General features: G+C 33.4%; 1 protein-coding gene across 1 annotated transcript; it reads left to right on the top strand.

Moving 5' to 3' along the window:
* The first annotated feature begins 38,440 nt into the window (after positions 1-38,440).
* On the top strand, positions 38,441-60,735 carry LOC118195684 (lysozyme-like). Its single transcript, XM_035367012.2, has 4 exons — positions 38,441-38,620; positions 45,542-45,615; positions 56,464-56,596; positions 58,168-60,735. Exons 1-4 carry the CDS (start codon positions 38,563-38,565, stop codon positions 58,494-58,496), a joined length of 594 nt encoding a protein of 197 aa, XP_035222903.1. The 5' UTR covers positions 38,441-38,562; the 3' UTR covers positions 58,497-60,735.
* Positions 60,736-63,942: the final 3,207 nt, after the last annotated feature.

The following is a 63,942-nucleotide window of genomic DNA, read 5'->3' on the forward strand; positions in this document are numbered from 1 at the left end:
GATAGCCTGAGTGTGCAGCAGTAGGAGAATCATGATGCTCCTGCAAAATTCTTAATACTAGTGTTTTAGGAACAACTAGTCTATCTTGTTTCTGCCAACGTGACTTTGGTTTCTTGTATTTGCAATACAAAACATCTTCCTTTACAAAAAATATCTGAGAATTAGGTGTAGGAGACTTATTATTCTGAAGATCATTTACAATCTGTTGGCAAGAAGGATCAGAAGCTTGTTCTTTTTTGAATAATTCCAACAATTCAGGAGTAATGGAAGTTTGAATTAACTTTGTAACATTTACTGCTCTAGATAAATAGTCTGCTGTTAAATTTAATCTACCTGGTTTGTGAACAATCTTATAATCAAACTGGGATAAACCCATAATCCAACGTGCAATTCTAGAAGTGGGATCTTTAAGTTTTAAAACATGAGATAATGAAGCTTGATCAGAATATACTGTAAATGGTTTACCAAGAAGATATTGTCTAAAATGTGCTGTGGCCCAAACAACTGCCAAAATTTCCCTCTCTACAGTACTATAACGTGTTTCAGGACCTTTTAATTTTCTACTAGCATAACAAATTGGATGTTGGAAACCGTTAGAATCTTCTTGACACAAGACAGCACCCAGTGCATAATTAGAAGCATCTGTACACAAGGAAAAAGGTTTAAGAAAATTAGGTAAAGCCAAAATGGGTTCATTCAGAAGTTCAGCTTTTAGAATATCAAAAGCATGCTGAGCTTCATGTGACCAATAAAATGGAACTTTATCTTTAGTGAGCTGAGTTAAAGGAAGTGCCTTTTGGGCAAAATTTGGAATGAACCTTCTGTAAAAGCCAATAAGGCCTAAAAATCGCCTAACTTCTTTTCTATTTTTAGGTGCAATAAAACTCTGAATGGTCTTTAAATTTTTATCATCAGGCTGTATAATACCCTTGGTAACTTTATATCCCAAATACGTAATTTGTTCTTTCAGAAACTGACATTTAGAAGGTTTAAGTTTTAAATTATGCTGTTTTAGTCTATCAAAAACTAACTTCAATTTTTCCAAATGTTCATAAAAAGTTTTAGAAGCAATGACAATATCATCAATGTAAATCCCTATTTTTAATGGTGAAAGATTGGCCAAAACTATAGACATCAACCTTTTAAAGGAACTAGGAGCATTTCGCATACCAAAAGGTGTTCGTAACCACTCATAGTGCCCAGAAGGAGTCGAGAAACCACTTTTGAAGGTGTCATCAGGATGAATTTTCATCTGGAAAAACCCTGAAGTTAAATCAAGTGTGGAAAAATAATTCGAATCTCCTAACTGTTCTATCAATTCAATCATGGAAGGCAGAGGAAAACTGTCTTCTATCGTTTTCTCATTCAACTTGCGGAAGTCAGTGACTAAACGGTAGGTGTTATCCGCTTTCTTAACAAATAAAACAGGAGCACTGTAAGGGCTGTCACTTTCTTGAATGATGTTGGCTTCAAGCAGCTCTGCCACCTGTCTATCTAATTCATCCCTGAGATGGTAAGGTACTTGGTAAGGCTTTTGCCTAACAGGAATATTATCACGCAAGTTGATGTTGTGTAAGATGGTGTCACACCCAGTTAACTCAGTGACTGAGGCAGCAAAGATGTTACTATACTGATTGAGAAGGTGTGATAAATGTTGTTGTTGCTGCTCAGGTAAATGTGTAAGATCAAATTCACCACCCCAAGACTCGAAATCCTCACCTGTTTCTATGGTGGTATTGTTTACAAGTTCAGAGTTATGTGTGATGACATTCACAGGTTGGGTACTGGCCAATTTCATTCCTTTATTGAGATGTAGTGTATTCGGTGAAAAATTTGCAATTTTGATATAAAATTCGTTAGATGAAGAAGTCTGATTAACTGACCTGGCTATGGAAAATTGACTTTGAGCATGTTCTATTAAAGGTTCAATTAAGACAGTATCAGTAGTGAAACTTTCAGAACGAGCAGTGAGCTTAATGATATTTTCAGAAAAAGGTGGTAATTTATGTTTGGTTACAGAGTAACAAAATGACTGAGAAACTGAAGTTGAGAAAACATTACTATTCATAGCACTAGGCTGACTTAGATTCCATTTAAGAATTACATTTGATCCTAAGAGTTGAGAAGTGGAGAAATCCAAATGCATATTGTGGTCTGCAAGAAATTTAGTTCCTAATAAGACACCATACTGAGATGAAACAGGTGTGTCAGTAATTAAAAATTCTGTTTCAAAATATTGTTGTTGAAATTCTATTGTTAAATTCATTTTCTTATTTATTTTTACTTTTTCTGCAGCAATACCCTTTAAATATATGTTACATGAATCCAATGAGAGTTTATTTCCAAAACATTGAATGTATTTAGCTTCTATGATGTTTACAGTTGCCCCCGAGTCCAATAAAAACTTTACTTTATTCCCCAAAATAGATCCCTCAACAATAGGCAAAGACGCCTCACTAGTGGATACTGTAAAAACCGATGGCACCTCCAAAAGGGTTTTAGGAGACGAAACGGAGACTGGTTTCTACCCACCCTGAATTAGTTTAAATTAAAACTTGGTGCTTGGGGATTCAAAGCATTTGTAGCCACACTTGTGGTATTTGGAGCACCCGAAACAGCTGGTGTGGTGTTATTAGAATGTCTCCTGGCTGTTTGGTTATTTCGAAATCTCTGTCGACCCTGTCTAGAGTGCTGATTAGGCACAATATTCGCATAGCAGTCCCTGCTAACATGCCCTATTCTGTTGCATCTGTAACAACGAGGCTGTATGGGTCTTGAACGAGTACCTTGTGATATTAAACTCTGCACCTGTGTTTGGAGAGAGCCCATCATTTTTGTAAGCTGAGCTATATTTTCCTGCTGCATCTTAATAGCTGTAGTGAGCTCTGAGTTGTTTACTGATGGTGGTGTAACTGATTTCTCGACTGCTGGCTTAGCAGCATTCACTGCTCTAACCTCAGCTGTTGCAAAATCACTACTAGCATGGCTCTTAGCCCACATGTCTTCCTCAATAATTGCATGCTGTTTAGCAGATGCAAAAGTTTTGTGATTCTGTGGCAGCAACAAGCGTCGCAAATGCAACTGCAATCCTTCGATAAACACTGACAGAAGTAAATCCTGCCTCTGTGCTTCTGCTGCAGGGTCACTGCTTCTTTCCACTGGTACAGTTTTCTACGAAAGAGCCTCTATACGTGCTGCAAATTGTCGCACTGACTCGTGTGGTTTCTGAAAAGCCTGAATAAGAGCACGGATGTTAGAGTGCAAATTGTGCACTGAACTGAACCTCTCTTTCAACGCTTTCACGACATAGTCAAGACTGGCTTCTTTCTTTAACCTAGGATTATTCCTAATTAATTCTGCAGCCTCACCTGCCACCTTGACTCTGATCACTGTTAACTTGTCTTCATCTGACCAACCCACATGAATGGCAATGAGATCAATCCTATCTAAGAAGTCATTCAGACTAATTCCCTTGTCTGCACCTGAGAACAGAGGAACAGAATCCAGAGGATCAGAACCAAAAACTGATAGAGCCATTACTTCTTGACTCTCCTCCCAGTCTATTGCACTATTACTAGCCGCTCTGGCTGCTCGTTTTGACACTTTCTTTGGCATTTTAAACCGCGATCAGCAATTGCCAGCACATAAAGTAGGGATGTATCCCAATGTGTGATTAACACGCGTGCCTTTTAACCTTATGTTGCAAACATACAGTTGCAAAAGTGTGAAACAGTAATCCTCAAAATCAATATGTAAAAATGCAATACAAAATTTTGCACAAAAGAAAATACTTAACTAAACAGGTACTGCGTCAAAATGTTTGTGTTGGATACAATAGTTTTAAAGTCCAAATGTGTATCAGTAGTACATATCTGGTATGCAACCTCAAAAAATAAATATAAAATAAGCACAGTAATACGACCACTGTATAGGCCTGTCACTGTAACTAACTAACGAGTAGGGTTTCAGTAAAACGTCTAGACATGTGGAAGAAAACTTTCACATAAATATGCAATAGTACACATGACAATCACCAGTCTCAAGTCAAAATTAAGTTCCACTATAAGTGCAAGCCAAAGGTGGTGCAAAAATAAACAGCACAACAAAAATTGTTAAGTGCTAAAATTTTGTTCGAAGGTTCACGGCACCAATAATGTTATGGACAAAAAGTCACGGCACCAAAAATGTTATGGTGTATTTTTTTTTTTTTTTTTTTGAATTTTTAAATTTTTACCTTCTAATTTTTTTAAGTTACCAAAGGGTACCCTACTAATTTACCATAACACCAGAATACTCTTACCACAGAAAAATACTAGTAACAAATAAGTTGTAAAAATTTTGCGTTGTGTTTATTCCGGATTAACCCTTAAAATTCATTTTGAGTAAAGACTGGTAAAAATCATGAACACACAAAATAAATTTAACCATTGAATGATCTAGAAAAACTTATTTATTTAACTATTAATGCAAATTATATATATATCCATTAGTTGAAAAAAAATCAAAATATATCCAACAAAATTAGAACTATTGTTTTACACATCCAACATTTCTGAGTAAGTATTTTGTTAACATCCTTGTAATTACTATTAAATTTAATATTTGAAATCTGGTAAAACATACCAAAATAAACTATAAATTTAAGAACACTACCCTCCCCGGGGAGAAAATAATAAAAAAAATATAAATTTAACAAATTACACTTTGCACTTCACACAGAATTCATCAATTCAACAAAAAAATATTGCTTAATATTGCACTCAATACCATCATTTAAATACTATTATTGCACATAATAATTTTTATTATTTAATTTTTTTCTTTGATTAATTAGATATGGTTTAAACGGATAAAGATGAGTAATGACACATCTACCCTTCTACAAACAAGTTCGTCCTGAGAGAAGCGAGAATGCTCTAATACAAGCACTATTACAAATCATCCTCACTAATGAGTAATTCAAAAAAAAAATTCAATTCAATAATTTTCTGGAGAACTTAATTTTCTTAACCATTAAGTTAAGTTACAATAATTTTAATAAGGTTATAAATCTTTATTCAATTTAATGCTTTTACTTAATTGATACACCAAAGAAAAATGATTTCTATAGAGTTAGGATAAAGTTATCAACTACAAAAAATTTAAGGTTCAACAAATTAAGTTAATTCAATCATTTTAACTGAAGAAATCTATAATATTTAACTAACCAAGAATTAACCAAAAAAAAAAAAAAGAAAAGGACTTATCTGTTCGCTGAGCAGTGGGAAAACAAACAACAAAAAAAAAAAAAAAAATCCATCGAAGCTCATGAGGAATGCTGGCAGTCTGTTGAATGGAAAAAAAAATGTTCGTCGAGTTGTATGGAGTCATTACGGTAGCCTAGAAGTTCTAGTAGATTTTAGGATGAACAAATGAGGTTCCAATACGGTAAGATAAGTGAAATACAGTTCTGGATTTGGAGACGTTAGAAGATTATGATGAACAAATGAGGATCTAAACAGGCCAAATAATTGAATACAGTCCCGGATATGGAGATACGAGGAAATTAACAGGAACTAACTTTCAAACCAATTCCCTGACATCTTCAGCGGGAAATGAGGAATCAAATTCTAACAGGTTCCGAAAGCAACGGTTGTAAATTAACGCTCTGTTTCAGAGTATAGCGACGAATCATATGGGTGAGCTGGGAGCACGCATCATTTAGCGACGAATCATATAGGTGAGCTGGGAGCACGCATCATTTTTCTAGAAATTTACTTCTGTATATTTTTTTTTGAGATACACAAACACACAACAAAAAAACTGATGAAAGAATTTCGATTTTTTTTCGAAAACATCAAAAAAATCATCGCGCTCAAAGCGCTTAGCCAAGAGGCCCGTAGGTCTATAGGGGCGAAGCTCCATTTTCTTCGTAGGAGTCAACTGTCGCATCCGGCAGATGGAATTCAAGGGGCAAAAGAAGCGTCAAAAAGTGTAAAAAGTGACCTCGTCCCACAAAACAACCCGTTAAAAGGGAGAGCGCCGGACTGCCAAGTTGGCGCAACCCATTAATCGCCGAAAGTTAAAATGGTTGCAACAACAGCATACCCTCATGTTAACAAACTCGCCAAAACCACTACTTTGAAACCTCAACGGAAAATCTATGTCGCCAAACAAACACCACCTGTGACAGGGGGAAATTAGGAATTTCAACAACCCTGCAAGGGTCCCAACGAAAGAACGCTGAAAACTCGCAAAAAGTGACTTTTCAACCGGAAGGAAGGCATTTCATCCCCCTTTAACTAAATCACAAGCGAAACGAAGAAAAATCTACTAATTAAAGCTCATAACTGAAATGCAATTAAAGTTAGAAAAACGAAAGTTATGCCAAATTAAAGAGCTAATTTTTCTGCAACTAATGATATTAAATACTAAGAAATCAAATTAATTTTTGACATGGAAAACTGAGTTTATTACGTGGAAAAAATACTTATCCATTGTTTGCGTGTACAAGATTGAAGACGCAGTTCGCGTAAACTCGAAAAGCCAAAATATATTACATTAGAATTAATAGGCCCAAAAAGAATATAACCAAACTTGTGTAGCTCAAATTTTGAATAATTACAAATTAAAATTTTGATTTTTATGAATCACTTAAATTAAATTCGCTACACAACATCCCTCCGATGAAGCCAAAAAAATTTTAGGACCCACAGACAATGGAAAAGGTTTATAAGTTACTAAATACGAAGAGAAAAAAAAAGAGTACATAATGGCACCACATGTTAATCACAAAGAAGGATACATATACCTATTTATAATTAATCCTACCATAAGTCATGGTTAGCAAATATAAATCCTACCAAAACAATGGTTAGCAAATCCAAATCCTACCATAATTGTATGGTTAGCAAATCCAATCCTACCATAATTGTATGGTTAGAAAATCCAATCCTACCATAATTGTATGGTTAGCAAAGATCCCTTAGTGAACCGAGTAAGAGGGTCAAGAAGTGTCCCTGACACACAGCAAGCATACATCAAAACAAAATAAAAGTGTTGTCGAACAACACGTGACACGCCCTAAAATAAAATGTGAAAAGTAAAATGTAAAATCACGAAACCCCCCAAAGGCAAATCAAGTGAAAAGTGTGTAAAACAAAATATATGTAAATAAACAAACACCACTGAGTATACGAGTGTTTAAAGCAAAACAATTCAAGAGCTACTGGCGCTTGACACAAAATGTAAACAAACTAGTTCTTGCAATCACCCATTGAAGTGACAATATCAACTCAAAAGTACGCTTAAGGAAAAAGTGTACCGTATAAATCCTAAGTTTCCCTAACACACAGAATTTCACTTTCCTAAGAACTGACATCCCACCAATACGAGAGGGCAAACGAGTAAACACCGCGACTGTACAGCGCAGACTAAACTACTAATAAATCCTTGGCATAAGAAAACTAAAACGAGTTGCACTAAGAAGAACAGAAGACAATCACCCCGAAGTGTTGGCTGGAAAACTATCTAGTCAAAAATTCTAACCGAAACAAATCCCGACTACCATGGCTAAAGGATTTCAAGAGAGAGAAAAAAAAATTTTTGAACTTAAGAAAAGGAGAAAAGCGGGGACCAGCCCAGCAAAACCTCCAAAAAAAAACAAACCCGGGCTATTGAGACTAGAAAGTTCCAAGCCAAGACAACTTGATCATAACCTCACATGCCAAAACATGTAAAATCCAAATGCAACACTCGACCAATGATAAGCCAAGAAGACTACACAACTATACTAATTGATTAAAAATTCAGCTACAAGAATACAATTACCAGAAACAAATAATAATTTAACCAAAATTGTATACAAAACACACTATTTCTCAAAATGATTTCATTTCACTTTTTCGACACAAAACCATGTGTATCTCTAGGCCTCAGATGGTAAGGTGAATCGTGTGACGAGTTCTTTACATTATCTGTCAAAATTGAGTCATCCTTTTGAAGTGTGGGAAAAATAATTCTCTCTGGTACCTTTGTGAGTCTGTCCACGTGTATCGTCTGAATCCGATCAGGATTTGTAATTGAAGAGATTTTATAGATAACTTTAGTCACTTTCTCAATAACCCTGAAAGGTCCCTGATTCAATTTAGAGAGTTTTCTAGCCATACCTGGCTAAACTACTGGAGTGTATAAATACACCAAATCTCCCACTTTTATGTCCTTATCATGAGAATTCTTTCCACGTAAATTTTCTTGCTTATCAGCAGCCTCTGTTAAATTCTGATTGACTAATTTAAAAGCCTTTTGTAATCTCAAAACCAAATCTTTAGAATAATTGTTTGTGTCATCATAAGTTCTAAAATTGGTTTGCAATAATAAATCAATTGGTAAGCACAAATCCCTGCCATATAAAATAAAAGCTGGACATTCCTGAAGTGCACTATGACGACCAGTTCTGTGTGCCAATAAGGCAAAAGGCAGATGTCTATCCCAATCCTCCTGAGTTTGAGAAACTAAGTGGCTAAGTGAATTAATTAAGGTGGCATTTAATCTTTCTACTACACCATCAGACTGTGGATGATAACTCGTAGTAGTAGGTTTAGTAATCCCCAATTTCTTATAAACTTCCATTATAGCTTGAGAAATAAAATTAGTACCTTTATCTGTAACAATGTGCTGAGGTATACCATGAGTTGAAATAAATTGTTCTAATTTCTCAATTATGGATATGGATGTAATGTCCTGCAAAGGATAAGCTTCAGGCCATCGTGAAAAATAGTCAGTTACGACCAAAATATATCTGTTGCCTGCCGTAGTAACTGGAAGGGGACACACTATATCCATCGCAATTCGCTCAATGGGACGGGTAGCCATAGGCATTCTCATAAGGAGAGCCTTATGAGCAGGTCTATGACCCCTCCTCTGGATACAGGAGTGACAGGACTTAATGTAATTGTGCACCTGTTTATGCATACCCTTCCAGAAAAAAGACTTTTGAACCCTATGAAGTGTTCTGTGATAGCCTGAGTGTGCAGCAGTAGGAGAATCATGATGCTCCTGCAAAATTCTTAATACTAGTGTTTTAGGAACAACTAGTCTATCTTGTTTCTGCCAACGTGACTTTGGTTTCTTGTATTTGCAATACAAAACATCTTCCTTTACAAAAAATATCTGAGAATTAGGTGTAGGAGACTTATTATTCTGAAGATCATTTACAATCTGTTGGCAAGAAGGATCAGAAGCTTGTTCTTTTTTGAATAATTCCAACAATTCAGGAGTAATGGAAGTTTGAATTAACTTTGTAACATTTACTGCTCTAGATAAATAGTCTGCTGTTAAATTTAATCTACCTGGTTTGTGAACAATCTTATAATCAAACTGGGATAAACCCATAATCCAACGTGCAATTCTAGAAGTGGGATCTTTAAGTTTTAAAACATGAGATAATGAAGCTTGATCAGAATATACTGTAAATGGTTTACCAAGAAGATATTGTCTAAAATGTGCTGTGGCCCAAACAACTGCCAAAATTTCCCTCTCTACAGTACTATAACGTGTTTCAGGACCTTTTAATTTTCTACTAGCATAACAAATTGGATGTTGGAAACCGTTAGAATCTTCTTGACACAAGACAGCACCCAGTGCATAATTAGAAGCATCTGTACACAAGGAAAAAGGTTTAAGAAAATTAGGTAAAGCCAAAATGGGTTCATTCAGAAGTTCAGCTTTTAGAATATCAAAAGCATGCTGAGCTTCATGTGACCAATAAAATGGAACTTTATCTTTAGTGAGCTGAGTTAAAGGAAGTGCCTTTTGGGCAAAATTTGGAATGAACCTTCTGTAAAAGCCAATAAGGCCTAAAAATCGCCTAACTTCTTTTCTATTTTTAGGTGCAATAAAACTCTGAATGGTCTTTAAATTTTTATCATCAGGCTGTATAATACCCTTGGTAACTTTATATCCCAAATACGTAATTTGTTCTTTCAGAAACTGACATTTAGAAGGTTTAAGTTTTAAATTATGCTGTTTTAGTCTATCAAAAACTAACTTCAATTTTTCCAAATGTTCATAAAAAGTTTTAGAAGCAATGACAATATCATCAATGTAAATCCCTATTTTTAATGGTGAAAGATTGGCCAAAACTATAGACATCAACCTTTTAAAGGAACTAGGAGCATTTCGCATACCAAAAGGTGTTCGTAACCACTCATAGTGCCCAGAAGGAGTCGAGAAACCACTTTTGAAGGTGTCATCAGGATGAATTTTCATCTGGAAAAACCCTGAAGTTAAATCAAGTGTGGAAAAATAATTCGAATCTCCTAACTGTTCTATCAATTCAATCATGGAAGGCAGAGGAAAACTGTCTTCTATCGTTTTCTCATTCAACTTGCGGAAGTCAGTGACTAAACGGTAGGTGTTATCCGCTTTCTTAACAAATAAAACAGGAGCACTGTAAGGGCTGTCACTTTCTTGAATGATGTTGGCTTCAAGTAGCTCTGCCACCTGTCTATCTAATTCATCCCTGAGATGGTAAGGTACTTGGTAAGGCTTTTGCCTAACAGGAATATTATCACGCAAGTTGATGTTGTGTAAGATGGTGTCACACCCAGTTAACTCAGTGACTGAGGCAGCAAAGATGTTACTATACTGATTGAGAAGGTGTGATAAATGTTGTTGTTGCTGCTCAGGTAAATGTGTAAGATCAAATTCACCACCCCAAGACTCGGAAATCCTCACCTGTTTCTATGGTGGTATTGTTTACAAGTTCAGAGTTATGTGTGATGACATTCACAGGTTGGGTACTGGCCAATTTCATTCCTTTATTGAGATGTAGTGTATTCGGTGAAAAATTTGCAATTTTGATATAAAATTCGTTAGATGAAGAAGTCTGATTAACTGACCTGGCTATGGAAAATTGACTTTGAGCATGTTCTATTAAAGGTTCAATTAAGACAGTATCAGTAGTGAAACTTTCAGAACGAGCAGTGAGCTTAATGATATTTTCAGAAAAAGGTGGTAATTTATGTTTGGTTACAGAGTAACAAAATGACTGAGAAACTGAAGTTGAGAAAACATTACTATTCATAGCACTAGGCTGACTTAGATTCCATTTAAGAATTACATTTGATCCTAAGAGTTGAGAAGTGGAGAAATCCAAATGCATATTGTGGTCTGCAAGAAATTTAGTTCCTAATAAGACACCATACTGAGATGAAAGAGGTGTGTCAGTAATTAAAAATTCTGTTTCAAAATATTGTTGTTGAAATTCTATTGTTAAATTCATTTTCTTATTTATTTTTACTTTTTCTGCAGCAATACCCTTTAAATATATGTTACATGAATCCAATGAGAGTTTATTTCCAAAACATTGAATGTATTTAGCTTCTATGGTGTTTACAGTTGCCCCCGAGTCCAATAAAAACTTTACTTTATTCCCCAAAATAGATCCCTCAACAATAGGCAAAGACGCCTCACTAGTGGATACTGTAAAAACCGATGGCACCTCCAAAAGGGTTTTAGGAGACGAAACGGAGACTGGTTTCTACCCACCCTGAATTAGTTTAAATTAAAACTTGGTGCTTGGGGATTCAAAGCATTTGTAGCCACACTTGTGGTATATGGAGCACCCGAAACAGCTGGTGTGGTGTTATTAGAATGTCTCCTGGCTGTTTGGTTATTTCGAAATCTCTGTCGACCCTGTCTAGAGTGCTGATTAGGCACAATATTCGCATAGCAGTCCCTGCTAACATGCCCTATTCTGTTGCATCTGTAACAACGAGGCTGTATGGGTCTTGAACGAGTACCTTGTGATATTAAACTCTGCACCTGTGTTTGGAGAGAGCCCATCATTTTTGTAAGCTGAGCTATATTTTCCTGCTGCATCTTAATAGCTGTAGTGAGCTCTGAGTTGTTTACTGATGGTGGTGTAACTGATTTCTCGACTGCTGGCTTAGCAGCATTCACTGCTCTAACCTCAGCTGTTGCAAAATCACTACTAGCATGGCTCTTAGCCCACATGTCTTCCTCAATAATTGCATGCTGTTTAGCAGATGCAAAAGTTTTGTGATTCTGTGGCAGCAACAAGCGTCGCAAATGCAACTGCAATCCTTCGATAAACACTGACAGAAGTAAATCCTGCCTCTGTGCTTCTGCTGCAGGGTCACTGCTTCTTTCCACTGGTACAGTTTTCTACGAAAGAGCCTCTATACGTGCTGCAAATTGTCGCACTGACTCGTGTGGTTTCTGAAAAGCCTGAATAAGAGCACGGATGTTAGAGTGCAAATTGTGCACTGAACTGAACCTCTCTTTCAACGCTTTCACGACATAGTCAAGACTGGCTTCTTTCTTTAACCTAGGATTATTCCTAATTAATTCTGCAGCCTCACCTGCCACCTTGACTCTGATCACTGTTAACTTGTCTTCATCTGACCAACCCACATGAGTGGCAATGAGATCAATCCTATCTAAGAAGTCATTCAGACTAATTCCCTTGTCTGCACCTGAGAACAGAGGAACAGAATCCAGAGGATCAGAACCAAAAACTGATAGAGCCATTACTTCTTGACTCTCCTCCCAGTCTATTGCACTATTACTAGCCGCTCTGGCTGCTCGTTTTGACACTTTCTTTGGCATTTTAAACCGCGATCAGCAATTGCCAGCACATAAAGTAGGGATGTATCCCAATGTGTGATTAACACGCGTGCCTTTTAACCTTATGTTGCAAACATACAGTTGCAAAAGTGTGAAACAGTAATCCTCAAAATCAATATGTAAAAATGCAATACAAAATTTTGCACAAAAGAAAATACTTAACTAAACAGGTACTGCGTCAAAATGTTTGTGTTGGATACAATAGTTTTAAAGTCCAAATGTGTATCAGTAGTACATATCTGGTATGCAACCTCAAAAAATAAATATAAAATAAGCACAGTAATACGACCACTGTATAGGCCTGTCACTGTAACTAACTAACGAGTAGGGTTTCAGTAAAACGTCTAGACATGTGGAAGAAAACTTTCACATAAATATGCAATAGTACACATGACAATCACCAGTCTCAAGTCAAAATTAAGTTCCACGATAAGTGCAAGCCAAAGGTGGTGCAAAAATAAACAGCACAACAAAAATTGTTAAGTGCTAAAATTTTGTTCGAAGGTTCACGGCACCAATAATGTTATGGACAAAAAGTCACGGCACCAAAAATGTTATGGTGTTTTTTTTTTTTTTTTTTTTTTTTTTTGAATTTTTAAATTTTTACCTTCTAATTTTCCTAAGTTACCAAAGGGTACCCTACTAATTAACCATAACACCAGAATACTCTTACCACAGAAAAATACTAGTAACAAATAAGTTGTAAAAATTTTGCGTTGTGTTTATTCCGGATTAACCCTTAAAATTCATTTTGAGTAAAGACTGGTAAAAATCATGAACACACAAAATAAATTTAACCATTGAATGATCTAGAAAAACTTATTTATTTAACTATTAATGCAAATTATATATATATCCATTAGTTGAAAAAAAATCAAAATATATCCAACAAAATTAGAACTATTGTTTTACACATCCAACATTTCTGAGTAATTATTTTGTTAACATCCTTGTAATTACTATTAAATTTAATATTTGAAATCTGGTAAAACATACCAAAATAAACTATAAATTTAAGAACACTACCCTCCCCGGGGAGAAAATAATAAAAAAAAATATAAATTTAACAAATTACACTTTCCACTTCACACAGAATTCATCAATTCAACAAAAAAATATTGCTTAATATTGCACTCAATACCATCATTTAAATACTATTATTGCACATAATAATTTTTATTATTTAATTTTTTTTCTTTGATTAATTAGATATGGTTTAAACGGATAAAGATGAGTAATGACACATCTACCCTTCTACAAACAAGTTCGTCCTGAGAGAAGCGAGAATGCTCTAATACAAGCACTATTACAAATCATCCTCACTAATGAGTAATTCAAAAAAAAAAATTCAATTCAATAATTTTCTGGAGAACTTAATTTTCTTAACCATTAAGTTAAGTTACAATAATTTTAATAAGGTTATAAATCTTTATTCAATTTACTGCTTTTACTTAATTGATACACCAAAGAAAAATGATTTCTATAGAGTTAGGATAAAGTTATCAACTACAAAAAATTTAAGGTTCAACAAATTAAGTTAATTCAATCATTTTAACTGAAGAAATCTATAATATTTAACTAACCAAGAATTAACCAAAAAAAAAAAAAAAAGAAAAGAACTTATCTGTTCGCTGAGCAGAGGGAAAACAAACAACAAAAAAAAATCCATCGAAGCTCATGAGGAATGCTGGCAGTCTGTTGAATGGAAAAAAAATGTTCGTCGAGTTGTATGGAGTCATTACGGTAGCCTAGAAGTTCTAGTAGATTTTAGGATGAACAAATGAGGTTCCAATACGGTAAGATAAGTGAAATACAGTTCTGGATTTGGAGATGTTAGAAGATTATGATGAACAAATGAGGATCTAAACAGGCCAAATAATTGAATACAGTCCCGGATATGGAGATACGAGGAAATTAACAGGAACTAACTTTCAAACCAATTCCCTGACATCTTCAGCGGGAAATGAGGAATCAAATTCTAACAGGTTCCGAAAGCAACGGTTGTAAATTAACGCTCTGTTTCAGAGTATAGCGACGAATCATATGGGTGAGCTGGGAGCACGCATCATTTAGCGACGAATCATATAGGTGAGCTGGGAGCACGCATCATTTTTCTAGAAATTTACTTCTGTATATTTTTTTTTGAGATACACAAACACACAACAAAAAAACTGATGAAAGAATTTCGATTTTTTTTCGAAAACATCAAAAAAATCATCGCGCTCAAAGCGCTTAGCCAAGAGGCCCGTAGGTCTATAGGGGCGAAGCTCCATTTTCTTCGTAGGAGTCAACTGTCGCATCCGGCAGATGGAATTCAAAGGGCAAAAGAAGCGTCAAAAAGTGTAAAAAGTGACCTCGTCCCACAAAACAACCCGTTAAAAGGGAGAGCGCCGGACTGCCAAGTTGGCGCAACCCATTAATCGCCGAAAGTTAAAATGGTTGCAACAACAGCATACCCTCATGTTAACAAACTCGCCAAAACCACTACTTTGAAACCTCAACGGAAAATCTATGTCGCCAAACAAACACCACCTGTGACAGGGAGAAATTAGGAATTTCAACAACCCTGCAAGGGTCCCAACGAAAGAACGCTGAAAACTCGCAAAAAGTGACTTTTCAACCGGAAGGAAGGCATTTCATCCCCCTTTAACTAAATCACAAGCGAAACGAAGAAAAATCTACTAATTAAAGCTCATAACTGAAATGCAATTAAAGTTAGAAAAACGAAAGTTATGCCAAATTAAAGAGCTAATTTTTCTGCAACTAATGATATTAAATACTAAGAAATCAAATTAATTTTTGACATGGGAAACTGAGTTTATTACGTGGAAAAAATACTTATCCATTGTTTGCGTGTACAAGATTGAAGACGCAGTTCGCGTAAACTCGAAAAGCCAAAATATATTACACTAGAATTAATAGGCCCAAAAAGAATATAACCAAACTTGTGTAGCTCAAATTTTGAATAATTACAAATTAAAATTTTGATTTTTATGAATCACTTAAATTAAATTCGCTACACAACATCCCTCCGATGAAGCCAAAAAAATTTTAGGACCCACAGACAATGGAAAAGGTTTATAAGTTACTAAATACGAAGAGAAAAAAAAAAGAGTACATAATGGCACCACATGTTAATCACAAAGAAGGATACATATACCTATTTATAATTAATCCTACCATAAGTCATGGTTAGCAAATATAAATCCTACCAAAACAATGGTTAGCAAATCCAAATCCTACCATAATTGTATGGTTAGCAAATCCAATCCTACCATAATTGTATGGTTAGAAAATCCAATCCTACCATAATTGTATGGTTAGCAAAGATCCCTTAGTGAACCGAGTAAGAGGGTCAAGAAGTGTCCCTGACACACAGCAAGCATACATCAAAACAAAATAAAAGTGTTGTCGAACAACACGTGACACGCCCTAAAATAAAATGTGAAAAGTAAAATGTAAAATCACGAAACCCCCCAAAGGCAAATCAAGTGAAAAGTGTGTAAAACAAAATATATGTAAATAAACAAACACCACTGAGTATACGAGTGTTTAAAGCAAAACAATTCAAGAGCTACTGGCGCTTGACACAAAATGTAAACAAACTAGTTCTTGCAATCACCCATTGAAGTGACAATATCAACTCAAAAGTACGCTTAAGGAAAAAGTGTACCGTATAAATCCTAAGTTTCCCTAACACACAGAATTTCACTTTCCTAAGAACTGACATCCCACCAATACGAGAGGGCAAACGAGTAAACACCGCGACTGTACAGCGCAGACTAAACTACTAATAAATCCTTGGCATAAGAAAACTAAAACGAGTTGCACTAAGAAGAACAGAAGACAATCACCCCGAAGTGTTGGCTGGAAAACTATCTAGTCAAAAATTCTAACCGAAACAAATCCCGACTACCATGGCTAAAGGATTTCAAGAGAGAGAAAAAAAAAATTTTTGAACTTAAGAAAAGGAGAAAAGCGGGGACCAGCCCAGCAAAACCTCCAAAAAAAAAACAAACCCGGGCTATTGAGACTAGAAAGTTCCAAGCCAAGACAACTTGATCATAACCTCACATGCCAAAACATGTAAAATCCAAATGCAACACTCGACCAATGATAAGCCAAGAAGACTACACAACTATACTAATTGATTAAAAATTCAGCTACAAGAATACAATTACCAGAAACAAATAATAATTTAACCAAAATTGTATACAAAACACACTATTTCTCAAAATGATTTCATTTCACTTTTTCGACACAAAACCATGTGTATCTCTAGGCCTCAGATGGTAAGGTGAATCGTGTGACGAGTTCTTTACATTATCTGTCAAAATTGAGTCATCCTTTTGAAGTGTGGGAAAAATAATTCTCTCTGGTACCTTTGTGAGTCTGTCCACGTGTATCGTCTGAATCCGATCAGGATTTGTAATTGAAGAGATTTTATAGATAACTTTAATCACTTTCTCAATAACCCTGAAAGGTCCCTGATTCAATTTAGAGAGTTTTCTAGCCATACCTGGCTAAACTACTGGAGTGTATAAATACACCAAATCTCCCACTTTTATGTCCTTATCATGAGAATTCTTTCCACGTAAATTTTCTTGCTTATCAGCAGCCTCTGTTAAATTCTGATTGACTAATTTAAAAGCCTTTTGTAATCTCAAAACCAAATCTTTAGAATAATTGTTTGTGTCATCATAAGTTCTAAAATTGGTTTGCAATAATAAATCAATTGGTAAGCACAAATCCCTGCCATATAAAATAAAAGCTGGACATTCCTGAAGTGCACTATGACGACCAGTTCTGTGTGCCAATAAGGCAAAAGGCAGATGTCTATCCCAATCCTCCTGAGTTTGAGAAACTAAGTGGCTAAGTGAATTAATTAAGGTGGCATTTAATCTTTCTACTACACCATCAGACTGTGGATGATAACTCGTAGTAGTAGGTTTAGTAATCCCCAATTTCTTATAAACTTCCATTATAGCTTGAGAAATAAAATTAGTACCTTTATCTGTAACAATGTGCTGAGGTATACCATGAGTTGAAATAAATTGTTCTAATTTCTCAATTATGGATATGGATGTAATGTCCTGCAAAGGATAAGCTTCAGGCCATCGTGAAAAATAGTCAGTTACGACCAAAATATATCTGTTGCCTGCCGTAGTAACTGGAAGGGGACGCACTATATCCATCGCAATTCGCTCAATGGAACGGGTAGCCATAGGCATTCTCATAAGGAGAGCCTTATGAGCAGGTCTATGACCCCTCCTCTGGATACAGGAGTGACAGGACTTAATGTAATTGTGCACCTGTTTATGCATACCCTTCCAGAAAAAAGACTTTTGAACCCTATGGAGTGTTCTGTGATAGCCTGAGTGTGCAGCAATAGGAGAATCATGATGCTCCTGCAAAATTCTTAATACTAGTGTTTTAGGAACAACTAGTCTATCTTGTTTCTGCCAACGTGACTTTGGTTTCTTGTATTTGCAATACAAAACATCTTCCTTTACAAAAAATATCTGAGAATTAGGTGTAGGAGACTTATTATTCTGAAGATCATTTACAATCTGTTGGCAAGAAGGATCAGAAGCTTGTTCTTTTTTGAATAATTCCAACGATTCAGGAGTAATGGAAGTTTGAATTAACTGTGTAACATTTACTGCTCTAGATAAATAGTCTGCTGTTAAATTTAATCTACCTGGTTTGTGAACAATCTTATAATCAAACTGGGATAAACCCATAATCCAACGTGCAATTCTAGAAGTGGGGTCTTGAAGTTTTAAAACATGAGATAATGAAGCTTGATCAGAATATACTGTAAATGGTTTACCAAGAAGATATTGTCTAAAATGTGCTGTGGCCCAAACAACTGCCAAAATTTCCCTCTCTACAGTACTATAACGTGTTTCAGGACCTTTTAATTTTCTACTAGCATAACAAATTGGATGTTGGAAACCGTTAGAATCTTCTTGACACAAGACAGCACCCAGTGCATAATTAGAAGCATCTGTACACAAGGAAAAAGGTTTAAGAAAATTAGGTAAAGCCAAAATGGGTTCATTCAGAAGTTCAGCTTTTAGAATATCAAAAGCATGCTGAGCTTCATGTGACCAATAAAATGGAACTTTATCTTTAGTGAGCTGAGTTAAAGGAAGTGCCTTTTGGGCAAAATTTGGAATGAACCTTCTGTAAAAGCCAATAAGGCCTAAAAATCGCCTAACTTCTTTTCTATTTTTAGGTGCAATAAAACTCTGAATGGTCTTTAAATTTTTATCATCAGGCTGTATAATACCCTTGGTAACTTTATATCCCAAATACGTAATTTGTTCTTTCAGAAACTGACATTTAGAAGGTTTAAGTTTTAAATTATGCTGTTTTAGTCTATCAAAAACTAACTTCAATTTTTCCAAATGTTCATAAAAAGTTTTAGAAGCAATGACAATATCATCAATGTAAATCCCTATTTTTAATGGTGAAAGATTGGCCAAAACTATAGACATCAACCTTTTAAAGGAACTAGGAGCATTTCGCATACCAAAAGGTGTTCGTAACCACTCATAGTGCCCAGAAGGAGTCGAGAAACCACTTTTGAAGGTGTCATCAGGATGAATTTTCATCTGGAAAAACCCTGAAGTTAAATCAAGTGTGGAAAAATAATTCGAATCTCCTAACTGTTCTATCAATTCAATCATGGAAGGCAGAGGAAAACTGTCTTCTATCGTTTTCTCATTCAACTTGCGGAAGTCAGTGACTAAACGGTAGGTGTTATCCGCTTTCTTAACAAATAAAACAGGAGCACTGTAAGGGCTGTCACTTTCTTGAATGATGTTGGCTTCAAGCAGCTCTGCCACCTGTCTATCTAATTCATCCCTGAGATGGTAAGGTACTTGGTAAGGCTTTTGCCTAACAGGAATATTATCACGCAAGTTGATGTTGTGTAAGATGGTGTCACACCCAGTTAACTCAGTGACTGAGGCAGCAAAGATGTTACTATACTGATTGAGAAGGTGTGATAAATGTTGTTGTTGCTGCTCAGGTAAATGTGTAAGATCAAATTCACCACCCCAAGACTCGAAATCCTCACCTGTTTCTATGGTGGTATTGTTTACAAGTTCAGAGTTATGTGTGATGACATTCACAGGTTGGGTACTGGCCAATTTCATTCCTTTATTGAGATGTAGTGTATTCGGTGAAAAATTTGCAATTTTGATATAAAATTCGTTAGATGAAGAAGTCTGATTAACTGACCTGGCTATGGAAAATTGACTTTGAGCATGTTCTATTAAAGGTTCAATTAAGACAGTATCAGTAGTGAAACTTTCAGAACGAGCAGTGAGCTTAATGATATTTTCAGAAAAAGGTGGTAATTTATGTTTGGTTACAGAGTAACAAAATGACTGAGAAACTGAAGTTGAGAAAACATTACTATTCATAGCACTAGGCTGACTTAGATTCCATTTAAGAATTACATTTGATCCTAAGAGTTGAGAAGTGGAGAAATCCAAATGCATATTGTGGTCTGCAAGAAATTTAGTTCCTAATAAGGCACCATACTAAGATGAAAGAGGTGTGTCAGTAATTAAAAATTCTGTTTCAAAATATTGTTGTTGAAATTCTATTGTTAAATTCATTTTCTTATTTATTTTTACTTTTTCTGCAGCAATACCCTTTAAATATATGTTACATGAATCCAATGAGAGTTTATTTCCAAAACATTGAATGTATTTAGCTTCTATGGTGTTTACAGTTGCCCCCGAGTCCAATAAAACTTTACTTTATTCCCCAAAATAGATCCCTCAACAATAGGCAAAGACGCCTCACTAGTGGATACTGTAAAAACCGATGGCACCTCCAAAAGGGTTTTAGGAGACGAAACGGAGACTGGTTTCTCCCCACCCTGAATTAGTTTAAATTAAAACTTGGTGCTTGGGGATTCAAAGCATTTGTAGCCACACTTGTGGTATTTGGAGCACCCGAAACAGCTGGTGTGGTGTTATTAGAATGTCTCCTGGCTGTTTGGTTATTTCGAAATCTCTGTCGACCCTGTCTAGAATGCTGATTAGGCACAATATTCGCATAGCAGTCCCTGCTAACATGCCCTATTCTGTTGCATCTGTAACAACGAGGCTGTATGGGTCTTGAACGAGTACCTTGTGATATTAAACTCTGCACCTGTGTTTGGAGAGAGCCCATCATTTTTGTAAGCTGAGCTATATTTTCCTGCTGCATCTTAATAGCTGTGGTGAGCTCTGAGTTGTTTACTGATGGTGGTGTAACTGATTTCTCGACTGCTGGCTTAGCAGCATTCACTGCTCTAACCTCAGCTGTTGCAAAATCACTACTAGCATGGCTCTTAGCCCACATGTCTTCCTCAATAATTGCATGCTGTTTAGCAGATGCAAAAGTTTTGTGATTCTGTGGCAGCAACAAGCGTCGCAAATGCAACTGCAATCCTTCGATAAACACTGACAGAAGTAAATCCTGCCTCTGTGCTTCTGCTGCAGGGTCACTGCTTCTTTCCACTGGTACAGTTTTCTACGAAAGAGCCTCTATACGTGCTGCAAATTGTCGCACTGACTCGTGTGGTTTCTGAAAAGCCTGAATAAGAGCACGGATGTTAGAGTGCAAATTGTGCACTGAACTGAACCTCTCTTTCAACGCTTTCACGACATAGTCAAGACTGGCTTCTTTCTTTAACCTAGGATTATTCCTAATTAATTCTGCAGCCTCACCTGCCACCTTGACTCTGATCACTGTTAACTTGTCTTCATCTGACCAACCCACATGAGTGGCAATGAGATCAATCCTATCTAAGAAGTCATTCAGACTAATTCCCTTGTCTGCACCTGAGAACAGAGGAACAGAATCCAGAGGATCAGAACCAAAAACTGATAGAGCCATTACTTCTTGACTCTCCTCCCAGTCTATTGCACTATTACTAGCCGCTCTGGCTGCTCGTTTTGACACTTTCTTTGGCATTTTAAACCGCGATCAGCAATTGCCAGCACATAAAGTAGGGATGTATCCCAATGTGTGATTAACACGCGTGCCTTTTAACCTTATGTTGCAAACATACAGTTGCAAAAGTATGAAACAGTAATCCTCAAAATCAATATGTAAAAATGCAATACAAAATTTTGCACAAAAGAAAATACTTAACTAAACAGGTACTGCGTGAAAATGTTTGTGTTGGATACAATAGTTTTAAAGTCCAAATGTGTATCAGTAGTACATATCTGGTATGCAACCTCAAAAAATAAATATAAAATAAGCACAGTAATACGACCACTGTATAGGCCTGTCACTGTAACTAACTAACGAGTAGGGTTTCAGTAAAACGTCTAGACATGTGGAAGAAAACTTTCACATAAATATGCAATAGTACACATGACAATCACCAGTCTCAAGTCAAAATTAAGTTCCACTATAAGTGCAAGCCAAATGTGGTGCAAAAATAAACAGCACAACAAAAATTGTTAAGTGCTAAAATTTTGTTCGAAGGTTCACGGCACCAATAATGTTATGGACAAAAAGTCACGGCACCAAAAATGTTATGGTGATTTTTTTTTTTTTTTTGAATTTTTAAATTTTTACCTTCTAATTTTCCTAAGTTACCAAAGGGTACCCTACTAATTTACCATAACACCAGAATACTCTTACCACAGAAAAATACTAGTAACAAATAAGTTGTAAAAATTTTGCGTTGTGTTTATTCCGGATTAACCCTTAAAATTCATTTTGAGTAAAGACTGGTAAAAATCATGAACACACAAAATAAATTTAACCATTGAATGATCTAGAAAAACTTATTTATTTAACTATTAATGCAAATTATATATATATCCATTAGTTGAAAAAAAATCAAAATATATCCAACAAAATTAGAACTATTGTTTTACACATCCAACATTTCTGAGTAATTATTTTGTTAACATCCTTGTAATTACTATTAAATTTAATAATTGAAATCTGGTAAAACATACCAAAATAAACTATAAATTTAAGAACACTACCCTCCCCGGGGGGAAAATAATAAAAAAAAAATATAAATTTAACAAATTACACTTTCCACTTCACACAGAATTCATCAAGTCAACAAAAAAATATTGCTTAATATTGCACTCAATACCATCATTTAAATACTATTATTGCACATAATAATTTTTATTATTTAATTTTTTTTTCTTTGATTAATGAGATATGGTTTAACCGGATAAAGATAAGTAATGACACATCTACCCTTCTACAAACAAGTTCGTCCTGAGAGAAGCGAGAATGCTCTAATACAAGCACTATTACAAATCATCCTCACTAATGAGTAATTCAAAAAAAAATTCAATTAAATAATTTCCTGAAGAACTTAATTTTCTTAACCGTTAAGTTAAGTTACAATAATTTTAATAAGGTTATAAATCTTTATTCAATTTAATGCTTTTACTTAATTGATACACCAAAGAAAAATTATTTCTATAGAGTTAGGATAAAGTTATCAACTACAAAAAATTTAAGGTTCAACAAATTAAGTTAATTCAATCATTTTAACTGCAGAAATCTATAATATTTAACTAACCAAGAATTAATCAAAAAAAAAAAAAAGAAAAGAAAAGAACTTATCTGTTCGCTGAGCAGTGGGAAAACAAACAACAAAAAAAAAAAAATCCATCGAAGCTCATGAGGAATGCTGGCAGTCTGTTGAATGGAAAAAAAAATGTTCGTCGAGTTGTATGGAGTCATTACGGTAGCTTAGAAGTTCTAGTAGATTTTAGAATGAACAAATGAGGTTCCAATACGGTAAGATAAGTGAAATACAGTTCTGGATTTGGAGATACTAGAAGATTATGATGAACAAATGAGGATCTAAACAGGCCAAATAATTGAATACAGTCCCGGATATGGAGATACGAGGAAATTAACAGGAACTAACTTTCAAACCAATTCCCTGACATCTTCAGCGGGAAATGAGGAATCAAATTCTAACAGGTTCCGAAAGCAACGGTTGTAAATTAACGCTCTGCTTCAGAGTATAGCGACGAATCATATGGGTGAGCTGGGAGCACGCATCATTTAGCGACGAATCATATAGGTGAGCTGGGAGCACGCATCATTTTTCTAGAAATTTACTTCTGTATATTTTTCTTGAGATACACAAACACACAACAAAAAAACTGATGAAAGAATTTCGATTTTTTTTTCGAAAACATCAAAAAAATCATCGCGCTCAAAGCGCTTAGCCAAGAGGCCCGTAGGTCTATCGGGGCGAAGCTCCATTTTCTTCGTAGGAGTCAACTGTCGCCTCCGGCAGATGGAATTCAAAGGGCAAAAGAAGCGTCAAAAAGTGTAAAAAGTGACCTCGTCCCACAAAACAACCCGTTAAAAAGGAGAGCGCCGGACTGCCAAGTTGGCGCAACCCATTAATCGCCGAAAGTTAAAATAGATGCTACAACAGCATACCCTCATGTTAACAAACTCGCCAAAACCACTACTTTGAAACCTCAACGGAAAATCTATGTCGCCAAACCCTCGCCAAACAAACACCACCTGTGACAGGGGGAAATTAGGAATTTCAACAACCCTGCAAGGGTCCCAACGAAAGAACGCTGAAAACTCGCAAAAAGTGACTTTTCAACCGGAAGGAAGGCATTTCACCCCCCTTTAACTAAATCACAAGCGAAACGAAGAAAAATCTACTAATTAAAGCTCATAACTGAAATGCAATTAAAGTTAGAAAAACGAAAGTTATGCCAAATTAAAGAGCTAATTTTTCTGCAACTAATGATATTAAATACTAAGAAATCAAATTAATTTTTGACATGAAAAACTGAGTTTATTACGTGGAAAAAAATTCTTATCCATTGTTTGCGTGTACAAGATTGAAGACGGAGTTCGCGTAAACTCGGAAAGCCAAAATATATTACACTAGAATTAATAGGCCCAAAAAGAATATAACCAAACTTGTGTAGCTCAAATTTTGAATAATTACAAATTAAAATTTTGATTTTTATGAATCACTTAAATTAAATTCGCTACACAACAGTATCAGTATTCATTCGCAATTGCATCGCATTGTAAAGAGGTTAGCATTAATCCTCAAATTTGTAAGCTATAACATTATTATTTCCGAAGTTATTAAATACTATACCGACGCTGTTCACACCAATGTCGTTTGGCTTTCTTTTTTTTTTTTTTTTCATTATAATTAATTTACATCAGAAGTTTTAGAGTGCAATTCCTTGCAAAATTCACTATGCCAACACTGAATTGAACACAATTACCGGACTGAAATGTCCGCTCATTGCACTATAGGACAGTGGTCTTCGAACTTCATCGGCTTACGACATCCCTTAAACTTATAAAGATTTTTGGAGGAAGTCTATCCGATCCTTAGAAAAATGTATCTTAAAGTAATATTTAAAGTAGATTATTATGTTACAGGTATTTTATACAAAGGCAATTAAAGAAAAGTATTGTATTTTTATTAAAATCTTTAACATAAAATTAATGTAATTCACTCATTAAGAGCATTAACTAGGGCTCCAGGTGTCACCTATGATTACATTTAATGACAAGGGTGTGCTTGCAATTTTTTAAACAAATTGTCAAAATCGAGCTCTATTGATGTTATCTGCAGTCACATTTCATATTCTGCATTTATTTTCTTTCTATAAATTTTATTTGTTGTCACATATGTTGAAAAAGATTTTTCACTTCAGTTCCGAATGGCGTTAAAATATTTATAGCTACGTGAGAGACATCTTTGCGTATACATCGACTGAACAAGCAAAAGTCCGAAGCCACTCTCGCACGTGCATCACTTTTGACGTCACTTTACGAACGTAGGGAGCTCTCACACGAAACTTCTAATTAATGTTCTAAAGATAACTAAATGTATATTTATATTTTTTGGTTAATAAACACTAGTGAACTAGTGTGAGTGCCTTATAATTTTCTTATCGAATTTTTATTTTAACTCCGGGAACCTAGTGATACCGCGGAATACAGTTTGAAGACCATTAGAATAGAAGCGCCTTTCATCCTAACCTTAGTATCTATTTCAGAATTTCTCTTATTCAAATTAGCTGCGGCAGAACTGTTTATAAAAGAAAAAATATGTTGCATAAATATTGGTTAGGCTCCTTTTCATATCAAATTTACAAATGCCTCATTATATTTTAACGCATTATTTACGACAACAATTTAATTTTTGAACATATTTTGTATTAAATAAGCTTAAATCTCAATTTTAATTTTTTTTATTTTGATTAACATCACGTGAACGAAATACTATGCACCGATAATTATAAGCTAAAAATATTAAATTTTGATCTTTATTAAGTTAACTTCTTTAAAAGCTATGCCTTAGAAATAAGCATGGAAAAGCTCCTGATGAAAATTAATAATTTTGAAGTTAAAATGCATAAGTATTCCTAACAAACCCAACTTATGAAAAACTTATACCTTTTTTCATTTGATACCTCTGCTTTTTTTTTTAATATATTCAGTTTCAGGCGTCTCATTTGTATATAAAAAAATTAATTGGTCGATACATCGATGGATAGACACAATTGAAAGGCTTCGCCTGAATGTATTATTGCAAGGTATGGGTTCGTGGAGATCTCTTCAAATAATTATTCCAGAGAAGCAGGAACAAACTGACAATTTATTGCATTTAACAATAGTACATATCAACAATGATATCTGTAAATAACTCAAGGAGAATTCAGAGATAAGGCAAATTCTCCTTAACGTAAGAGAAATATCACAGATTTCTGATCTCGCACAGTAAATTCACAAGTCACGATTCATGAACCACAGTCTTTGAAATAACTCAGAACTAAACTGACTATTGATTATTAGAGTCGTAATTGTATATTATTGACCGGCCTTCTAGAAGCTTCGGAAACAATTGCTCCTATCGCTTCAAGAACATTTCCGTAAACATCCGAAAAATCTCAGGTTAAAGAAGAATCTTTTTTAAGTTTAATGATGGGGATGTCGCGCTTCATATTTTGAATATTAAAATCTTTTGAAAATATTATTTAGTATTATAAAAAGTATAATGAAGGAAAATTTGAAATTAAAACCTATCTCACAAAACTTACCTAAAATATTTTTACAGTTTATCTCGAATATTCTTTGCCATGCAATTCCTCTTCTAGGCTAGCCCACTAATTCGCATATCTCTTCCCTAAATTATTTTTCTGCTATATAATGCTAGTGCAATGAGCGGGCATTTCAGTCCGGTAATTGTGTTGAATTCCCAGTGTTGGCATAGTGAATTTTGCAAGGAATTGCACTCTAAAACTTCTCATGTAAATAAATTAATTATAATGAAAAAATGAAAAAAGTAAAAAATAGGAATGTCAATTAAATTTACACAGAAATACATTTTTTACGGCAAAATCGCTAAAGGAACAATGCTTTGAATTCTTTCTCAAAGAGATAGCTACGAAATTTTCACCACAACGAAAAGCAAAATCCCATTTGTAACTAGGTTTATTGATGTATTTTTGAATAAATATATCGTTGGAATGTAGAATATGTGTGTATGTAATAGCTAATTTTTTACAATAAAAGTAATTTTTCTCTTCCTGCCGTAAAATTCATAAGTGATTGCGATAATATCTAAGTACCGGATATGATTTTCCTCTTAAAAGTTACTATATTCCATATTTCTCTTGATAACTATCGTCAACCTTGAGTAATTTCTTCAAATAATGGACCCATATTTCATAGTTATTCGTAAAAATTGTCTATTCCTTAATTGTGTGGTTATGTATCTGTTCTTGGATTATCCACGGACATTAATAGGAACTGCAAGGTCCATGGGACTGGCTTAATGGCTTCAAATAATTCGTCGTAGCTTTTACTATGGATCCTTGTAGCAGCCTTGATATTCACAGGAAATTAGAAATGGGATTTTTCCATTTTAGGAGAACAATCAATCAGACTTGTTCCTATCCCCATAATTTTATTCTGTACTACTTGAAATTTGTGGAAGTCTGGCTTTGAGGCTGACGCCCAGACTACAGATGCGTAGCACAGAATTGGCCTTATGATGCATAGGTATATCCTTCTCTTTTTGTTGAGAGACAGTCCAGAGAAATTTCCTAGGAGTACAGAAACTTGATTGCCAATACCACAGTTTAATATGAGAAGTCAACGTGTTCCGTTGGTTAATGGTAATTTACATTACTTACACGGTTTATAATTTCCCCGAAGAGGTTGTTAGATGCTGTATTCCGAATCTTGTGCCTCCTTACCAGCAGAAGCTTAGACTTTATACTGATATCCATTTACTGCACTAGTCCTCAGTATCTAAAACAAAATCCTGGAGTTTGGAGATGGTATTATTGGGTTGGATAGAAGGCGTAGCAAGTTAACCTCGAGTTATAATCCAGTTTACCTCCGGGAAAATCGATTACGTAAAAAAGCTAAAGAATGAGCGCAAAACCGAATCCCAGTGATGTTTTTGAAGGTTGTAAAATAAATTCCTTAACAGACACTACCAGTGCGCGCGATAAGAAAGGAATTGAGAAAAAAAAATAATTTCCCCGACTAAAATTCATCTTGATCGGTTTATAGATCAACCTCTAAGGCCAGACGCAATCGAATGTTTTCCATGTATTGGGAGTACTGTTCATTTCTTACGGTGTAAAGCTGCCGTGGTGAATTCCACCACCCTGATTAGCTGCTTTGAAGTGGACAGTTGCTTCCTGAATCCGTACGTATCGGACAGATGTAGCTGAAGATATGGATTCCTCCTTAAGATAATTCATTCTTAAATTTTGATCAAAGTGAAAAGCAAACTTATATGGCGAAACTTCTTCATTTTGGCCTAACTCTAAAACACTCGAACTATCATCTTATACACACAATAACTAATTTGCGTTCTGGTGAGGCCTACAGGACGAAGAAGTTATAGTAAAGGTTTTAAATCATAATAATTGGTTAATCAACATAAACTTTACAAGTGAAAATATTAAAAGTAACATAATTAATGTAAACAAAATAAAATGTTCATGAAAATAACTAGCACCCATTCTTTTCACCGCCAGATTTCATGTGTAAAGGCTCATCACAAGCTGTCATGGAAGAAGTAAAATAAATATTATAACGATGGCAGTTTGACCCTTTAGTCATCTATGAGATCGGACACGTAAAGTGAACTAAAATTCCCAGAAGAACAAAGTAATGTAAATAAAACATTGATCATGAATTCTTAATTCATATGACGAAATTTGTGGAAATTTGATGCCAAGAGCAAGCTAAATAACATAGATACCAAGAACTTTTATAGCTATGATTAAAATAGTATCTTGTGTTCTGTTCAAAACAAAAGCAACAATCCCCCTATCGACCCAGCCAACTGCCAATTCTGAAAGCTATTTCCATTTCATCTGGCATCAGATTTTAATTTATATTTCACATTTATATCAGCGTAACAAATCATCAAAGTTTCATGTTTATCAATGTAACAAAAAGAGATTTAAAAACAAAATTTACACATAAAGAATTTTTATTTATTTGTGGTATTCTTTAATGATTAATTTAATTCTTAGGTTTTACAAGTATGCGTATTGTTAATTTAAATACAAAAATACATTTCTAAAACCATGCATTTATATAGCTCAATAACAATATAATTGTTTATATGTCGTCTAGTAATGAATCTTCTACAATTTCTTTTTTAATTGTGATTATTTATAGAAGATATTAAAATAGTTATTCAAAAATTCTATTGTATATTTTTGGACTTTTACAATATTTCTCTCTCTTTCATAAATTTCGCGATTTCTCGAGAAATGAGAAATAAAATAAAACATTTTTGTCGAGAGGAAGCACTATCGAATCTTGCGTTTTAAGGGAGAAAATCAAATTCTTTTTCTCAATATAATGTCTTTTTTTTTTTTTTTTGTTGTTGTTGTTGTTGTTGTTGTTGTTGCTAATTCAACAGACTGGAATTAACATATTATTATATAAGAAGAAGTAAATAAAAAAATTCTTTCTCTCTCTAGACCATTTTCTTTAACTTAGATTAAAAGGCAATTTCTTTTATACTTCACATTTTAGTTATCATACTCTTAAGTTTTTATTATGCACTGAACTAACTGATAATTTTTTCTTTGTTTTCCTTTTACTGAAGTTTAACATTCAAACGATGTTTACTTTTACGGAAAAATTAAAAAATGATCCTCAGGGTAGAAGTTTACCGCAATGCGAATTTTTGCGTTTACTTTCACAAATTCTAGAGTATAATTCCTTTCTGCGAATGTAATATCAGAAGCATCAAATAAATTCCCAAATTTCAAATTAGTATTATTATTTTATAATTTTTATTATAATTTCTATATTATTTCTCTCATTGAAACAGTTTTAATCTTATCTTTATTAGAGTTTATTCAACTATAAATTTATAAGGAACCCCAGCTTTACGAACTAAACTTTATTCCGTGTGAGACTGTCAGGAAACTTACCTCCTCGTCTTAGTATGACAACTCTATTCTCAGAAGATTTAAACAACCTTTTTTGTTAAAACAACAAATTTAACAATTTGCATAACTCGTGCTTTCAAAACAATTTTTGCTCTTTGTGGGATTTTCAGTGGAAAATGTAAATCAAAGCTTAAAGTAATTTACGCCGAAAAGTCAAAAAGCAAAACTTACCAAACTTTTTCTCAAAAATATTTATAATAAAAGCATACGAGAAACAGTAAAACATATTAAAAAGCATACTGAAACTCGGCTAGCAAAAGGCTAACTACGACTAAAATAATTCTCAGAGCTGGGCGAGGAAATATGATGCAGGTCAGCTTTATTGCCTAAGTTCTCTGTTAATTTTCGAGAACTGTGTTCTTATATACACGTAGCATCCCAGTGTTCATCCATTTCCCATAATGAAATTGCAATCGCGTAAGCATCTGCAGGTTATAATAATTTTGAATGTATTAAACAGAATATTTCATTTAGATGTAATGATTATTGAATACCAATAAAGTTTCAGTTCGCCATTTTAGAATTATTTGGTCCAAAATTCAGCAACGCAGTTTCCAGAAAGAACTGCGTCATGAACAAAGGCCCTGAAGATATGCTAATAAAAAGGGAAGTCCCAACTAATATTAAGCAGTTAGCGAAATTTTATCTTATTTGTCTGAAAGTTATCAGGTATGTTGGGGAGAAGATGTAATCACTTCAAATATATTCAAACTGAATACTTCTCATTAAAATTTCTGCCTTCAGATCTTATCGCTTAGTTGACAGTTCGCCATTTTATAAACCTAAATGTCAAGTACGTTTCGTGATTCAGAATTTTAAACAGATTTGGAAGACAACAGTTCAAATCTTTTTGTAACCTAACTTTTTTGAAAAATTACTGCAAAAATAAAGCTTTGTATATTGTTATTTATTTTATAGGATAGTAAGCTGTTTCTTGAATAGAAGGTTTTATGATTTTTATTTCTTATCAGGCACGTACATAATGCAAAAAAAATATGCTTTGGGGAAACATTAAAAAATATGTGCACTTTTTTTTATTGCTTATTATGATTTTTTAAAATTTTGAAGATGTAAAGATCTTGTTGCTAGTGGGTACACAAATAATGCTGTCTGGAACAGTGCATAATAAATGACGGAATGAATGCTGTTTATTAATTACACTAATAATGTAATAGTTTACTAAAATATTAATTAGATACGTTATAAATTGCTTCAAACAAATATATGAAAGTAAAATATTGAGAAATACGTATATGGGGTTTTTTCTAATCGCTTATTTCGTTAAGTTTTGGGTTTGGTTTATTCGATGATGGCAAAGCATAATCATAACTCCGAAAGCTATTTGCCTTCGGAGGGATGCCTTTGTGGAGGACTTTCAAAGGAAATATGGCTCGTATCCATATTACACATGGGAAAAACCACGAAAGCTTCCACGTAGTCAGCCCATAACATGATCAAATAAATGATCGTCTTGTAATATTATAATAATTTTATAAACCACTGCCTGGAAATGCTCATAAAATTTAAATATATATATATCAGATCTTGTTTAATTTTGCTTTATTTGTTCCAAAGCTTCATGTACTATCAATCTTATTTAATTTTACGTTATTCGTACACAAAATTAAGTTCGTAAATTTTGCGCTTAGAGTTTTTAACGTTTTACCAAAGTAAACATGTTTGTACACGAATTACCCGTGAAAAAAATGCGCGAAATGCAGTAGAAAGTGCTTTAATGAGATATATTAAATCCTATTTGGAAAAAACTGTGGCTTTCATAATCTCATCACTATACAACGTATCAGATTTAATAATTAAAAAGAGTTATGTGATACAAACGCCATAGGTTTCAGTGTTAAAGTAAACCAGATCGTCCCTACTCTTTCTTGCCGACATGTCGGTGACGCGCGCCCCTCCCACTGGGTTAGTCTATCTCTTATAAGGTCCATGGTAGTCTCCATGGACCTTATAAGAAATAGACTAACCCAAACGGGTTTTCTCCTTCGTCTGAGGCGTTGCCGGCTGTCACCTTGATTACATCCAAAGGAGTAGGGACGACTTGCACAAATTTAACAGTGGTTGCCTATTGCAGCGTGTATAATTGTCAAGAAAAAGCTGGTTGTAGCGCCTCATTTCACGAATTAGAATTTCTACATATTTTTATTTTTGAAATTGAGATTGATTTTTAAAAATTTAGCATATTTATCAAGCATAATTAACGTTCCAAATAATTATAAAGCTATTGCATGCTTTCAGGGCTGGATATTTTTTTAGCTTTTCCTATGCTGTAAGGAAATTTGTAACTACTTCTTTTAGAAAACAATATTTTATAACTGAACTAACAAAACATTTCAAACAAACAATTTTCTCTTGCAATTTTTATGCTTTTTATTGGTGTAAATAAGTCAAAAATACCAAAATATTTAAAAACGAACTTTTGAAAGTTTTGTTTAAAATTCTAAATTTTGCTACTTTTTTAAAATTATGAGATTATGAGATGAGTATTATAGCACAATTTCTATAAAGAAATTTTTTTTTTCAAATATATTTCATAATACATCACAGTGATAAGCACGTGTGACATCTTAATTTTTATGCATTTAATTCTAATGTATTTAACCGTAATAATTAATTTTGCTTGTATTTTATAGTGATTATTTTTTTTAATTTATTTTTAGTTCTGCATAAGATTTTTTTATTTACTGTTAATTTAATTTATTAATTCAAAGCGGCGGTAGACTAGAACGGCTGTTAGTTTCGACGCGGCATTTTGCGCTGTTTTACTGTCCGTGTCTCCTTGAAAATTGTTGTTACCAAATATTATTGCCCTGTAATATATGTAAAGAAATTAAATAATGTAGAATCTGCATGATTACATGTATGTTTCTTGCACTGTGACAAAAACGACGGTATCTAGAGCCATCAAATTTTGAATAATGTAATCCTCCACCCGAACATGGGCATCTGGACGGCCGAATTTCGAATTTCTCTTAATCTATTTCACATTTTGTAAAACTTTAACGAATTTTTGATTAACAAATTCAACGAGTTCAGAGCGAGCATTGTACGGAAAATAACAGTTTTATCTCGAGTGCGGAAATTCTAAAGATATGCTGTTTTCAAATGTATGTGGTTTACGGGCGAAGAACACGATATTCAATAAATATAGGTAATACACAAAACTTTAAAAAAAGGTTCCTTTTGTGCGTAATATAAAATGTGAGTGCTTCTATATTATATTTTATCTTTTTTCACCCCGTCATTACGCTCAGAAAATTTTATGTTCGAATTTTATGAATTATTAAAATAACTAATCCACTTTAATGTTAATAATTTAATGATCATGTAATCAAATAAATATGATCGTTTTGTAATGTTATTATAGCTTGGAAAATCACTGCCTTAAAATGTTCATTAAATTAAAAAAACATTTTTATAAGATCTTGTTTAATTTTACCTTATTTATTTCAAACCATCACGTACTATCAATCTTATTTAATTTTACTTTATTTTTACGCAACATTAAGTTTATAAATTTTGTGCTTAGAGTTTTACCGTTTTACCAAAGTAAAGATGTTTGTACAAGAATTACGCGTGAAAAAACTGCGCGAAACGCAGTAAAAAGTGCTTTAATGAGATATATTAAATCCTATTTGGAAAAAACTGTGGCTTTCATAATCTCATCATTATACAACGTATCACATTTAATAATTAAAAAGAGTTATGTGTTTCAGTGTTAAAGTAAACCAGATCGTCTCTACTCTTTCTTGCCGACATGTCGGTGACGCGCGTCCCGCCCACTGGGTTAGTCTATCTCTTACAAGGTCCATGGTTTCAAATTGCCCATCTGGTGCTAATTGTCAGAGTAACAAATAAAATGGCAAATATTTCCTTTTCTGCGAATTACTAATTAATGCCATATTACTTTTAGACGAGGTAATGCCAGAAACAGAACAAAATGCATCTGAAAGTCATTTAAAAATAATGCAATCAGATTTTTCATCTTAGGTTTCTTTTATTTTAGGTAGTATCCTCCCAGTCCTTTCAATCAGTCTCCCAGTTTCTCAACACCCGAAACAAGGAGGTTTACTGCTCCTTGTAGGATATTACTTTTTAGGTAAGCGATGAAGAAACCTCCTTCAGGAAAATTAAATGCTAAATAATAAATACTCCATGCAGCAACTCCTTGAATATGAAGAAAAATTTGAAGTCTGGTGGACTCTTGTACAGATTTTGCCAACTGAGGTAAAATTTCCTGTTCATATTTGGACTTATCTCAACATTCTTACATACGGATGTTCTTTAATGTTCGGAATGAATTTCCCATATTTAAGCAAGTCAGGTTGCTTTTGTAACGTATTTTGCACAATCTTCGCAATGACTCACAGTAATATGTTAGTCACTTTTCTTCGCACATAATTTTATTTTTGTAATAAATATTTAGCAATGCTAGCCATCATCCAAAGATAACCAGTCATATAATTTATGATAGCGTATCTCGAATTTTTTGGATTTTGCCTGGTGGGAGGATTTCTCCACCGGCTTGGTAGCAGTTTGAGCTTTGTAAAAGAAAATCTTCGTTTTAAAAAAGCTGCATCAGTAAATGAAGGATTCGTGGCCATTAAAATTTCTTTCCTACGAAATTTCAAGCAAAATATGATGTACAAATACTGGTGAAATTGCTGCAGATTGTGATATTTTCTTGCACGCTGCTTCATAATCTTCTTACGACATATGTATCTCTTAAGGTATAAGGTATTGTCCCGCTCCTTTCTGCATGCCAATATAATTTTCCTGTATAAATATCTATCTGAACTTAATTACACAATCTTATTAAATACCAATTATGATATTAGATTCTTTATTATTTGTATTATTAACATACATGTATTTTAATGAATTTAATGCAACCGTCTGTGTTTTGTCAAATGTGATAAAAACCTAATCAATCGGTTTTTCGGATCGTTTCCTAGCACTTTAGGCAGGACAAGAATGGTAATGAATAGTCGTAAGACAAGATATGATGGTTCTAGAATATAATTACGAAGACAATTTAGTACACATCCCATGCATACAGTAAAAATAACTGGACTGTAATATTGTCAGAACCAGGTATGAAACCAGTATACAAGAAATGAAAGTAAATGTACATTTCTCAAATGTGTAAAAGGTTTCTAAACTTCTTGTCTCAGTGGAAAACTATTTGGTATTTACTGTTTTATATACTTCTTTCATTTTCAACTGCATCTTAACAAAAAAAAAAGTATGAAAGCTTTCAGATTTTATATTACGCCCAAAGGGGCGTTTTACTTAACGTTTTGTGTGTTACCTTTATTTATTAAATATCATGTTCTTCGCATTTAAACCATAAAATTCAATTTTATAGCAATATCACAAAATATTTAAAAGAGCATATCTTTTGAATTTCCGATACACAATCTCGCTCTCTGGAAATAAAAATGTTTTCCATTGCTCGCTTTGAAATTGTTGAGTTTATTAATAAAAAACTCATAAATGCTTCACAAAATATGAAATAGATTATAAAACAAATTCCAAATTTGGGCTTCCATGTTCGGGTGGAGACGTATGTTATTCAAAATATTTGACTATATTATTTGACTGCTAACGTTTACTTGTTTTCTTACGCTGCGTGATTTTTGGCTCGTCGCTTTCCATTACACATGCAGTAGAGGGGACAATGGTTTCCTCACATTTGCCTTACTTTCTTGACCATTCCTGGAGTTTCACCTGCTAGCTCATCAAAGTCGTGTGCCCTCAGTGTCTTAATCTTCTTATTCAGCATTTTAAGGCCCTTTCTGGGGCCACATAAGCAACTTCATACTCAGCATCAGCAATCAGTACCTTAGAAAGAGAGTTTCTGGCACTCCCACTGCGGCGTTAAAATTTCGCCAGCTCTATCTAAAAGTGATTATCCCGGCTACGAAATTCTCTTGCAGAAAATACTTTAATCTCATGCACCAGTTAAATTAATTGAGCCCGCGTAGACCTTATTTATTTGCCTGTGTAGTCTTAGACTATTTTATCACCATTTTAAATTTATTTGACTGTTTTTGTTTAATTTAACCATAAGTAGTGTTTTTGTCAGTAGCACAAGTCGTCCCTAATATTGCCTAGCAAGACTACCTAGTAGCCTAGCAGCTACTTCAACTTCCACATCAAAAACGAGCAGCTTACAGCCTTCTCTGATAAAATTAGAATTTCTTTCTCAGAGTAATCGTTTTTATAATTCCATTCACTAAAAAAGTATTATATCTTCTTTAATTATGTTAAATGCTTTTAGTAGTTTGATGGATTTTATAATTCTTTCTGCATGAATACTTTTTTTTTATACGTAAGTTTCATTTCTTATGCATTTTAGGCTTGATAGAGAGAGAAAATAAGGTAACAATATTTAGAAATAAAAATTTTAAGTTACTGTTTTATTAAAATATTAAGTAATTATGTGTATTTAATTTTTTATTATATTTGAACATGCGTATCTAGAATTAGGTGCTTAAACACTTTCTCAGGGCTCTATAAATTTTATAACCAGGAATACCGAATGGCTTAATCTGTGCCTGGCCAAGAATGCCAACAGAAAATATTAATACTCTTTTTAATCGTTCAAAAACTTTAGTGTTAAAAGCACTGTATTTGACAGCTATATTTTACCTGTATTTGACAATTCACAGTATTCATTTATTGTTCACGTTGTAGATGCCTATTGTAACCACCCATCTATAACTCTGTAAATGTGAAACTGAAATTGTTCTCCCCACCTGCAATGCCCTCTTCTTCCATTCATTGCACCATTGATTCGCCTAGCACTGCCGCCAGCACTCGTCTTGAGCACAATACGCAACAAAGTGTGTTATGTGGACCAAGTTAATTCCGTAAGTGGGGCTATCTGGCCGATATGCCAATTTCCCCATAGGATCGGCTGCCTCGCCGTCGGTGGAAAGAAAGAAAAGAAAGTGTTAAAAGCAACGAAAGATTAAATTGGGAGACTTAAGCCGTTCGATCCATTGGTTTGGTTTGATTTTGTTGATTACGGCAAAGCACACAAGGGATATCTGCCTAAAGGAAGGGATGCCTTCGTGGAGGACTTAAGAAGAAATGGCTAGTATATGCTTTACACACGGGAAAAACTACGAAAATGCTTATGCAGCAGCCCATTCGCCGTGATTCGAACCCCGAACTGGACTACTAGTGTTCAGGCGACTTTACCGCTCGGTCGCTGGTGGGCCCATTCGATCTATCCAAATACAGTACTAGTAAATGCTGGAGATGCAATCAATGACTGTATTCTGTGAATTAATTACAAAACAAAAATTCTCCCAAAAGGCTGTAAGGAAATAATACAGTAGCCGTCACAAGTGGTTGCCATATAGAGAAAATGTCTCATTCAACATGTTTCAACTGCCACTTTACTCTGGAGATCACGGATGCGTGTTGAAGAAGTTAACCGTGTTCTTTTGCGTTCTTATTCTCTTGTGTATCCATGAACAGTCTTGTGTATCCATAAACTTGAATTTATAAGGAAGTTTTGACTTTGCCTACCAAAATAAATAAATAATAACGAATACCATATGCGTCCCCCGAGATATGATAATATTCGGACCTAAAAGCAAGGACGACAGCTGTTGTTGCTAAGCCTAATCAAATGACATGAACATGAAATGTAATTATACTTATATAAAAAGTGATTAAATGCCTCTGAAGTACATATGTTAATATATATTTTAGTTTAGCTACTATATATATGTATATACGAGTATGTATAATATGCTTTACATTCTATCTCCCCTCTTTAGTTATGCTAATATATATATATATATACGTACGTATATATGAATAATATGCTTTGTATGCTATCTCCCCGCAACCAAATTTTGCTGTTATTACAACAGCCTTGATTTAAAGCAAGACTAAGGAAGACTTTTTTTTTTTTTTTCTTACAACATCGCATACTACAGAGTCTGAGTTCTATAAAACCTGAAATGTCACTGTGAGCAGTAACTAAACCAAGTTCAGACGTCACACCGAGTAATAACGAGTCCAAGTTCAGTCCCGACCCTTACCTTGTCTTACGGTTACAAAAAAAAAAAAAAAAAAAAAAAAAAAAAAAAAAAAACAAGTACTTTCACCAGCTTTAGAGTTAACAGACCTGTTTACCTGCCCAATGCTTCCAATGTATTTCCCACACACATTCCACAAGTAACCAACCAATCGGAAAGCTCATCTGATGTTCCCCCACTCCCTTGCCTCCTTTCCTCTAGTCGCTTCCTCAGGATGTTTTAAGAATTTCCCCGAAAAAGCGAAATCATTTCGCTGCCGCACGAAACTGGAAGCAGAACTTCATTTGAGGTCAAAGACAACCGCATCTTTTTTACCACGAATATAAAGTATCTTCTCCCTTTCCCGCTTATATAGAAGAATGGATCGCTGTGTAGCGATTACGCTTTGCTGCATATTAACAGCTACAGTAGTTTCTGGTAAGTATAATTGTATAAAATTACGTATGCTCTTTCAGAAAGCTGTGGTTAGGGTCAGCGACACTGGCCCCCTCCGCCGTGCTATCGAAAACCCGATAGTACATTTTGATTCTCTAAATTCTTCCCTGCGGAAGAGCACAATAATCCAGATCAGCTTAAGATTTCAGCCCTCCTTCCGGATATTAAAAAATATAAGAAATTAAGTTTTCTCTTCTTTTTTTTCTTTCTTTTTCATCCGTTTCCGTTTTACCTCTCTTCCTCTGCAGATCAAATGCATGTTCTTAATACAGTTAACGTAGATGACAGAATTTTACTTTTTCGCTTGTCTATCACATACTTTATTTAAAGAAATATTATGTAATTGAAAACATATCAAATAATTTTATTTTTGTTAAACAAGTTATGAATTACACTTTTCGATCGAAATTGAACAATCAAGTTACTTTTTATTTGCCAGTTTCAAATGCAGAATTTATTTTTATTTTAACTCAAATGAAACTCTCAAATTAGTTATCATTTATCCTAAAACTAAATAAGAAGTTCGTTTTCATTTTTACTCTACTAAAATTTAACAATACACATAATTTTTTCCCCTGCAAATCGAAACATATACTCTATTTTTTCTCAATTCAAATTAAATTTATAAACTTAACTTTTCACGTTAGGTTATACAGAATGCCATATCCGTTAATGTTAATACCCATTAGCCGCCGACCGGTAAAATCGTTGGACACTGGTAGTTCGGACCTGGATTTGATTCCAGGCAAATGGGCTGGCTGTATGGACGTTTTCGTGGTGTATAAAACCAGTTTCCCTTAGAAAGGTGTTCTACGAAGGCATCCCTCTCCTTAGATATTGCAGATAGCCTTAGTATGCTTTGAAATAATCAACTAAATTAAACCAAACTTTAAATGTTAATAGGCTAGACAGTTTTCGAAAGTTGTAGGCCACTTGAGTTTTATATATATTTATCAAACCTATTTTCATAGTTTATTAAAAGTACTCACTGTACGATCATATCTTCTTTTACTATTCTTATGAAGAATTAAATTCAAAACAAATAAATTTGCACCAAAAGAAACTTTACTTGACCACACAAGTGGTTCGGATAACAGAATTTCAGATAATGAAGTTCTACTGCCCTAATAGCTAGTTATCAGTCATAAGCCTTACCCAAAACATAAATAGTAGATAACATATGCGATAGATTTTTATTACACAGAGTTTATCCCAGTTATTCGATCTCTGGATATTCTTAAATTTCGGCTATTATGCATCTTTCACCTGAAACTAGCTATTTAAATAACATGTTTTCGTAATAACATTCTTCCAAGCAAAACAGGTTTTCTTTAACAAATAGGTTAACTTTTCTTATAAATAATATAGTTTTAAAATAAGCCACCTAGAAGTTCAAAATATGGACGCCATTTAAATTGCGTAGTTATCCTCAGAACGTTTTATAACTTAAACTATTATCAAGAATTAATTTTATTGAAAAAACATGAATAAACTACAGCTCAAAATCTCAGAAATACTTCTGAAGAAAAATAAAAATAATTTTATACACTACGCACAGGACACCATGTACAGGATATCATTTAAATTCATATGATAGATACACGATGCACATACCAAAAAATTGTTTGCATTTATTATTTACAAACTGTGCTTTGCCTTTTCTTCTTTTTACTTTTCTTATTATTATTTGACTATATATTACAAATTGAATCAAACGCAGATAGTTACTTTGAGGTTGACTATTAAATAAGTACGTGCTTAATTTGTCTTTTATTGAAGAATTGTAATATTTAATTTAGGAACACGTCAGTTTTATTATAAAAGCTGACAATACAACTTATTTTTTCCTCTCGTTCCGTAACCACACGTAATTAGACAGCATTGTGTATGTTACGGTCAAAGTTCGAAATTCGGCATTTTAAATAGAATGCCTAAAACTAACCGGCAAAGTATGAAAAGATTCGTATTTCATACATTTCCTAGGCAGTGTATAGAATGCTATATGAGAAACCGGCAAAGTATGAAATACATCTTCCATTCGTTTCGAATATCACATGTATATCAATTCGTCCAGTATTTCACACATTCCGTTTCTAAAACCTTTTGTGTGTGTTTAAAGGAAACGAGTGATGCATTTGCATGGAAAAAATGTGAAAAAAAAAAAAAAAATCTGAAATCTTTCAGATTTTAAACTACGTCCAAAGGGCAGTTTTTTTTTTTTTTCTTTTACGTTTTGTGTGTTACCTTTATTTATTAAATATCATGTTCTTTGCACTTACATCATAAAATTTAGTTCAATAGCAATGTCGCAAAATAATTTTAAAATGAGCATATCTTTCGAATTTCCGATACACAGTTCAACGCGCTGGAGATAAAAAGAATTTTTTCCCTCGTAGAGTGTTGCTAAGCGTGAATTTTTTAAAACATTTAACGAATTTTTTATACCGAATTTTTGAGTAACACTCGAAAACTTTAACTCAAAAACTTTAACGATTTTTTGAGTAACACTCAAAAATTCGTTAAAGTTTTACAAAATATGAAATCGATAATAAAACAAATTCCAAATTTCAAATTTGGGATTTCAGATGCCCATATTCGCAGTAGGATTACGTCATTCAAAATTGGATGGCTCTAGACACCGTTGTTTTATCACAATACGAGAAATATACATACATTTACGCAGATTTTTCATTATTTAATTTCTTCAAATATAATGCAGGACTCTTAACATTTTTTGGCAACAGTTTGAAATGTGAACTGACATTTATAGGAGTCCGAGCAAAATGCCAAAACAAAAGTAATAGATCCTTCGGAACTCAAATCCCTTTGGACTAAAAAATTCATACCTTCTTGTGGGCACGTTAGTAAAGATGATGAAATGGATATTTTGTGCACCCTTTGGTTCAAAACTGAAAATGCTATTCAAGGTAAAATAAATTCTAAAATCAATCTGCCAAAAAATAAGCAAATAAATAAATAAATAAAAAACAAAATCTGAAATGTTTCAGATTTTAAATTACGTCCAAAGGGGCGTTTTTTAACATTTTGTGTGTTACCTTTCTTAATTAAATATCATGTTCCTCGCACTTAAACCATAAGATCCAGTGCAACAGCAATATCGCAAAATAGTTTTAAAACGAGCATATCTTTAGAATTTCCGATACAGAGACTCACGCGCTGGAGATAAAAATGTTTTTTCGGCACAACGTTGCCATTGCTCGCTGTGAAATCCTTGAGTTTGTTAATCAAAAATTCGTCAAAGTTTTAAAAAATAGGAAATCGATCATAAAACAAATTTCAAATTTCAAATTTGGTCTTCCACATGCTCATATTCGTTGGAGGATTACGTTATTCAAAATTCGATGACTCTATGTACCGTTGTTTTATCACAATACGAGAAATATCCATACATTTATGCAGATTTTTCATTATTTAATTTCTTCAAATATAGTGCAGGACTCTAACATTTTATGGCAACAGTTTGAAAAGTGAACCGACATTTATGAGTCCGACGCAAAATGCCAAAACGAAACTAATAGTCCTTCGGGATTCAAATCCCTTTGGATTAATAAATAAATAAATAAATAAAAATAAAAATAAAAAGGAATTCGTAAAAACAATTTCCCGCTTCTTCTTTAGAAACTACTGTGCGAGTTACTATTCTTGACGTCGACAAAGGGCGAGATGAATCGCGCAATATATTAGCATATTTTTTATGTTTTGTATTCTATAAAATGCCGGCGTTTCATACTTTGCCGGTAACATATATATTAGCCTTATCAGGACTTATTTCATACTTTGCCAAAATAAGTATTTATCACTCTATACAATGCCTAGGTATTATATGATTTTCCTAAAGAAATTATGTAATATTTGCCACATTTCATTTGCCTAAAACGTCCGGCATTTTATACAATTCCTAGGCATTCTTAGAAATATCGGCTTTTCCTACTTTGCCGATAACATATATAAACGTTAGAAATGTGTGTTATGTTTTCTAACCTGTTTGGTGTTGCATTAAGTTACGCTACGTTACGTGGCCAAGCGGTAATATTGTTGACCCCTGTTAGGGTTCATATCCCAGCAAATGAGCAGGTTGTATGAGATGTTTCGATATGAAGTAAATATCAGATAGCTTTTTTCAAAAATAAGTTTGTTAAAGATGGTTAAAGAGGCATAAATCCGCAACAAAAATGTAAGCCACATGAAACCGTCTTAAAATTTTCTGTTAAGAGTAATTTTCTAAAATTTTCATATATGATGTAATTTTTATTTGCATATACATACGTGTACACCAACGTATGTATATTTAGTGTATGCATATTAATCTATTTTATTTTAAGCCCACCAGCGGCCGAGCGGTAAAGGTGCTAAACACTGGTAGTTTGGTCCGAGGTTCGAATCCCGCAAACGGGCTGGCTGCATGGGCGTTTTCGTGGTTTTCCCCGTGTGTAACGTGTATACGAGCCAGTTTCCCTTAGAAAGTCCTCCACGAAGGCATCCCACCCCTTAGGCAGATAGCCCTCGAGGCTTTGCCGTAATTAAATAACCTAACCTATTTTATTTTGTGCTTTCTTGTTTTCCTTTTTCTTTTCGCCTTGTTTTTAAAATGTCGACTAAAATGCTTAGGAACAGTTTGTAAAGTTCGTTGTAAAATGCATAAAAACATACGGCATAAATATTTGAGTTTTATTCGAGGAACTCTTCATCATGCCATCAAAACTCAGATGTAATTCTGGTTTCCACAGTACTCTTGTTTAGGTATTTTAGTCTAAAAAAGCTATTAATCTTGAAACATGATTTTACGTTGTTTCACTTTACATTCGAGACTGTTGTTATTCCGCAAATAGTAAGATACTTATCTTTCAAATTTAATTTATCTGTGACTTAATAAAAGGTTAAACTCTTTAAAAGCAATAGATGCAGCTACTGAGAATATTATTTTGTTGCTTTTTAACCTGACTGATTTAAATAAAAATGCATTTAATTCATTATGTAGCTAATTAAAAACATTAAATATTTTATAGAATTGCATTATATATTTTCCACTTTTCAAATACACAGGAGATGTATTAAATGCATATTCATCCAGTACCCCATAAAATATTTCGCTATTCCACCTAGGCCATCTCTACTGCAGTTTTACTCAACAACTCTTATCTGTTGGTAATCTCTGTTGAGGCACCACGTTAAAATTTAAAAGAGCCCTTTTGGGAGACAGTTAAAATCGGAACCTTTCGGATATTTATTTTTATTAATTATTTTTATTATTATATTTATTTTCGTACTTTCCTTAATTTCCCAAATTACAAATTTCGGAATTTAAAAAACAGGAAGAAACACCGACCTTGAATTATATTTTTTTCTTTGCCTTTTGGTCAATGATTTACCACTACAATTTCCGCTATCAAACGTATACGCAATAATAAGTATGTATGTAAGGAAGCAGAGAATGCAAATTCAGTTATTATTGAAGAGCCATAAAAGGACAGTTTTCCAGTTCTAAAATTTATCGTACCTGATACATAAACTCTTTGTCTGTTCTGTAGTGCAAAAAATAATTTTCATAAGTTATTTTTCGTTATAAGGAAAAATATACAGGGAATCGTTATATGGATCATTAATAGAGAATATATTTCGTTTAAAAATAGGAAGTGATTTATCAGACATCTTGCTATGTTAAATTTAAGCTTTCTTTCTTTTAAAATACGCATGCATGTCATATGTTATATTCCTATATTTAAAAAATTCGTGAGAAATGTTCGTAAGGTAAGCTCTATTCGAAAAGGAAAAAAATATTTTTTAGGTATTTTCGAAGCGTCTGTCAGATAGCACCTTGAAGTACCATTTATACCCGCTCCAGGTAGTTTTGGAATATTAGTAGAATGTGTTTCGTTGTTTGTCATAGACTAACCTTCGCATCATTTGGGTAACTTGAATTGACTGGAAATGCTGGCTCTGCACACCCATTTTTAAAAGCTGGTTGAGGCATGCAAGGGTTTATTTCTATTGAATGAAATTCAGGCTTCTTTACTCAACTCGCATTGTTCAAAGTACAGCATTGCGTCGTAAGGTCGAAAACTACACTAGTTCCCAAAAATTAAGGAAAAATCACAAAAATAGCGATAACTTGTCCAAAATAATAAGCCAGTCTGTATAAATTTTGAATATCTTGTTAAATAAGAGTTGCTGAGTAAAACTGCAGAATGAAAATTGATCGCACAGGGCTCTCTAGACCTCCCAGGGCACACAACATGCGCGGTTATCTTCAGCAGCAAACAATTCTGCGCTAAGAGCGGCCAGGTAGATCCCCGCATGTGAATCCTATCGAGCATGTTTGAGATGCTCTAGGAAAACGTACAGCTCCTTTCCATCCTGCTCTTCAGACCCTTGTCACGCTTGGAAATGCTTTGCAAGAGCAATGGCTTTTACTTCATACAGAACTGATTGACCGGATAATTGACAGCACCATACATCGCTGTATGTGCTGTACTGCAGAAGCATGCTAATTTATACAACCCCATAATTGTCTGGTAATTTCTTTTCATTTAATTTTATACTAATCATGTGTTGTTCAGTTTCATTAAAGTCTACGTGTAACGTTTTGAGTAATTGTCATTTTTGTGATTTTTCCTTAATTAATGATACCCACTGTATTTCAATTTCATTTGTGTTAGAACATAGACTATGCTCTATCAGAGCATGCCACGACATGCATTTCTTCTAAAGAAAGAATGTTAACTCTCCCTTACAGCCAGATTGAGCTATTGCAAATTTCGTGTCCGTCAGTGTCCCTTCTGCGAAATTTTTGAACAGTATACCTAGTATTAATTAGTATATATAATTATAAGAGTATGTAATACGAAGATCATAGTCTTTTATTATTGCTATTTGTATTTTTAGCTCAAAGAAGAGTTAAACCTCCGGTTGTAAAGGTCCCAGAAGTGGATCAACGATGCCTGGATTGTATATGTCAAGTGAGTTTAAATTTTGTTTACTTATTTAGTCAAATACGGCAAAACACGCAAGAATTATCTGTAAAAGACCTTCAAAAGCACGCTAGCGTAATCTAATTTTGCGAAATACTTCCTAAAGGAAATTGACTCGTATTCATGTCACACATGGTAAAAACCTCAATTCTAATGCTGCTATGCCGTTCGCCAGGATAAAAGCGCATTTCAATTAGTGTTCAGCAGTCTTATCTAATTAAAAACTTGTGGAATAGTTTATTCTTTTTCGAATAACTTGAGTTGTCTAAAAGTAAAACTAATGTAGTTTAAATCCATATTCAAATTTCTTTAACCGAAGAACGCTATAGATTCAAATTTTTATTATTATACGCTCATAGTAATAATATATATACATTTAATTTTTTTTTTTTTTTTCAAAATAAGCCACTTAACATCGTTTATTCATTTAGAGAGCGTCATCAATTACATGAAGCTGCCCAGCGATAGTTTTAATGCCTTAAAGCATTATACAAAATAATATGTACACTCGAAATGGAGGTACATATTAATTTGTATAATGCTTAAATTTCATTAAAGCGTTTTTTATAATGTTTATTTAGTTTTTGAAGTTCACTTCGTTTTCGAGATGATATAGTACAGATCAGATATCACATATAAGAGAATTTCACTTTCTTGAAGGCATTTCAGAAAGAAAAATATCTTGCATATATTTGGTTTATGACTTGGCGTGTTGTTAACATAGCACGTTGAAGTTATTTTAGAAAAAAGGTAACTAAACAGTCTAGTTATCAATTACACTCTGAACAACAATTAAATTTTTTAAAATTGAAGTTAAGGTTGTAAAGGATGAATTATTTTATTGCATGCTCTTTCATATTAAGCGCATATATAGGACGAGTACAGAACATCATTTTAAACCTCTCAAAGCTATGAAATTATACAGAAGGAACCAAACACTGTATCGTGATATATTTACACTAATAGATATTTTATAATCTGGTTTATTTAGCTTATATTGGTGTATAATGGAAAAAATGTGTAATGAAAAATGGTGTGAAAAAATGATGTATATAGGAAAAAAGCGCTTAAGTGTGATAACTAAAGGCATTGCAGTAATAACCGTCTTCAGAATACGTGCATAAAAGTCTTGAAACTAAATTCATAAAGAACCAAGGTTTATTATTGTTGTTACTAATCTCAATTGTCTGAATCAGAACAAGCCTACGATTTATTATCGTGGCAAGCGTCTATTAGATTGCGTCTGCCATTGGCCAGAGGCTTGAGTACCATGGTGGTGACTGTTCGACTTTGCTGAGTTTTGCCCCAGATTTGAAGGAGAGGTAACACCCGGGTGACAGGGTGAGCAGGGCTTGATCTGGGTGACAGGTCCGAGAATCTCCCACCCGTCTTCTCTTAACACCAACCTCTCGAGAGACCTCTCTCATATTATGAGTGTCCCATGCCTCACCAGACACTATAATTTTACAAACATCCATACCTTCTCCGGGACTTGAACATGGGCCTCAGAATTTTCCTCTTTTCTCTCTCTCTCTTTTTTCTTTATCTTACTTTCGGGAACAGAAAAACGGGTGGTTTACAATATCCGCTGTTAAATCTCGGCGAACGGTTTAGCAACAACTTCAACTTCATGACATTATATTTCCAGGGAGAACATAATACGATAAAAACCAGCTACCTGGCTGAGATTTTTCAAATTTTAACAAGCAGAATTCTGTTACATTGCCGTAGAATATGTAGTTTATTATGTACTCTTTAGTCACAAATTCATCGTTAAGTAATCCTTGCCAGAAATTTAAGGACCTATGATCAGTGAATGAATGGATAAAATCTCTAAACACTAATAGTTCAATCCGGTTTCAGATCTTTACGAGTAGCCTGGCCTCATGCGTGTTCGTAGCTTTCCCACGTATAACGTAAATATGAGTAAATTACCCTATGAAAGTCTTTCGAGAAAACATCCTCCTTCTTAGGCAAATAGTTCCCTGAGTTTTGTATTAATCAATTAACAAACTAATCAATTTTATTATTTATCATTAGTGAAACTGAAAAGCCTAACGAATACTCACGGGAAAGTTCATTTGCATTATCATAGTAATTTACATCTGTCCTTGAACAGTCAGAATCATTATCTCCACTGGCATCTTGGGCAACAAAGGTGATAGTAAAAAAACGATTCTGCCCACTTCATGTCTAATTTCAGTACAGAATACAATACTATTGTACTTTAAGGATGGAATACTTCGCACCTCTTACAGATGTCCAGATTCTATTGAGGTTTACAACACATCGCCATTGGTGTAGTACTCAGCTTATAACATTTGTTATCCTTTCTTGAATTTCTTAAATGTTCTCAGAATTTTCAACGACGTTCCATTTTCATCATCGCATATAAGAGTATGCAGCTATAGCGTAATACATGTTGCTATAAATAAGGTTTTAGAATTTACAGAACTACAAAATGAATTTTTATTTTTGACACCCCAAACGAGAGTGTATAGGTAGTAGTACTTTTATTTTACTTATTTATTACATATTCCGCCTTTAGGCACAATAAGGAAAAGGAGGCATGCCCCATGGAGTACGTTTTAAGGAAAATTGGCTCGTAGTCACATTACACATTGGAAAAACGATGAAAAAGCCTATGCAGTTAGCTCCATAGCTGACTCGAATCTCGAACCGAACTACCAGTGTATAAAAACTTGTCACGATTATGCTCACGAATTCACGATTCTATTTTTCACGAGTTGGGAGAGCATCAAATTAATCAAGAATATACTAGTATAATCAAGAGTCAATATACCATTTCCACGTAAAGACTCAACTTGAAAATAAGAACTTCCAGTTGAAACACAGAAATATTTAATGAAGAGCTTTTGTACATTATTTACATTATTCAAAACACAAAATTTGCATATAATATAAATTTCCCATCATAGAGCCAAGATTAGTTTATCAAGAACAATTATTATAATTGTTGATTACCGCTATGCGGCCAAGAACAGATCATTTCAAGCGTCGCACTCAAGCTTAACTAAAAGAGTTATTGCATTCTTTCTCTGCCGCCAGTCATGTGACCTAGTCGGCGACAGACGATAAATAATAAAAGAAAAATTGGTTCCATCGGAGGGAAAAAGAAATAATTTCAACAACCAGTGTTCAGCAGCTGGTAGAGCTCAGGTCCTGGTGGGCAAGTGGTGGTGTTAGAGAGATTTCTGCAGTGAAAAAATATAATATAGTGGATCAAAAATTTTTTTAACTGTATTAAGAGTATAAACACTAATTAAGCTTGTTTTAAATCATTATTGAAATAAATAATACGTATTGATTTTGAATTGCCCCTTTTTTGTGCTGATATATGTTACGTGTTTTTACTCGGAGCATAAATGAAAGACCTTAATGTCTCGCAAACTGGCGGCATTTCGCTTTTTTCTTCCCTCTAGTCTAGATATTAGCTGAGCGAAATGAAAACAGCAATGTTATTTAGTTTTTAAAACGGTTAATTTCCTTAAGCTAGTAAGCAATATATACTTTCATGATACGTAAAATCTTATTACCTCTGGATTGGCAGGGTGTACGCTTTCGATCACGGACTTGTTTTAAGCATTTAAAATTAACATAAATTGCTTAAAAATAAATTAAATATATATTATTAAAGTTTTTTATTATTAGCCCAAATGGGCGTTAGCCCAGAAGGGCTATTACTCTCAAAACGGCATTTTGCGTCGAATTATTTTAAATGTCCGAATCACTGTTCAAAATTGTTGTCACCAAATATTATAGCCCTGCATTATATTTAAAGAAACTTTTAAAAAAATGTAAAAAAAAAAACAACTCTGAATGCTTTCAGATTTTATATTATGCCCAAAGGGGCGCTTTTTTAGCGTTTTGTGTGTTGCTTTTATTCCTTAAATACCATGTTCTTCGCACTTAAACAATAAAATTCAATTCAACAGCACACAAAATATTTAAAAGAGTATATCTTTAGAATTTCCTATACACAGTCTCGCGCGCTGGAGATAAAAATATTTTTTTTTTTTTTTTTCGTACAGTGTGTTGCCATTGCTCGTTTTGAAATCGTTGAGGTTCTTAATCAAAAACTACTAAATGCTTTACAAAATATGAAACAGATAATAAAAGAAATCCCAAATTCCAAATGTGGGCTTCCAGATGTACATATTCGAATGGAGACGCACGTTATTCAAAATTTGATGGCTGTAGGTACCGTTGTTTTATCACAATTCGAGAAACATCCATCCATCCATTTATGCAGATTCTTCATTATTTAATTTCTTTAAATGTAATACAGGGCTCTAATATTTGATGGCAACAATTTAAAAAGTGATTCTGCGTTTATAGTGAAATGCCATATAAGGTATTTCTCCCGCCTTCCTAACGTGCCTTCGTGGTGTAGTGGTTCTGCACACTGGGCCGGTATTCTAGAGGTTCGTGGTTCGATTCCCGGCGAAGGCGTCTGCTAATTTTTCATCTTGCCTGCTTCCCCCCCCCCAAAAAAAATCTGAAATGTTTCAGATTTTAAATTACGTCCAAAGGGGCGTTTTTTAACATTTTGTGTGTTACCTTTCTTTATTAAATATCATGTTCCTCGCACTTAAACCATAAGATCCAGTGCAACAGCAATATCGCAAAATAGTTTTGAAACGAGCATATCTTTAGAATTTCCGATACAGAGACTCACGCGCTGGAGATAAAAATGTTTTTTCTGCACAACGTTGCCATTGCTCGCTTTGAAATCCTTGAGTTTGTTAATCAAAAATTCGTCAAAGTTTTAAAAAATACGAAATCGATCATAAAACAAATTTCAAATTTCAAATTTGGTCTTCCACATGCTCATATTCGTTGGAGGATTACGTTATTCAAAATTCGATGACTCTATGTACCGTTGTTTTATCACAATACGAGAAATATCCATACATTTATGCAGATTTTTCATTATTTAATTTCTTCAAATATAATGCAGGACTCTAACATTTTGTGGCAACAGTTTGAAAAGTGAACCGACATTTATGAGTCCGACGCAAAATGCCAAAACGAAACTAATAGTCCTTCGGGATTCAAATCCCTTTGGACTAAAAAAAAAAAAAAAAAAAAAAAAAAAAAAAAAAAAATTGTCTCTACAGCCAAAACGAAATTAATAGCCCTTCTGGGAAAATTGCCACTTTGGCCTAATAACTAAATTACTAAATAAGCCTAATCACTTAAAATTAGATGTTTTTACCCCTCCTTTTCTTATCAATCTATTTTTAAATTTGCAGCTCAACGTGCAATTTTTGACCAACTAGGTCTCACATTTTTATGATTTACTACTTATATATATATAAGATATAACAAAATACAATAGCTGCTTTAAAAAAAAATAATTGGCGACCTCAAAACTAGCATTCTAAATTTGGTGATCTGCCCCTAATCATCTGTTCTCCCAAATTCGAGATTTTTCGACATGACGTAACGCTGCTTGAAAAGGGTAATCAAAACTAATAACTAACCAATTATAGCTTGTTTACAGAAAAATATAACGATTTCACATATAATTTCAATAAAATTATCCGTAAATGTACAAAATTCGTAACATTACTAATTTTGCTCAACTCACTTTACAATAAATGGAAATCAAATTGAGTTGTGTATAAATTGCTCAACACCTTGATATATTTCTTTCTCCCCCCCTTTAAATTTTCTATTTTTCAATACTTCTTTAAAACCTTTCCTTCGTTTCTCTTCCGGTAAACCGTGAAAGAAGTGAAATGTTAAGGCCATTTGTTTTGTTTGAAAGAACCTTGAATCATTTCAGTTTGCTTGGTATATATTTAGTGCAGTCAATACACCTACTTATTCAAAGAGATAATTACCTTGTGGCTAGAAAGTAAAGTGGGTGCTTCCTCCTAACAGTCGGGAGGGGGCGAACGATTAATCAGCTTGCTATCTATGAAAGGAAGCAAATATTTATCCCAGTATAACAGGGTTTAGTTTTGTATAGTTATTGTACAATTGTAAATTATTATTATTTTACTTTTCCCCTTGGAGATTTTCCTTCAAAGTAATTAAAAAAAAAATGTATTCATCTGTGGTGTTCTGATTCATCTTGAATATTATTGATCTACTGCTCGTCAACATAAAATCATTCATATTCTGCAGCGTACGTTACTATCTAATAACTGTGTTTACCTCATCATTTGGCTTTCTGGCAATTTGAGAATTCTTAAATTTTTAATTAATTTAGTGCTCAGCATCTGACTTCCCTTTTGGAAATAAATCCCCGAGAATCTCAAGATTCTGTAAAAATTATTAATATAAAAATTTGTTATTTTAATAAGAATATAAAGTAATTATGGCAAAAAAATTTTAGTTAGAAAATATTTAACGTATTTTATATTTGAATGCCAAAATTTCAGAACCTAGAATTTTTTTTCCTTTTCGCATTGAAGTGAAACAAATTATCATAGGCAGTTTTGGTATTTACATTGTTCATTTCTTTAACTGGGGTTAATCAATTAAGGTAAAAATTAGAAATTAATATCTAAAATTTTTTGGGGGGTAATATGAACGAGAATTTGGTACATGATAGGTCAGACATACACACGATTTAATCTATGAGATGATACGAAAATCGCGGACATAAAAATTGTGGAAATTCCAAAATGGATAGAAATGCCAAATTGTTTCGATGGATCATACCTCTGTACAACGGCAAATAGTATATCATTTTAAATTTCAGTTGTAGCTGATACTGTTAGCTTTAAAAACCATACGTGTGGTGCAAGATGGCGATACGTTTCCTCAGGTAGAACTAAGTTTTAATTATGCAATTTTTATTGATCTGGGTATGTATAAAATCCCTCTTGCAAGAAGGAGTATGTACTACATTATATTTTTTTTATATTAAGAGACAGTGTTTTAATTTTTCTCCTTTTCAAGAAGAAATTTTTCCCACTTTTATGAATTTTTCCAGCATATTATGTGTCTTCAGGAAATATTTTCTGTACTTCTTTTTCTTTCCACACAAAGGACGGTATACTATTAATAAAAAATAAAAAAATAAGTTTAATTTTTCCCTATATACAATTAAGATATATTCTACATGACATAGAAATGCAACACATCTAACAGAAACAAGATATAGCAGATTTAACAGAAAAAAATTATATACCTCATATTTCAGTTATTAAAATCTCACATCAAGCTCTCATGCCACTGACGGAACTGCTGAGAAATATTTGGAAAATTAAATCAAACTGTCCCATAAGAAGGAATTTAATTGATGGAAGATTCTCAAAAGAATTCACGTATTCAACGACCTTCCGTAGAGGGGCACTGCATGGATCATCTCGTGGCCAGCCAGATTTTCTGATATAACACTCCTAAGTTTTTTTAATCTAGGGGATCGTGAAAAACCGCATTTTAGCATTCAAACTGGGGGGCCATTCTTGAACCAAAATAAAATATTTCACAAGTCATTAATATAATAGAGCCCACCAGCGGCCGAGCGGTAAAGTCGCTGAACACTGGTAGTTCGGTCCGAGGTTCGAATCCCGCTAACGGGCTGGCTGCATGGGTTTTTCATGGTTTTCCCCCCATGTGTAACGTATATACGAGGCCAGTTTCCCTTAGAAAGTCCTCCACGAAGGCATCCCTCCCCTTAAGCAGATAGCCCTAGTGTGCTTTGCCATAATTAAATACACCACCATTAATATAATAGCTACATAAATGAAGAACAGGGTGTCGCTCTCAATTTAAATTCTCTGCTTGTGAAATGTCTAAGATGTGTAGGCGAGCTATCGTTTGCAGCAGAATGGAAAATTGACGAAAATTGAATAGCTCGCCCGGAGTTCAAACCTCAGAGGATGGGCTAGCTGCACGAGTGCTTTGACCATTTGTAACATGAATGTGAATCAAACTCCCCTAGAAGATTCCTTCACAAAGAAAACAATCCCTTAAGCACATAGCTCTCGTGTGCTTTGCCATAATCTACATGATTCGATCCAATTGAATCTAAGCCAAGAATTCAAACTAATTTCCGGTTAACAGTACAGCGACAACCTCCTAAGAGCGACGTGCCCTTTCATTATTGTTTACGAATCTCGATAGGATTAAGCATAAATGGAAGTTTAGGAATTGAATATTTAACCTCATTCTCGCACAATTGATATTTGTATAAATATCTGAATTGCTTGAATTGTTATGCTGGAAGCTGGGAAGAAGTGTGAAAATGTAAAAAACTAGAAACTGTAAATTAGCACAATAGTAACAACATGATTAGAGATTGAAATATCGGTTGGGATGTATTTATGCGCCGCAGAAGATGCCCTTAATGAAGTGTTTTGATCTAGTACAATAAGCTGTAATTATCCAGATTCCATTTATCTAGATCGTTTATTTTTTATCACATAAATGAAAACAAAATGTTAATTTATTTGCATTTTACTAATTTCTTAAGATAACATAGTTCACTATATATTTTCAAAAATCAATTCATTTAATTTGTGTCAAAGTTTACGACACACGGACTGGCTTGCAGATTTTAGTAATTGACTACTTTATAAATGTTGATAAACGGTGTACTGTAATTGGATTACGATTTATTATTCAGTTTTACGACGAAAATGAAAAAAATCAGTTCATTTTCTCTCTTTTAGTTAAAATCAAAATGGGTTGTGCTCTCAAATAAATAGAAAATTATTTTATTGTTTGGTGAAAAAAATTTTTAAAAGAGTTAAAAAAAATACATTTATAGCCATATAATATCCGTCTCAGACTGCGTAGTGGTTAGGGGAGTTGACTACAATACTAAAGGGCTCGGAGTCGAATTCAGGTCGAACTACCAGTGTTCAACGAATTTTACTCCTCGGGCACTGGTGAGCTATTTTACATAAGCAAATAAACTTAAAGGAAAAAGTTAAGAGACCTCTGGAATTAACGCCTCTAATTGGAAAATTTTAAACTCCAAAGCGTTGAGGAGGCTTAAAAATACTGATTAACTTAACACCCGTTTACAGCATCTTAGTACAGCAATTTTTGTATAAGAACTCATGTTTGAACTAGTAAAACCTCTTAAATGCAAAGAGCTAAGCGAAAATTACACGTGTTATGAAAAAACGTTTATTATATAGTATTGGCATGCTGAGTACTGTATGATACAAGTGGACGTTTCTGTCAGTTAATTCTGTAATAACAGTTTTAATGCTTCTTCACTTAGATTTCTTCACCATCGTATTTCCTTACATTACAAGTTTGCTATGATTCAGGCTCGGTTGGGAAAGTACAGGTCATTATTGGAAAATTTCTATTCTGATGGATCTAAATCTAAATGAACCTAAATTTGTCTAAGTAAATTTTTCTTTTAAAAAAAATAGTTATGTATTTGTGCATATAGACCGCAGATTTTATTAAATTAACGAATTATAACCATTTTCTTATTCAAATATTCGAGAAATAATCTATAAAACGACGAATAAAGAAAATAGTATTTGTAAATCAAACTCAATTAAGAAAGAGTTTCTTTCAAATACTTTTTGAAATACAGCAACTCTTTGCAATGTGGCATTTAGATTATTATTGTGTAGAGAAGCACGTAACATATAACTTTGATTAGCAATACATCTTAGAATTGGCAGAAACCAGAAATGTAAATACAAGATCATCTGCGGAAAAATTGGCAACTGCTTTCAGAATTAATAATTTGACCCTCTCCAGTACAATTAATACTGTGTTATCTTACCTTAAAATAGCCTAACGTAGTTTAATATTATTTAAACTGATGTGAAAGATGGAAAGACTTGCCTGCAGACATTTCTAAGATTACTAAATATAAAAGATATTAAGAAAATGTAACCTATTTCCTATTTATATTTTAAATCAGTGGTCTTTAAACTGTTTTTCGTAGAACTCTGAGGCTCCGTGAGTCAAACACCAGGGTTTCGAGAATCAAAATAAAAATTCGAACATTAGTTAACGAATACGAATAGAGGAAGTATAATGATTTTATTAACTAAAAAACATAAGGATACATTTAGTTACAGATTAGTTTTAAAACTTAGCATGTGGTCATCACATGTCAAAGAGAATAACGTGCAATGCTTTGCCAAAATAAATAAATAAATAAAAATAAAAGTTTTCCAATAGAAAATTAATTGAATTTAGATGACAGGTTTAAAAATTATACAACGAAGCATCTTTTTTAGTTGAAAAAACTGCAGGAGAATATTTCCCAGAAGAAAAAACTAAATATGACTGGCTAAAATATAAGTTCCAGTAGTATGATAAATAAGAAGGTTTGAAAATGAAAGGAACAACTTATTGACATACTAACAAATTCGACGTTAAAAATATAAATTTGTGGAAGGGCAGCTTCTAAATTTTTATTTATAGATACATGCAGAATAACTAGAAGTTTCTCACACAACTATAAGCATTTTAATGTCATTCGGAACAACGCATTTAAATGGAAGAATATCATTCTAAACGTATTTAACGATTTAATTTTGCTTAGTATAAAATGCGTTTACGACATATGGTACATGACGTTTATTTTTAATAACCCTTTATATTAATAATTTGATTTAAAAATGCGAAAAGATGCTGCAGCTGTTTCTACTGTCAAAACAGCATTTTCGGCTTTAATTTCAACATAATAAAAAAAAATTCGAAAGTGTAAGGTCCGCAGTACAGTTTCCTTCATTTCTCTTCTTCTGCAATTAATATGATAACTGCTTTAAGTTTCTTCTTGGTTCTTGTTTTTTCTTGATTAAGTTTATTCTACTTTTAGTAAAATTATGCTATTGAAAACAAAGTATTAAGTAATTGGTTTATTTATTACAGGCAAGTAGCAACTGCGACGAAACTTTGAAGTGTCATAATGCTGGAGGTGATGCGTACTTCTGTGGACCGTACGTGATTTCGTGGGCATATTGGCATGATGGAGGAAGACCTGGAGACAAAGGCCGTGCACATGGTAATCCTGATTTACGATTTTTTAATAAGTTTATGGGGAAATATCATTTCTGTCTCTTCTTACCTTGTAAATTTATAATATCCGATTTCTTTTCATTGTATAGTTGTTTTTATTTGCTTAGTATTATTAATTATTTGTTTAATCTGTATAAGCTCTAATGTATGTTTAATTAAACACATGAAACATTAATTATCTAAAATTCACATTGTGAATTTTAATTAATTTGTTGGGATTTTTTAAATATCAAATTACTGAGAACGTTTCTAAGGCACTTGAAAGGCATTCTACGGCACTTGATGAAAGCAAATCGTTAATGCTTATTTTGTACAAAATCAAGAGAAGATCATTGTAAAATTTCTCGAAGAAATTATTGTAAAAATTTCTGAAAGATCGTCAAGCAGTGTTTTTGTCCCCTAACTCAATTCAACTGCTGACTTTTGTTCTAAATATATATATTTTTTGGCCCTGTAAAATATCGCTTTCGTTTTATTATCATTTGTATTTGGAAATAAATTTCGAAGCTTTTACTTCTTAGAAGGTAGGATATGTACAAAGCACTCGTAAAACATTTGTTGAGACATTAAATTTTCTTAAAGTTAGTAATGCTCATTTGCTCACAACCTTCATGTGAAACAGTAAACCTTCCTACCTCTGCTGCCTCTTTAACAAGTGAAACAGTATATTGTCTTGTCCAGTTGATTTGAACAGCGATTAATTTTAAATCATCACAAAGATTCCATTTATTTTTTTATACTGATCTCTAGTAGAAGATTTTCAGAATTTGCATAGTTTTCTTTCAAGCTGACAGAGGGTGTAATGATGACAAGATTATACTTAAGTTATGGGTTTATTGTTAGAGTTGATTGATTACTTTAAAAGCGATATAAATATTAAAGTATTAGGCGTGCTCATAAATAAAAATATTCCTCTTAATTTAAATTTCAATATATCCATACACCTGCACATGCATTAATTTAAACTTCAAAAACTCATGCATTCTTAGGAGGCATTTACGTACTCTTCAACAAGTGACAACACCAAATATTTTTCAGTGATAAAAAAGAACTGACTGTATATTTGAAATCAACATACATGAATGCACATAAATTACACCCTGTTGCATTGTTGTTGTAATTTTTCTTTCTCATCTGAGCATTGTCTCCATGAAATTATCGAAGCCAAAATGGTAAGGATTGTGCCTTGCCGTTGACTTAGGCCTTGAACACCTTACAGGTAACAAACAGTTCGGGTTTGTTAAGCTTCTTTACAGTTTCGATGAATAGTACCCTGTTGAACGGGTACTGTTCTCCTTCTTTCTTTCCTACCACCAATTTCTTGACAGGCCTTTCGACTCGACAGGATTTTAACTGCCCATAGGCCGCAAAGACATTTACAAACATCCATGTTTTTTCTTAGATTTGAATCCTGGTTCAAAGCTATAGTAGCCAGCTTCCTTAACGCCATGCCAGTAGGGTGGCAAATAAACCTTTCTTGTTCTGCAACAAAATATTCGTTGTATGTAATAAGCTCCATTAATTTTATTTCTTAAAAACTGCTTTTATTTTTTGCAGATTTCGAGACCTGTCTGAATAACAAAACATGCGCAGAAGAAGCTGTGAGGGGTTATATGCGTAAGTATGGTCAAGATTGTGATGGCAGCGGAAACATTGATTGTTTTGATTTCGCCCGTATCCACAAGCTGGGATTCGGAGCCTGCGGTGGAAATGCCATTCACAATTCAGATTACTGGGAAAAATTCGAGATCTGCTACGCTGGTTATAATCCTGGTGACCAAGGAGGATATGGTACCGGTAACTTAGGAGGATATGCAGCTGGTGGGCAACCTGACTACGATTATGGAGACACTGTTCTGCAAGCTCGCAATGCACATATGACATAAAGTACTGCCTAGTTTTGCAAAACTCCTCGAACAATTCTTTGAATTTCAGATTCATTTGAGAACATTTAATTTTCGGAAAAAATCAGAATTTTTTAATGAAATATGGAATCTTTAATTCACCTTTGTTAGTGTTTCTGTTCATCAGTTATGACAATTTTACAAATGAAAGGATACGGAAGAATGAAGTCTGGGGAAACTTGAAATTATTTTCTTTGCTAATAATACATTATTTAAATAAAACAATGAGTAAATATAATATGCGTTTCATAATATGCCTAAATACGATTTCCAAGAAGCTTAGTTACGTGCTGGAAAGGGTGCAGTCATATCTAAGGGAGGTATATTATTTTCATGTAGTCCTACACATCATTAATATTTAAACAGCGTTCTAAAGGTAACATGTTTTTCCGGTTCTGCAGTTTTATGCAAATTTAGGTATTTTTTGTTATAGCATTTTATAAAAGTTTCTTAAGCTCTTTGATATTCAAAAATGTCTCTAAATTTATGTTTTAGATAAATCTGAAAATAAACGCATGCACATTTTTCAACCAGAAACAATACTGATATAAAATAATTAAAGGTAGAAAGCTATGAAATTCAAAGTTTCATCAAACTGAATATAAGAGAATATTCTATTTTATTCTTAAATTGGATTTTATTGATGCGAATTGTGAGTCTTATACTAATATACCAGAATTTTCAAAACAGAGAAACATTTGAATAACTGTTAAGAGCGGAAGGATACTGCACAATTAAATAAAAGCTTATATTTTAATTACTTGGATGCAATGCGATTGGGAAGTTCTTATACCCTACCATATAAATCTTTGCTGCAAGAGCTCCATAGATGCTGCCTCAAGTTGGATACACAAGCTTGTGTACTTTTAAGTCCTTTGTGACCTTCTTTCCTGAATTTTCAAGCAGTCAGTGTGAAGGGACCACAGTCTGCCTCTTCAGAGTATTCTATAATATACTATTCCGTATCGCAAGTGCCACAAGAGGCAGTGCCAGTGTTGTTGCAGATGTTTCCTAGTATCTTTTCATGTGACAAGTTGACAGACGAGTTGCTCAGTTTTTATGATTACCATGCAGCATTCACAGTTCCGTTATTAAGGGAACGTTAAAATAATAAGAAGAAAACAGCAAGAATAATAATAATGCAGAACAAACGTTATGATAACATCATCGTATGAGGTGGGTTATTTATCATGCACCCTTTTGTTATAATTCACCTTATTATGTTAAATAATTAAATCACCTTTAATTGCATTAAATATCATTTGTGAGTATAATGTAAGAGTATTTGAACTTCCCAGATACATTGCATGATTATTTCTTAAGGGAGATGGAAGAATGCATTTGCTTTGCCTATAACGTAAATTATTCTACTAGAGCGTACATATACCAGTTTATTAAGGAGTAAGAAATGCTTTTTTCGGTTATGGATTCATTATTCATTACACCATGTTTATTCCAATTATTTGTTCTTCAAATGAATCTGACTTTCATGTGCTTTTATTTTTTCTCCATTGGTATTATCAGTTTTCCTTAACTATAAGTTCATAACCATATGCAATAGTATTTATTTCCTTAGATAATTTCCGAAGTTTTCTTTGGGAAAAAAATAATAATTAAATAATAATAAAAAATCTTTAATTAATAATGAAAATTAATAAATAAGCAAAACTTCGTATGACTGTAGGCCAGTTAGTTTAAGTTTCATTTCATAATACTTTATTAAAAATCTCTCGAGCTTAAGATCCTAGTTACAATCAATATGTTTAAAGAGCTATCAGTTTAAAATAACAATTTGCAAAAGAATAATGCAATACAGAACCTATTTCGGAGTGAGATTTTTATCCATAAAGTCTTTTTAAAGCACCAATTTTACGAATGTGTAAAAATAATTCTTTTCAAATGCATAGGTAAACAAAAATTTCTTTCGTAAAGTAAAAGACAATTTATTTTACGAAAGATTATTTAAATAAAGTAAGTGCACTACTTAATAATTTTTCAAATTCTAAACTGGTGTTAAAATAAAATATGCATAAAATTTTCTTTTGTCAAATTTAAAAGAGAGAAATCATTTTTTACCTTTGCGTAAAAAACTGATATTCTCCTATAACTTTCATATTGATTGTTGATGCTTAAATGCACATAAAAATTGTGTTTAAATAAAAACTATGTTTAACTGGATGTATGTGCCAAAAATGTCACAAATAAATAATTTCGAAGATACTGTGTTTCGTTTCTTTATTTCTGTCTCACCCGTCTTTATTATACACAAATATTATGAGTCAAATGCATAATAAATGCATTTTGTAAAGCAAACGCTAATGTAATAAATAACACGCAAATGTTTTTCGTCTTGGTTTTACAAAATGCAAGAATAATTTTAAAAATGCCAACTTTGTTAAAAATGTCTGTTTATTTAATGGAAAAAAAAATATCGGTACTTGTTGGCAATCCGGTACCCATCAGAATGCATCGTCAAAAATACTACCCGTGACTCTGTTCCTTGCGAGGATTCTGCAACTCTAAAATCTGTTCCAGATTCTTCTATAAAGTTGATATTTTTATTCTTTTTTTCTTTTTTTTTTTTCTTATTAATGTTCTTTCTTTTTTGGAAGGGTAAGAGAGGATAGGTATGCCTCCTTTTTAAATTCAACTTCGGTTTAAAGCCTGGCGTTTACCCGCAAACAAAGAAACGCGTGGGGATCAGCAAAACCGAGGCAAACAAGTGGTAAAATCATCATTTGTCTTCTTCCAGTTTATCAGAGTTTGTATGAAGGCAGAGACTAACAGCACAGAACAGCAATCCGTTTGAAGCCATTTTGGACGCGGCTGCTAAACAATACCCGTCGGAAATCAATAAACCAGATTTCATCACCAAAACGAGCCAATAGATTGTTATGGTATCAGATAACTAACAAGTACCACAATTTTTTATGGGCAAAAGTACGTTGATACTTTAGCAAATTCATGTAAAAGTAAAGTGACCAGATTTTTGGAAGGTAGTTTGGGACAAAACCAAAACCTAATATTATTATTTTAGAAAGTTAAATAAATTTTCTTATTCTATATAAGCCAAGATAACCAAACAGTAAGGTACTCAAAAACGATATTGTACTCTAAAAATACTTGCACAATACTTATTCCTGTTGCAGATCTTTTCTACATAAATCTTTAAGATAATTCTACTAAAATTAATCTTAGGAAATAATATAATCAATATTCTTTAGTAAATAAATGATTATTAACTTACTTTGCAGCAATTACGGAAGTACTAGAATAACTCTATTTCGCAGTAAGTGAATTTAAGATCATACAATATTTTTTTTTAATGTGTATAATTCAGTAATAGTACATTTTTAAATAACAAAATCTCAGTCAATTAACCTTGCGATTTCATAATTGAACCAAAGTTCATTCAAATAAGAGTTTCACATCTTTTTTGATAAACTATTTAATTTAATGTTTTATTATCTGATAACATTTCTTCAGTCAATCTGTTTCTGCAATTTTACATTTTCCTCCATAATTTTCTAATCCATAGAATGTTTTTAAATGATCCATTAAAAAGTCTACAGATGATTTAACTATGTTGTCCATTTTTACGATCAATTTAAAATTATACAAATGATTTAAACGTATCGTCTATTTTTGAAAGGTCCGAAATGATAGAATAGAATTCGAATAACTTTTCGAAGTATATTACTCTGCCCAAGAGCATGATTTTCCAAAATCGTTTTTCTGTCGAAAGTGGTGTTAGTAAAAGTGTCACTAAGATTATAGCTATTGAGAATTAAAAGTATATATAGTCAGCATGAAAAGTATTCATACACTTGTCAAAAAAGTTGAAAAACCTCCGTTATTTGCAAGGAAAATGATATAATGAACATTTAATATTATTTTCATATACTGAAATTATTAAACAATAAAAGGAAAAGGTAAAAAACATAAGTTACTTTTATTTACACTTGAAGTAGAAAAATATCTTGGTTTCACCTAAATGCATAGAAAATACTCATAACTAGATTCAAAACAATTAAATGCACAGAATTTCTAGATTTTTAATTTAATTAATATTTGATCGGATAGCTTTTTGCTTTCATGGGTGCTGCTAATCTTTAGGGCAATGAATTAATTTTTTTTTTTTTTTTTTTTTTCAGTAAATTTTTCCCATTCCTCTTGTAAAGCATTTTTAATTGTATCTTGTAAAGAATTCAGTAAAATTTTATTTTTTATTGTAAATGTGCTCATTTGTATTCTGTAACATTTATATCTGGTTCTGACGAAGTATATTTAACTGACTGCGCACATTATGCAAAAGCCACAGCTTGGTATCCAAAGAAGTGTGCTTCAGATCGTTATCGTGATGAACTAAAAATCCCATTTTTTTAGCATTCTGTTTGAGATTTAAGTAAGTCTATGTATTTAAATCTATCCATTTTCCTTCCATAAATCTTAATTTGCCGACTCTGTAAGCAGACATATATCCCCAAACAAAAATATTGCCGTTACTATACTTTACTGCGGTTAGTAAGCATTTTCTTTGAAGCGTGGTTCCTACCTTACGTCATATTTTAAAATTTCCATCAGGTACAAAAATATTAAATTTAGATTTATCACTAAATATAAATTTACTTCAAAATTCGTGGCGTTAATTTAGGTATTTGTTTGTAAAAGATAAACCTTCCTTTTTTTTTTTTTTTTTTTTTTCTTTTTTTTTGTTCATTAAGAGCAGACGCATAGAATTTTTTCCGAGCAGGTTACAGGTGACGGAGGACGGGGACGCCTGAAGTTTAACAGAGGTTAACAGGCATATGTCCCGCGTCCTCCCCTGGAGTTTATTTAATAGTTATAAGTGTGGATACATGGCCATACAGGAGCAACTGTTTAACATCTGGAATTTGAAGTACATTTGAATTAATATACAGACACGGTAAAAAAAAAAAAAAAAAAAAAAAAAAACACTTAATAGGTTATAACAAAAGAAGAAAATTAAACACCTAAAAATGGTGTTCAATTTTCTTCTGCTCCCTATGCAGTCAGAGATTAGATGGTAGAGCATTAGAGTGCATATGTCAGTGCAAGTAATGCATGTAAGCCCTATTACTCTGGTTGACAGAGGTCCTGGCCATATGCTGCAATGGTGGTTATTATTTTGCAGATTTTATTTATGGCCGCTCTGTTTTTGGCTAGGAACTTGTGAAATGCTGAGATATTGGCTGGTATCGGGAAGTGGAACTGTTCCGTGAGTGGGCACTAAAAGATATAATGGTCCGGTGACCCCTCACCCCCGCAAACACAGCGATCCGTAGGCGCTCCGTGGTTACTTTTGGCAAAAAGCTATGCGCTCTCCTTCCCGTGTCGCCCTGATCCCATTCTCTTTGCCACCACTGGATAGCAGCATTTCGCAGTTGACTTTTGAGGAAAGATGGTG

This window comes from Stegodyphus dumicola, chromosome 2, assembly GCF_044657685.1.
Source record: "Stegodyphus dumicola isolate Sdum_Otavi_A_Nest chromosome 2, ASM4465768v1".
In the NCBI taxonomy this organism is placed as follows: Eukaryota; Metazoa; Arthropoda; class Arachnida; order Araneae; family Eresidae; genus Stegodyphus; species Stegodyphus dumicola.

Bases quoted from the DNA above. Each gene is read 5' to 3' on its own strand.
- LOC118195684 (XM_035367012.2), top strand. From the start codon at position 38,563: ATGGATCGCTGTGTAGCGATTACGCTTTGCTGCATATTAACAGCTACA. The intron at 38,621-45,541 runs GTAAGTATAATT...TTGTATTTTTAG, and splicing joins AACAGCTACAGTAGTTTCTG to CTCAAAGAAGAGTTAAACCT. The intron at 45,616-56,463 runs GTGAGTTTAAAT...TATTTATTACAG, and splicing joins GCCTGGATTGTATATGTCAA to GCAAGTAGCAACTGCGACGA.